At 31.1% G+C, this 71,093-nt stretch overlaps 6 protein-coding genes across 15 annotated transcripts; 2 read left to right on the top strand and 4 right to left on the bottom strand.

The window, feature by feature from the left end:
- Positions 1-9,697: 9,697 nt before the first annotated feature.
- LOC7488995 (ADP-ribosylation factor 1) lies at positions 9,698-15,041 on the bottom strand. Of its 2 annotated transcripts, XM_052449195.1 has the most exons (9): positions 14,873-15,040; positions 14,576-14,785; positions 14,407-14,445; positions 14,017-14,079; positions 13,471-13,489; positions 12,767-12,878; positions 11,069-11,116; positions 10,669-10,799; positions 9,698-10,017 (listed from the first exon to the last, which is right to left on the bottom strand). In XM_052449195.1, exons 2-9 carry the CDS (start codon positions 14,676-14,678, stop codon positions 9,984-9,986), a joined length of 549 nt encoding a protein of 182 aa, XP_052305155.1. In that variant the 5' UTR covers positions 14,679-14,785; positions 14,873-15,040; the 3' UTR covers positions 9,698-9,983. The 2 variants fall into 2 exon arrangements, with proteins under 2 accessions (XP_052305155.1, XP_052305156.1); XM_052449196.1 differs by lacking the exon at positions 11,069-11,116 and having other exon boundaries at positions 14,873-15,041.
- Positions 15,042-35,332: 20,291 nt separating this feature from the next.
- LOC112325770 (protein P21) lies at positions 35,333-41,981 on the top strand. The gene is made up of 2 exons (XM_024592795.2): positions 35,333-35,477; positions 41,235-41,981. Exons 1-2 carry the CDS (start codon positions 35,416-35,418, stop codon positions 41,848-41,850), a joined length of 678 nt encoding a protein of 225 aa, XP_024448563.2. The 5' UTR covers positions 35,333-35,415; the 3' UTR covers positions 41,851-41,981.
- Positions 36,585-43,674, bottom strand: LOC7461601 (uncharacterized protein At4g14100). Of its 2 annotated transcripts, none has more exons than XM_052448851.1 (3): positions 42,775-43,674; positions 42,528-42,648; positions 36,585-36,755 (listed from the first exon to the last, which is right to left on the bottom strand). In XM_052448851.1, the coding sequence occupies exons 1-2, from the start codon at positions 43,259-43,261 to the stop codon at positions 42,542-42,544; spliced, it is 594 nt and encodes a 197-aa protein (XP_052304811.1). In that variant the 5' UTR covers positions 43,262-43,674; the 3' UTR covers positions 36,585-36,755; positions 42,528-42,541. The 2 variants fall into 2 exon arrangements, with proteins under 2 accessions (XP_052304811.1, XP_002324489.1); XM_002324453.4 differs by having other exon boundaries at positions 36,585-36,730; positions 42,503-42,648; positions 42,775-43,631.
- Positions 43,675-43,807: 133 nt separating this feature from the next.
- On the bottom strand, positions 43,808-50,713 carry LOC7488994 (xylose isomerase). 4 transcript variants are annotated; one of them, XM_024592797.2, is made up of 21 exons: positions 50,654-50,713; positions 49,591-49,665; positions 49,274-49,381; positions 49,110-49,184; positions 48,907-49,036; positions 48,715-48,806; positions 48,474-48,524; positions 47,658-47,734; positions 47,514-47,568; positions 47,298-47,399; positions 47,121-47,172; positions 46,859-46,904; positions 46,723-46,778; positions 45,819-45,870; positions 45,628-45,707; positions 45,434-45,504; positions 45,291-45,331; positions 45,043-45,142; positions 44,871-44,942; positions 44,716-44,793; positions 43,808-44,039 (listed from the first exon to the last, which is right to left on the bottom strand). In XM_024592797.2, exons 1-21 carry the CDS (start codon positions 50,654-50,656, stop codon positions 44,004-44,006), a joined length of 1,452 nt encoding a protein of 483 aa, XP_024448565.1. In that variant the 5' UTR covers positions 50,657-50,713; the 3' UTR covers positions 43,808-44,003. The 4 variants fall into 4 exon arrangements, with proteins under 4 accessions (XP_024448565.1, XP_024448567.1, XP_002324488.1 ...); XM_024592799.2 differs by having other exon boundaries at positions 49,591-49,660; positions 50,654-50,677; XM_002324452.4 differs by lacking the exon at positions 50,654-50,713 and adding an exon at positions 50,240-50,573.
- Positions 50,714-54,805: 4,092 nt separating this feature from the next.
- Positions 54,806-58,480, top strand: LOC7461600 (CBL-interacting serine/threonine-protein kinase 21). 3 transcript variants are annotated; one of them, XM_052448929.1, is made up of 15 exons: positions 54,806-55,563; positions 55,672-55,728; positions 55,839-55,910; positions 55,996-56,103; positions 56,191-56,262; positions 56,358-56,411; positions 56,550-56,675; positions 56,754-56,843; positions 56,930-57,055; positions 57,127-57,238; positions 57,326-57,441; positions 57,529-57,594; positions 57,682-57,756; positions 57,857-57,963; positions 58,053-58,480. In XM_052448929.1, exons 1-15 carry the CDS (start codon positions 55,402-55,404, stop codon positions 58,108-58,110), a joined length of 1,401 nt encoding a protein of 466 aa, XP_052304889.1. In that variant the 5' UTR covers positions 54,806-55,401; the 3' UTR covers positions 58,111-58,480. The 3 variants fall into 3 exon arrangements, with proteins under 3 accessions (XP_052304889.1, XP_024448560.1, XP_052304888.1); XM_024592792.2 differs by having other exon boundaries at positions 55,666-55,728; positions 57,127-57,234; positions 57,322-57,441; XM_052448928.1 differs by having other exon boundaries at positions 55,666-55,728.
- Positions 58,481-59,974: 1,494 nt separating this feature from the next.
- LOC18107770 (uncharacterized) lies at positions 59,975-66,126 on the bottom strand. Of its 3 annotated transcripts, none has more exons than XM_006372033.3 (10): positions 65,355-66,124; positions 64,806-64,873; positions 63,283-63,353; positions 62,887-63,162; positions 62,250-62,410; positions 62,106-62,161; positions 61,946-61,998; positions 61,704-61,824; positions 61,315-61,409; positions 59,975-60,318 (listed from the first exon to the last, which is right to left on the bottom strand). In XM_006372033.3, exons 1-10 carry the CDS (start codon positions 65,633-65,635, stop codon positions 60,247-60,249), a joined length of 1,254 nt encoding a protein of 417 aa, XP_006372095.2. In that variant the 5' UTR covers positions 65,636-66,124; the 3' UTR covers positions 59,975-60,246. The 3 variants fall into 3 exon arrangements, with proteins under 3 accessions (XP_006372095.2, XP_006372096.1, XP_052304890.1); XM_006372034.3 differs by having other exon boundaries at positions 61,315-61,412; positions 65,355-66,121; XM_052448930.1 differs by lacking the exons at positions 59,975-60,318; positions 61,315-61,409 and adding an exon at positions 61,426-61,628 and having other exon boundaries at positions 65,355-66,126.
- Between the last annotated feature and the right edge of the window lie 4,967 nt (positions 66,127-71,093).

Below are 71,093 nucleotides of genomic sequence, written 5' to 3'. Positions count from 1 at the left end.
AAAAAAATAACATAGTTTAAAAAATAATTAGAAAAATAATATATTTTGATGCGTCGCGTGCCTTATTTGTGACCCATGAGTCGCATGTGAATCCAAACGAATTATAACCTTGGAACTAGTTTCTTTTCTATTTTTCCCTCTCATCTCATTCTCTTCCCTCAGCCACAACTGAAACCCCTCATTGCCCAACTTTCTCTCTTTTCCTGCCGCCTAAGACACTATCTCTGCCAATACCCACCCCCCCCCCCCCCCCGCTCTCCCCACTACGACAATGCCTCCATCTGTGGCTTTCTTTTCCTATTTCGGTTGCCACTGCCACCACTCGTCACTATCACCACCCACATTAAACACTTAAAAGGTATATTTCACACTTTCCCTATATCAATTTTATATAATTTGTTCTAATTTATTCTAATTGTTGAATTTGATTATTTTAAGGTTTACAATTAAGGTTTTTTAGTATTGTGGTTCCTGGTTGTTCTAATTGAATTACTTGTAGACGCGACAATATTTAGAACACATGTGGTAAGTGTATTTGGTCTTGTAATGAGGTTATTTCAAATTAAGACACCCTTTTATAGCTAGTGTTATAAGAGAATTTCGGGAAATGATTTATATTGATGAAGCAAGTTCAAGCTATGGTAAATGGTAATTACGTCATTGACCATGTTCACTCCTTATTTTTTAATCTTTGAATTTCTTTTTTATTTGATCTTCTATTTTTTTTCCTTACTTATCAATTTACTCCTTAATTATTTTTTGTTTTCTTTTGTATTTTTATAAGAAAATTAGGAACCATAACCAGTTGCACTGTTTGAAAGATGTCTTCTCGTTTTAATAGGTGAGGACATATATATAATAGCATAATTGTTACACATTACTTGATAGATTAGTTCAAAAATTTGTAATTTATAGCCTAACTTAAACCAAGTTTTAAATAAAATTAATTTTAATATTGATTTAATTAAACTTAGTTGATGATTAATTTAATTTATGATCCAGTAAAACATAATCAACTCAGTGAAATCCAGTCTAAAATAGGTCGAGTCAACACCTAAAAATTTAAAAGCCTAAAATGACATACTTTTTTTTTTAAAAAAAAGACACGGATTAACCCAAATCCAATAACTAGATTCGGGTCAAGTGTAATAACTATACAGAAGCGTATGACGACGTGGGTGAGTGAGGAGTGCAGAAACCAAAACAAACAGCAAAGGGAGGGCAACTACTATGTCACAACGTCATGTCATGCGTGAGCTTCGATTTAAACACGTGTAGCTGAAAAGTGAAGGTTGACAAGATTGCCCTTCCACCCATGACCATGGAATATGGATGATTAAAAAAAAAAAAAAGGCACGGATATGTAGAAAGTCACAGTCAGGATGCCAGGTGTAGCATATAGATGGGTTGGCAAACCTTGTGGCGTTTTTTTGGGGATGCATGAAGCTAGTTAGGCTTTTATATCTATTTATAGGATCTAGAGGATAGTGGATAATACAAGAAAACTGCTGCTTTTTATAACCAATCACCTTTTAAATATGTTTTTTTCAAGGAAAATGTTTTTCGATAATAGATAAATAATGAAAAATGAGAAAATTGTTTTTTAGTCTTTTGGGCATGGTTATAACTTAGTTTTTAGGTTTCAAAACAAATAAATTAATTCAACAATTTTATTTTTAAAATATCAGCTTCATTGTAAATATTTTCCAAACAATATTATTCAAGAAAAAAAATCATAACCTAAAGAAAATGATAGTTGTTCTTTTGTCTAAAATATTCAATTCATAACACATCATAGAAGTCTTATGGTGTTAATAGAGTAATTAGTTGTATTCTGGTAGTTATTTTCTAGACCGATTTTATAAAAAAAAAATAGATACAACTCAAAAAGAAAAATCTTAGGTGAAAATATTCTTATCACTTTTAATTAGTCATGAAATTTTTTTTTCATGTTTGTTTCTTTTTTTAAAATGAACTCATGAAATAACCAATAAAATATCATTATTTACTTCTGAAATTAAATTTTTTTCACTACTGATTTAATTACCTAGTACTAATATTATTATCATTAACATCATAATTATCATAACAATCACTATTTTTATATCATATTTGTTTTCACCTATATTTTGACCCTCATGAACTATATTTCTTGAGTTTTGACATATGAATATACAATCAATGTATTCCGAAACAATTAGTCCAATCTTAGATTATTTGATGTAATACATTAATTATAGTGACACCCTATCCCCCATAAAATTATTTTATAAATCCACGCGTTTCATGAAAAAGAAGCATCACCCTATAAACTATATATTATGGTAGATTGGTAGTGGACCCATAATTCAGTGTTTAGGTTAACGTTTCTTATTAATTTGGTGCTTGAAGGTTCTAGATCAAGCGACACGTCATCATACAACATCATAATTAATAAGAGTGATTATTAAAAACTATGTAGGTGGTGGACCAGTGGTAAAAGTTTAGGACTAAAAGGTTTGCTTTCTCTGTAGTCTCAGGTTCGAGCACTGTGGTTGCCCATATGATGGTCACTGGAGGCTTACATGGTCGTTAACTTCAGGGCCTGTGGGATTAGTCGAGATGCACGCAAACTGGCTCAGATACCCATATTAAACTAAAAAAAAAAAAGAGAGATCATTAAATGATTAATCCTATAGATAAAGTCAAGTCTCCATAAGGGCAAGTTGACATCTTAGAGATAAAAAAAAAAAAAAAAGGGTTAATTACAAGAACACACCTAATTTACATAATAAATTGAATAAATCTTACCATTCTCGTTATCAAATAGTTCCAAAGCTATTTTTATTTCTTTCTATATTTCGTCAAAAATAGCTGTTAGATACCATTAAATTTACATGTGACATTCATGGTTTTCACCATATAAAAATTAAGATTATAAATCATTTAAGATTAAAGAAAAATATAAGCGATAGAAAAATAAATTTCACTTCAATATCTATACATTGTCAATGGCAAAAAAAATAAGGTGGCTATATGGGAGAGCTATAAGGAAAGCCAAAAAAAAAAAAATTATTCTTTTTATTTAAGAAGATGGCTATATGGGATGCTAAAATCCCCCCTTTTTTTATGAAAGCATTTTCAATGGCAAAAACACTATTTAGAAAAGCTAAATTGTTGATATGAATTTTTGAATAGTATAAATATAATAATTTTTTATGTGCAATCCAGTAAAAATATAAAATACTTGTAAATTTACAACCTCAAATATTACCATAGTATCTCTAATTCCATACTTGTAAATATTACTAGTATTTTTATAAATAAAATATACATGTGGAAATGAGGTATATAAAAATATATTTGGGAAAACAAAACTTATACAGAGGGATACAATTTAAAATAAGATTAATAAGAGGGTGGATTCTTCATTTTCCATTGTAAAAAATGGATGAATATTCTGTCTGAGTATAACATTCTTGACTAGATACAGCAAGATTACCCTCCTCCGTCCTCCCTGGTACGAGGCATCTCCTGCAGGCACTTAAAATGGGAGTAGCTCGGAGGAATAGTTTTCAGGTTTCCTATCCCACGGAAGAGCAAAAATTAGAGAGAACGGAAAATCAGACAGGCCGAAGTAGAAAAAAGGTCGGAAAAAAAAAAATCTATGATATGAAAAATTGTGAACAAAAGTAAAAATTCATGATCAGAAGCATCTGTGACCAAGTCCCTTCCTGCTCTCTGAAGTTGAAGTCGCCGAATTAATCCCTTCCTGCATTGTGAAGTTCCCCCTCTCTACAACAGCATAGCAAACTCAGAACTGCCTCCACTGCATTTTAGTTTGCTGATACCAAAGAGACCATTATTATTATTATTATATTTTTTTATTTGAGTTGAGTACAGGTTAGTCGTGTTTTCTTATTTGGACACCATAATAAATAAAATTAAAAACAGCCAAAAAGACTTGGTGATTCTACTGTAGCTCTCCTCATTGTTTACCGGAGTAGTGCTATGTTTTTTATTTGTCCTTCAAATTTTCTCATTTTAATTTTTTATTTAATCCTTAAATATTGTGCTTATTTGAAATTAGTCTTTATAATTTTTTTTTCTTTTCCATAGAACTATCATAGTCTCAATAAAACATCCCGCTATTGGATTGATTATTAATTTTGAGGAAATCTATTTGATTTTATTATGTCCTCATAATTAAAACTTAGAGGATCAAAATTGAAAGAGACGACAAAGATAGTCCTATTATAAAGAAGAGAAATTTGGTTCCTCTGACTTTTTGCTAAACTTTTTCTTGGGGTTTTGTCAAAGTTTCTTTTTGGTTCTTTTTGTTTGGGTATCAAACTTTTTAGATCAAGAGTTTATTTTATTTTTATTTTAGTCTTTGGTTTGACAAAAGAGATAGATTTATTAGAAAACTTCAAAGGAGAGAGAAAGTTACCAATTGACAGAGATTCCATCCATGAAAAGAGTCTTTATTGGTACCAACGAGTTCTTTTCGATGAGAGAAGTTCTATTGAGCTGTTTTTTGGTTTTCTTCTTGCCTAAAACAATAGATTAAAGCTTTGGATAGTTTTTGAGATTGAGACCAATTTTTTCCAATTTTAAAACCACAAATGGGTTTTTTTAAAGACCTACAAAGTGTTTTTTTTTTTAGTTTAAAGGTGAAATGGGTTTTTGGAACCAAAAGGTTGGACCTCGATTTTCTAACCATCAATATGATGGTTAGAAACTGGGTTTCTAAATGACATGTTTTCCTACTTAGCAAAACAAAAAAAAATCAACCCAAGCATTCAGGCTTGGCAAGCTAGGGCTAGAAGCACTTGTCATTTTTTTTTTATTATTGTTTTTGTTTTCCCTTTAAATTTTTATTGAAATCCTCCTTTTTTTTCTTTCTTTGCGTTAAGTTTTTATTTAAATCTTGACTAAACAAAAAATAGATTCCAAAAGATAAGGTTATTAATATCATAAAGAAAATGTTAGGTCAATATCATTTTATTTATTTTAATAAAAAAGTTAACCAAGTTTTGGCCCAATCAATCAAATTAGTTGGGCCCCGCCTAAACACTCAAGTCCACCTAGAACTTTATTGTGTTAATATTTATTAAAAAAAATTAAAACAATGGCGTCTACAATTTTGTTAGTTAAATTTAATTTTGATCGAGTCAACCAAGTTAAAGTTTGACTCATTAAATTGATTATATCATATTAGTTCAACTTACACATAATTTAATTTTGAAACTCAGGCTAAGCAAAAAGATGAAAAGACCCTTTAGGTTGACCCACACAATTTAATTAGGTAAAAAGATTTTAATTACACATATACCTTTTTATCTTTATTTTAAAGCGTCCAAGATTTTTTTTTAAGTTTTGTGTTAATTGCTTTTGATTTTATCAAATGAATGAAATAGAATAACAAAAAAAAAAATGCAATTTGTTTTGCTTACCGTTGCAAAAATAAATAAATTTGCAAGGGTAATGTTGATATTTATTGGTGCATCGAAATCTCGGATAATTTTATTAAATATATATTTTAAATTTTAAATTTACAATCATAATTTTTTTTTTTTTGTCAAAAACACATTGACAAGAATTGTGTTTTTTTTTTTTCATTAAGTTTATTTGATCTGATATGGGAATCACGACCATATAACTAGTAAAATTCTATATAACATAAAATAAACTATTCAAATTGAATTGACTAGTGATTTACTAATTCACTTCCACTATCAAACTATTGTCTGCCAGCCTTGTCATTTTTTTTTTCATTAGATTCACCACTACGATTCTAAAAATATTAATAGAATTCACATTATACAACATATATATATATATATATATATATATATATATATATATATATATATATATATATTCCACGGCTGTTTAATAGGTTTAAAAAAAAATCTTGAAGGGCTTGGCTGGTGGTTAGCAGTCTCCTATATAGGAGAAAGGATTCTTCAATGTCTAAGTTAATAAAGATGTAAAAGAAATTTAATGTATTAAAGAGAAAGATAAAGTAGAGGAGAATTTTCTACTTAGTATAGTTGCGAGTATGAATCACATGACCTTGCATGGATCGGACAACCAACCTGCCAAACGACACATTTAGGTAGGTGTTTTTCCTGTTAATTTGAAATTGCGAGTTTAGAAATACTGTTCAAACCGTTTTTTTTTTAATTTTAATTTTTTTTATTAAAAATTAAATTTTTATATTTTTAAATTATTTTAATATACTGATCTCAAAATTAATTTTTTTTAAAATAAAAATATATTATTTTAAAATATTTTAAAATAAAAGATATTTTAAATTGTAACCGAGATTAATCTCATACCTATCATAAAAGACGGGGAGCTGGTTGCACTGTTTGGCATATTCCATGATGGTGAAGAGTGACGTGTCAACAAAATTGAGAATTTTTTGAAACACGAAAATGAGAGGATCTGTGGACTCAAGTTTGGAACCATATTTAGCTAGATTTGGGCTCGTTTTGAGCCCATTATCTCCATCAATTGGGTTCGGATTTGAGCCTTTTTTGTTTGATATTGGGCTTAGTTTGCAACTGATTTCTTAGCTTTATTGGGCTCGGTTTACAACCCCTTTTTTCATTTATTTTCGCTTTCGGTTTTGGAGCTCGCATCAATTAGGATCATAGATTTTATTAACAAATAAGAGATTATTTATTCTTTTATTATTTCATACAATCACTTTAAAATTATCTAGTCATGATTTTTTTTAATTAAAGCTTGCTTTTAAGATTATGATGTATTTTTATGTAAAAAACAATGCTTTTGATAAAAAAAAATAAATCAAAATAGAAAAGAAATGCATGGATAATGTAATGGAGTTTTGATAAAGAGATACTTTTTTCTCCTTAATTCAAATCATTGGAAGACTTTATAAGCATTTATATTTTATTATACTTTGTTTCTATTAAAAAAAAATCATGTTGGTAATAAAAAATGTCATATTTTTGTTATAACAAAAAAAACACACATAAATAAGAAAATAGATTTTTGGTTAAAAAATACATTTTTCTCCCAAATTTAAATTGATATATTTCTTATGATATCTATTTTTCAAAAAAAAATTTACATCTCACAGAATTACCCATTTTAAGAATGAGTGTTCAGATGTATATTCAAATGGGTTTTATATCTCACAGGATTTACCATGTTCCTGTTTGAATGCTATATTTATTTGTTAAGTTTAACCGATCAAACTTTTTCAAAATTTAAAATCATTTTAGAATTAATCTTAGTATTCTCAATTTCACTTTACCTTTTCAATATGGAGGTCTAAATTGAAATTAAAAGTATATGTACTAATTCTTATATAGCTTTAAATTCAAGTGATGTTTCTCCATGTTAGTTTTTTCAGTAGTTAGGTCAAAGATCAGCCCATTACATGCCCAACTGGCACAAAGGCAAGGGCAATCGAATGACTCGATGTCTTTTGCCAATCACAATGTGAAGCAAAACTTGAAATGAGCTTCATTGTCTACAATGGCACTTCACGAAACAGCATTAGCCAATGACTTGGTATTATCCAAGAATAACTTTCACATCAACTTGCATGTTTCCAACACCTGAGCCCAAAGAATTCAGTCACATCCTGTTACTAAAAGGATACTAATCACTGAAACTGCACAGCCTCCTTGTAGCATCCATTATGACCCGCATCACAAATAAAAACCAACATTAAAGGGTGCAGCAAAACTACTTGGAGCCAAGAACTACTAGGTGCTAACAAGTCATATTTTGGCACTAGGTGTTATATTAGGGACTATTGATAAGTGCAAAATATACATATACATATATTTTTATTTTTTTATACTATACTTTTTAAGGCATTTCAAACTTATTTGAGTTTATTAAAAGTTATTTTTATGAGTTTAACATGCAGAAGACTTCGTGAATTAATCGCTAAAAGATAAGAAATTATGCATTTTGCGTTTTGCACATAGCTTTTTATGATAGTTTTTTTTTTTTTTTTTTTGCCAAGTTAGAGTTCCAGAATGAGAATATGGTCTTAATCTAAGTTGAAGTACACATGTCAAGCTTTACAGGAAGGTATTATGGGCAAAATTCTGATCTCATTTGGACCTCGAATCAGACCTATAAACTCGAACCAGAATCCTTCTCGCAGTAGGATTCTCTGCTTTCACACTAGATATTCAAACGAGAATATCTTGAGTTTCTGATATCGAAATCAGTCGATTCAAAAATCCAAATTCATCTACACATCCAGGACTACAACTTGCATGAAGGACTCAAAGTCGGATAAAATCATCTTGAATGACAAAATCTGGATGCAATCTGGTTAGTTGAAATGGGTCTCCTGATCTAATTTAGAAACTAACAATGCTGAGCATCCCAATACAGCTGAGAGTCTGACATAAGAACAGTGGACCTTAGGACCCGATAATGTACAAATCAATTCTTTAACATGTCATGAATGAAAGAATATAGCTGGGATGGTCGGATAGTGCAAGAAATCAAGTTAGAATCAAAGTCTAAATTACAACAGAGTTTGTATTACAACAGAATTGTGACAGTAGCAAAATCAGTTTTCAATATAAATTCTGAGAGATTTATTCAACCTTAAAAACTAGATAAAGAAAGAACGAATTTAGCATCATGAAGACTCCTAATTAGCCTAAGAATCTTGAAGATTTCAATAGCAGAAGGGGAAGAAAAAAAGAGCAGAACACAGCTGAAATAGGGTTTGACAATCATTCCTTTCGTGTCTGCTTTTGTCAATTTTTCAACAATTATGAACTAAACCCCTAAATTCAGTTCAAGAGGTATGCACACCATCTTCATTAGCACGTTGTGAGAAACAACGTTATCATTGTAATTTTTTCAAATTCAAGTATTTTTTTTTCTTATTCAGAATTAGGTTGATGATTGTTATTCAAGCCTATTGAATCTATTGAATTGTTTTGAGATGACATGTAAGTTTTCTAGTTTCTTTCAATCCGTAATTGTTGTCAGGGACTAGAGTTAGAAGCAAAAGAATTAATTTGATTGCTACAACTCGTATATTTTTTTATTAGAAAAAAATAAACTTAATTAAAATTATCAAGCTTTCGATCGTTTGCTTAGAATAACTGCACAGATTTTATTCCTAAGACTACTACTAAGTGAATGAAAATTGCTTTAAATATTACATTCGCTTGATGGTAAGAAATTGATTACAAAGCCTTCTCAAATTAATATACTTGTAATTTCATCGATTTCTCTCGGCTTTAAAAAACATTAAATTTATTTGTTTGATGTGAAAGAATATTTATTTTACTTCGTTAATCAACAGATTTATAGTGATGAATGTGTGGAACCTTAAACTGATATAACGACATATCAATTTATTATTTTCAAAATTATTGTTTCTTGAATTTTTCATTCAAATCTCCAATTTTTTTTCTCATTTCAGTATACTGTAAGAAGATTAAAAAAAAAATTTCATTGGGTTCGACCTAGTTTTCATGATTATACTAAAAATTTATTTTATTTGTTATAGTTAAATCATAATTATTTTGATAGTTCCACGACTGACCAATTATCTACCCGCAAAGATAAATTACAACAGGACAAAGTCATGGCACTGTGAAACTTGAACCTAGAAAGTTCGTTCCAGTTACAAGAGAGGCCACAAGAAGCTGACAACAAGAAGGGTTTGGAAGAGTGACTAGTATAGAATATAGAATTAATAAAATCAAGACATCGCTATCATTTTCAAACAATGCAGTGCATGGTGGGAAAGCGAACAATGGCAAAGAAATGGAAAGTAACATAACAACAAAAGAGCTAAGTGGTTCTTCTTTGACAAAAATTTTACAAGTATATCAGTTAGAAAAATCAGTGAAGGTCAAATGACATCAACGCGACCACGAATGAATTTCTATTACCAGCCATACCAACTAACCATGGTCATCTTTATAAATTCTGGCTCAGAGAAACAATCACAAGCTTCCCATTTTTCTCCAAAAGAGTTAGCCACCCCCAGACTTCAGTGTATTACTCAACCTGCAATAACATGTGACTCTGCATTAGGTTTTTAGAAAAAAATAAAATAACAGAAGAAAAGGATGCTGTGAAGCCAGAATTTAATATCTTCATGTATAGAACCAGGTACAACATCAGTTTGTAAATTTTATATAACCAAAATTCCTGCTGAGGCATATGGATAATTATAAAAATTATCGTTGCTCTTTCCTTCTCACATTTGTTGCTGGAGCTTTGAGTCTCCAAGGTATTGTTTTGCTAGTAAGTGATTTTCTTTTTTGAAACAATTTGCTAGACGGTGATGGATATAGATTTCCCATTGAAGAATTCTATTTGAGCATTGAACATGAAGATTAAATAGAAGACTTCTATTGCTTTCAATGCTCCAACAAAATATTTGCCCTCAAGTAGGTTCCTATGGGGTGTTCAGAGGATAAGAGTTCCATTTGGTAAAGTGGAATCTGGGCTCTTAAGTGGTGAAGCTTAAAATCATTTATTTTGAGAAAGCCTACCTTGGTATGGGGTACCATAGATTTTAGAGACTGGTTTTCTGAAAGTAAGGTGAGTAGGGAATGGTTTCCCAAGGAAGTACAAGAGATGTATGGGATAACTATTCAGAAGTTCAAAACTGTTGCTAGAAACTCATTCCACTTCATTGTAAACTTAACTTACCAGTCCAAACCTTCAAAAAGACCTTCTCCTTTAATGGCAGACGTTTTAAAAATTGCCCATTGTCGATTCTTGATCTTGTGCAACTCCAAAGCCTCAGTCACTGCCGCATCATCAAGTGCACCAGGAAGATCCTATATAACCAAATGAATGACAAAAATAAAAACAGTGGGAGATCCAAATTCCAATCTGATATAAATATTTAAATGTGAAATGCACGTAGATATATGAAGCCTATGAAGAGAGCATCACTCCAAGACCACATCAAAGAAAGATAATAGATTCTATTGTTTTCACATCCAATGAAGCTTTTTCATTCGAGTTTGCATGTATGATTAGATTTCAAGCTTGTTTTCTTCCATGTGTATGTTAAAAAAAGAAATAACTAGGCAACAACAGTAACCTGCTTGTTCGCAAAAATAAGAACAATAGCACCTCTTAACTCTTCCTCCTGCCAAAACAATCAAATATGTAAGCTTGGCACTATAAGTTGAGTGGCAATGAAAAAGGACTCGTGGCTCAGTTTTTTTTTTTTCCAGAAACATAAAGGGGTTTCATATACACGCACATATGCAAGAACACTAAGGATCCACATAGTGTGGAATTTTCTTTTCATAAAAAAAAAAAAAAAAAAGTGATGGAATCCCAGAGCTTCTAGTTAGAAGATAGAAAATAGGTTAGAGAAATTTTGGTCCCCGTAAGGAAAAGTGTATGCAAAATCAAGATCACAAGTCTTTTTCCATTATGATTTTTCCACGTTATAGATTGAAAGCCAATTGTTTCAGAGTCTCCTTTTTATTCTGAAAAAAATAAATTACGAACTTCTTTGGATGTAGGCCTCCTGCAATCTTATACATTCAATCCCAGTGATATAGAAATGTCTAGAAAAATAATAAAAAAGAAAAAAAAGAAAATCAAACCACCCCAGCCTAGCCCATAGAAGAAATCATAAAACTGAGTAAAAAAGATTTCAAATTCACACCGCTTCAGTCTTTATAACCCTAAAGGCATCTCAAGTACACCATGATGCTAAACTAGTTAAGGGCAGCTACATGAATATGCTTCCACATTTAAATTCAAAGCAGGCCGATTTTTTTAAAAGCTACTGTGATAACATATCATTATTTATCACTTTAGGCCAGGCCCTTTTTGGTCCACTAAGGCTTCACAATCTTTTACATCATGAATGCCATGGACAGCAGCGAAGCTAGATTTTTTTTCCAGCTAGGTCACTTGATAACCATCATACGTTGAAAAATTACTATGATATGACACTTGAAATAAATAATAGTAACAATAGAATTATTCAAGTTCAAAATCAACATCAAATTAAAATACAGTTTATTTATTAACAAAAAAATTAATAGTAATATTTATTTAATCTTAAATAAATAGAAAAAATATTAAAAAAATTATCACTAGAATTAGACCTTGGACCGCTAATAGAGATTAAGAACACGGAAACTTTTAGCTCCTAGAAGAGAAAAATTAGAAAGTCTTTTAATTCGTTCATAGCTTGTTCCACTATAATTTAACAATTTTGCAAACCACCAAAAAATATAAGACAGGAAACTTTTTAAATTAAGAAAAGGAAATTTTTTTTCCTTTTCAAATAGCATAAGAAACCATATTTACCTTCTTTAAATGAAAGATGTGAATCTGTTTGGGCATTGAAATTCTAATTTATTATTTTTTTAGAGGAAAATTATTTAGTTTGAATTGAAAATTACAGAAATCAACTTCTTTTTAATGCAATTTTAATACTTGTTAGTAAAGGAAACTAAGGAAAATGCTCATACATTTAGTGAATAATTTTAATGGTCTTGTTTGACTTTAGATACAAAATTATTAAAACAATCTTATATGGTTTAGTTTTTTACAAAATTTAAAGAGGGTCAAGTGAGTAATATCCCCCCGAAAATCTTAGATTGCTATGCTATTTGCCTAAATCTCTTGAAACTTTTTTTGAAATCAGGGGCGTCAGCTAACACCCCTAGCTTTCACATAGCCTCACCAATGGCCATGGGTTTGATAATAGGGGGTACCAATAACACCAACTTTGTCAACTACTAATGTGAACATAAAATGGGGATAACAGTACCTCCAGGATTGCATGAAACTCATCTTTAGCTATCACGAGCCTATCAACGTCACTTGAATCGACAACATAAATAATGGCCTGTGTGTTGGGAAAATAACATCTCCAATATGGTCTGTTGCAAACATAAGCAGCCAGTGAGCTTGTGAAATTCATCAAACAACCTATTATCTCACAATCAATCAAAAGAAATTATGTACAACTTGTGTGGAAAACATGGCAGAAATAATAATCAATAATCATAAAATTACGTTACAATATCACTCTCAATCTTTTACACATGGAATTATGCACAACTAGCCATCACTCAAATTTTCCTCTTGAGAAAGTGCCTAAGCTATTGGAGTAGAAAAAATCAACTGTTTGAATGGTATTAGAAAAATACCAGTGGTTTGTACATACTGTGATGACATAAATTTTTATAGTAACAAAAACAAATTTGAGAGAATATTTTAATGAAGCTATAATTCATTATAACTTTTTGGTTATTATTTGTGGGGGAAAAAAATTGAGTCCATAACCAGTTGCAAGTTCTATAAAGAATATAATGAATCACATCAAGTATCATAAGCTTATGATTCCAAAATTGCTAGTCATTAAACAAAACTGAATAGTGTATATCAAAATGCAACTCATGTTATAGTTCCCTGCAAAAATAAAGCAGATTTATTTGTGTGAAAAAGGAGAAGGAAAAGGCAAGAAGTTACCTGATGCTTGTCTGCCCACCTGTATCATAAACATTATAAATGTCATTAGGGCAAGAAATTAACATGAAAGTTTTGAACATGCAAGACTTAGAAAACAGATTAATGTGTAACTCCACATTTGCTTTTGAATAACCAGTGGAAAAATAACAAATGTGGGGAATAATGAACTGGCTGATGGAAAACAATAATTAGATGGTGTGGGAACAATTGACCCTTCTCATATAACTGGTGAAAGATGGGGTATGTCAGTAAAATATCCGACTCAAATGATAATGAGACACTGGCATGTATACAGTAAAAGTTCCATTGTCTCATCAACCAAAAAACAAACAAATAAATTTTATATAAAACACAGCAAGCCTATAATCTACTTTCATTTGTTGGTAATAGAAAGAGCAAAAGCTATAATAAACTTCAAATTTATCTAACACTGAGCAATCAGTAATCAGCAAAGGTTCACATATTCCAATCAGTATACAGGCTATGATTGCAATGAACATAAAAAGTAATGCTGGTTTACAGATCAAGCGAAATTAATAGGCTTACCAAGATCCCATACTTGAAATTTGATATTGTTGTACTGAACTGTTTCCACATTAAATCCAATTGCTGCATTAGGAAAACAAACGCTTCAGTTATGAATTCTAGACAGAGTAACAAATTACTCGACCCCATTACAGCGAAACAATGACAGAAATTTAAAACTAAAAATGCAATTCCCATATCAAGGGTCATTCATTAACTGATCCAATGGAGGAAAAACACTCGATGGAACTGAAAAAGGCAATGCAATTGGAATCTTATGCAAACCAAAAACAACAAATCGCATCTCATCAGATATCCAGATTCAATAATGTCAATTTTGGATCCATACTCTCAGTAGCCAAACAAACAAACATCAAATTCCGATAAAAATAACTACGAAAAGACACTAACTTGGAATGGTGGATACAACTTCGCCCATCTGAAGCCGATCTGCATCAAAAACCAAAATCAGAACACACAAAAAATTATCAAAATTCAATAAATACCCATCACTCAAAATCACTAAGAAAAAAAACAAACAAAAGGGTATCACTTAGAATCAGAAAAGAGAACAACATACAGAGGATTGTAGTTTTGCCAGCATTATCAAGACCAAGAACAAGGATCCGAGCCTCTTTGTTGCCAAATACTGAAGAGAACATTTTGGAAAACAAAATTCCCATCTTCTTTATAGCTAAGTGGGAGATAGTATAATGGAGATTCTTTCAGAGCATCAGTTGATGAACAGATCGTAGAAGTTGAATTAGATCTGCAAAGCAGAGCCCTTTTCCTCTCTGCAATCAGGAAAAAAAAAAAAAAAGCAATGTCAAAATGGAATTATATTTTCGTTTCTGTGTATATGATATGTAAGGGAAACGTGCCTGAGGTGAAAAGGAGAGGAGAGGACAGAAGGGTCTGCTTGTGAAAGATATTTAAGATTAACGAGGCAGAAATATAAATTTAAGAAGTCATCGGGGAGAATAAGGTAGAAGAAGAATATCGGGACGGTGAAAGAAAGAAGGAATAAAATTTAAGACTTACGAGAGTGAGAATAAGCATCTCCCTTGAGATAGATGTTATTTTAAATATTTAAATTGATAAAATTATTTTTTTAATTATTGTGTTATATGAGTGTGTTAAAAAATTATTTAGAAGAGTTAATTATATTTTAATATATTTTATATTAAATTAATTTTAATATAATTATATAATTAATTTTTATATAATATAATTATGTTATTAATTATACAATTAATTTATATTTTAATATATTTCATATATAACTATTTTAATAACAGATTTAACGAATCTAAAAATAATTTAGATGATTTTTAATAAATTTAATATTAAATAATAAAATTTTAAAAAATAAAAATAAATAAAACCAGTTGAAATCATCAAATCTACGACATCTTTAACTGAAAATCTTTTTTTTTTCTCGAGTATTCAGTGCAGGGGAGAATGGAATCCAAACAATTGACGCAGGCATCATGTTAAAAAGGAATAAAATAAACCCAAATTAGTAAAACTTGATATAAAATTAAAATGAAGAATCAATAGCAAGCGTAAACATAACATAATAATAAGAAATATATATATATATATATATATATATATATATATATATATATATATATTTATCCAATCAAATTGAAATGACTCTGTTTATATGATAGATAGGAGATACAAGGATAATAAATCTAATACTAGGCATAGCCTGCGCTATGCAACGGGTCTCTATTTTTTTCAAGTAAAATGATGTCCAGATGATGTAAATATATTTTTTTAAAAAAAAATTAACAATTTGAGTTTTAACACCAACTAACCAACTAAGATTAAAGAGTTAATTTTATTTTAATTAGACAGTAAATGAAAAGATAAAGATGTTAATTAAAAAAATCAAAAAAATCAATGTAAGCACGAAATTGAATAAAAAAAAGATAAAAAAAGGATTGGATCAACAAACATGGAAGAACTTAACGGGGGATTAACTATACAAAAATATCTCAGATAAAAAATGGTAATTAAAATAATAAGGATGAAAATCAAAATAAAAATAAATTAGAGGGCAAATAAATTTTTTCAATTGAAGGATTAAATTTAAAAGAAAAATAACTCAAGCAAAAAAGAAAAATAATAAAAGAATGAGGAAGAAATTGAAAAAAAAATAACATACCATAAACCTAAATTGAAGGATGAGATCAAAAATCAATTATAAAGGGATTAAGAAAAAAAAAAAGATATCCAAAGAATAAGGACCTAATAAAAAAAATGAATACATGAAAAATTGAAATTAAAGTACTAAATAAAAAAAGAATAACACTTATTCAAAAGGATAAAAGACAGAAAAAAAAATTATAAGAAAAAAGAACAAAACTTTTTGTTGTTAGGATTCAATTGAAGAGAAAACTAACTAATATACTAAAACACTTTATTTCAAGGTCATTTTGATTATTATTACTATCGTCATCACAATAATAACAAATGTACTAAAAAGAAAGGTGAAATTCATGTAGCCGTAGACACACTTCACTATTCACTAGTATAACATCTATGGCCTAGGCTGAAAAAATTGATTGTATTTGATTTAAGGGTGTTTTGGTTTTTTTACACAGTTCATTTGTCATAACTGATTTGTTTGGGGGTGTTTTCATCGATTCATCTTTTAATACAGTAAAATAACTAAAATACCCCTAGATTAATTAAAAAAAACTAACATTGATGGACAAAGGTGTTTTGGTATTTTTCTTTTTAATTGTACAATATAATTACACAATTGTCCTTAGAGTAAAAAACAAAGTTTAGTATACAGGGGTGTTGACATCTTTTTCTTAGGATTTTTTTTTGTAATTATTGTGTCGGTTAAGGGTGATGAAATAATTTAATATTTAATTAATATTATTTTTATTCAAAAATTTGTTGGCATATGGTGCGCGCACATGCCAGTATGAGGGAGGCGTCTCGCACTTTGGGCGGCGCGCGCAGCACCTCCTAGTGGTTGAAAATTTTCTTCCATCATCTCACTTTGTTCTTCATTGTATCCTTTTCCTTTATGACCGACACGTGTCATCTAAAGGTGATCGGTTTATCATCGGATGCCCTTTCTTTTTTTTTCTCTTCATTTCTCTCTCCTACACGGAGAGATGCACTCGAGTCCTTATTTTTATTGTTTTTTTCATAGTCAATCCTTTTAGTTTTAATTGTTTATTTATGTCATTTCCCTTTCGTTAAAGTTTTATTATTTGTCAATTTGATGCTTTAATTCTAATTTGTATATAATATTTTTCGGTTCGGTTCTTCTATCAATCCTTTTAGTTTTAATTGTTTATTTATGTCATTTTCCTTTCGTTAAAGTTTTATTATTTGTCAATTTGATCCTTCAATTCTAATTTGTATATAATATTTTTCAGTTCGGTTCTTCTACTTTTCATTTCTTATTTTGTTTCTTTTCTCTTCTTTTTTATACTTTTAATTTTATCCTTCAAGTCAATTTTATGATTTTTGTTTTTTCAATAATAATAAGAACTTCAACTTGGTCATTCTTCTTTTATTTCTTAGTTTTTTTTTTTCACGTTTGGTGGTGGTGGTGGTCACCAAAGGAGGAGGGGATAATTTCTTCAAATTGTCTTGTATACATGATGTGGAAGGTTATGTTAATACTTAATTATGATAAATTGATATAAAAAATTGAAGAAAAAACAAGGAACTATGTTCCTTCCTTTGAATATATATTTCGGCCTAGGGATTATTAGGATAAATGATGGCGTTGGTTTTAATCTTGTGTATTATTGTGTTAAATTATATATATGTTGAATAATTATAATGAGTTAGGTGTGTGGGAATTGAGGGAAAACCCTTGGTTCCTGTGCAAAGGTTTGGTAAATTTGTTCTTAATGAGAGAGGACAAAATGATAAAATCATGCATGTGCTTAACATGAAGTAAATTGTATCAGTTTGACGATGTGAGTGGACTATACATGTGAAATATTGTATATGTAGAAGTAATCAAAAATATATTACTTTTGGATCCAGGTATAAATCCAAAATTGATATAAATGATGGTAAAGTGATATTCATATTCTTGATAGCAGATATTGTTGCGACCAGACCTCAGGGCATAGGAGGATTAAGATCACGCTAGACTGGTAAGTATTCTAATCTTATACTTAAAATTGAGATAAACAAAGATAAATATAGTATGACTGGATTTGTTTGTCCATTTGTACGAAGGCCAATGATATCTATTAGACTGATACCGACATCTCTTAAAGAAGTATTATCAACATAGACTTGATTAGCCATTTCAAGATTATAGCGGCTAATGATGTCCATAAAATTTTATTGACATCGACCTTTAACCTAAAAAATGGAAAGAAAAATGTTAAATAGACTTGATTAGCCTTCTAGATCATGGAGGTTAGTCATATCAACAAGATTATGTTGATATTGGCGTTAACATGGACTTGATTAACCTTTTAAATCATGGGGTCTAATGATATCAACATGATTATATTGATGTCAGCATTAATATCGACTTGATTAGCCTTCCAAATCCTAGAGGCTAATGATATCAACAAGATTATGTTGGTATCAACATTATCATGGTCTTGATTAACTTTCCGAATCCTAGAGGCTAATGATATCAAAATAATTATGTTGGTATCAACAATATTATCATAAACTTGAGTAGCCACTCCCGGTTATGGAGGCTAATGATGTTAGTGGGGTTATATTGGTGACAACATCACTTGAAAATTAATTAGCTATCTAAGGTGTGAGAAACAACGATATCGAGATAAATGATATCAATATATCCTTGATTATTTGTCTTTGTGATGATAATTAATGATATTGATTCGAAATTGATATCGGTATTGATGAGTTAACTTAGGTTATAGGTGATGAAAGACATCAGAATGTGTAATACCAAAAATTAAATTTGTGTACAAGGAATTTAATGAAAGGGAATAATATTATTGATTTGCTTTAATGAGAAGCAATAATTTGTTCCTTATTTATTAAAATTGAAATAAATAAACTTGATATATGAATCTTATTGTGTATGTTTATTTACAGGTTTATCTCACTCGAGATAGGAGTAGCACCTTAGTTGAAGTTGTGCATATTTTGTTATAGATTAGGTAGAACTTTGTCTAATAGGAACTTTTAATGTAATTATTAACTAATGCTTTATATTAAACTTATGGAATGGTGATGAAGATATATTTGCATGCCAATTTATTTGGTATTTACTCTATATTTTGGGTTAAAAGTAAGTTAATTCTCGCCATAGATTTTTTTACTATTGTTTCATAGATTATTTGAGATCGTGTTGATTTAATAATTATAACTAGAATTATTAAGAAACTACCTTGATATTAATTTTTAAATTTCTAAAATACTGGAAATGATATATTTATTGTTGACAAGAAGTATTAATATACTTGAGAAGTCATGGTTTGTATGGTGGTTGTTGTGATTGTTATATAGGATAATTGGATTATGTAATTGAAAAGAATTTTTTAAAGTGTAACAGGTTAAGTTGATGACTTGAAATATTATAAATATAAAGAAAATTCTACTAAAATTTTAACAGGTTAAGTCGATGACTTGAGATTTTCTAAAATAGAGTTGTTACAATATCTTTATAGTGGTTGTACCTTATTCAATAACTTTGTCAAAATGATATATAGATCCATAATTGTATAATATCTAGCTTTTAATCCTTAATAGAGATTGTGACATGGTAATATTATTGTTTTAGTGCGATATTATGGATACTTTATTTTCTTATATAATTGTTTTTCTAAGATTCATAGCATTCAAATAAATTTTAGTAGAGTCCATGAAAAATAGCTATTTCCTTAAATATCAAGAACAACAAACTCAAGCTTTATGAGATTTGACATTATTGAACTAGTAGATAACAAAAGAAATTTTAATAAAATAATAAGTTATAGTAATGTGTCAAATTTATCAAAATATAAATTATATAATAAAACATTAAGTAAGAATAAGATCTAAGGTAATTAAGAAAAATATGCAATATATACTACAATTTAAAAACAATAAGAATTAAAAGTTAAATAGCGATTACAAATTTGAATAATAAGAACACACATTTTATTTATCAAAACACCATAAACTTTATATATATACACACACACACATTTTCATTATTAAGATAAAATGTCACAAAGAAAAAACTATTGTCAAACATGTAATAACAAATGCGTGTAAATTATATAAAATATTTTATATGAATAAAGCCTCTTTGAGAAACCAAGATGATATAATATATATTTATCTTCTTGGATAAACAATAAAATCATAAGAATTTATCTTTTTCAATATGCTAAAAATCATAGCCTCTTCTGAAGGATTTTCTAAATTTACTAGGAGGTTAAAAATCTTAACCTCTTTTAGAGAGTTTTCTACCACCTATTATCTTTTGCAATATTTTACGGGCATTGAAGGTGATAGAAAAATTAAAGTTTTAGTTTTGAAACCCTAAAAATCCATTTTTAATTTGTTTTAACCAGAAAAACAACTAAAAAACTTATTAAACTCATTTCAAACACTAAAACAATCTTTAATCTATCTAAACAACAAAATTTTAACAAATAATTTTTTTTGAAGGACCCCGATTTATTTTTTTCAGCATGGTTAAAGAAAAATACCACTTTCATTTAACTCTCCTTGAAAAGACAACCCACTAACATCAAGATCATTTTTTCTAATAGATGAAATGTCACATTTCAAGCATTTTCTTTCTCCCCAATAATTTTTAGTGACTTTCTCTCTTATTTTTTAATATCCAATAATCGAAACATAAAAAAAATAAAATTTAGGATTGAAACGCACAATTATAAAATAACAAGGATTAAATAATAGATAAAATAAAATATTAGGGAGCAAATCAAAATTTTCCATTTCAATATTCAAATAGGGTATGTTTTGTTTGTTTTTGTTAAATGTGGTCCTTCTTCTTTTAATTTCTTTTTTTTAACTACCACTAAAGTTGTATTTTGTAAAATCAATATTTAATTCATTATCACAATATTTCTTGGTACTTTGTATATATGAGAGAATGCAGATTGAAAAAAAATATTAATACATAGAACCATGCTAATGTAACTTAAAAAGTTGAAATTATAAATAAGAAATTTTGATGATCAAAACAAAAAAAAAAGAAAATTACATGGTGATGAAGCTACAAAAAATCATAGGGAATATTCTGGAAGGAATTTTTCGTGAGGACTTCTATAGATCATTCGTAGTGTGTTCTACGACCTCCACTTCCAGACAACATTGACTTCTTTAAAGGATTTTTTCAGGGGTTGTAAATCTTCTCTTCAATTAATACCTGCACAATGTCCCTTAAAGACCCCTTGGGGTGTTGATGGGAGACCCTTCGAAGATTAAGTTATTACGAGGTATTTTTATGCAGCAAAAAGACATTAATAAAAGTATTAATGAGCTTTTATGAAGATAGAGAAGAAGAAGGAGAAGAATATATAGAAATTAAAGAAGAAGAAGAAGGATTGTGTTTAGTCTAAGAATATAAGGTTTCGAGCCTTTTTTCTGGGTACTCAAGCTTCCTTTTATATTACCTGACTTGACTTGTTTCATACAACATAAGAGGGGTAGAAATGTAATCTTGTAATGGTAAAATAATGTTATTCTACTGCTCGTGCTATCACATCTAATTAATATAAGCATAAACTGCATGTTTGTAATTAATGAGATGTGATAGACATCATAATTACTAGCCCAGACCCGGAGTATAAGAGGTTCAGTGTGGAGTTACCTTTTATCTATACATTGAACCTGAGAGGAATTGGGTTCAGCTCGTACGTTGAACCTGAGGGCAGTTGGGTTCAGCTTGTGATTGTCTCCAAGAATGGTCAGGGGCAGACGCACCATGGACCAACATGGAGTTGTGCGCGGACGCGTCCCTGACCCAACATGGAGTTGAGCGCGGAGAAAACATAACCCCATTTTGGATTATGACTTTCGTGTGATGGTCTTTAAATGAAGGAGGTTTTTAGAAAACCATGACCCATCACATGGTGCACATCAACGTGTTTACCCTAGGTTTTTTTAGTGTATTTAGTAATTTATATATTTATTACCTTCAAATGTTTTGAATTTTTTTTTCTTTTTGTTAGTTTTAAATGAATACCTTGGTTGTTTGCTACTTTGCATAGTCAAAATACAACATGTTAGATTTTTCCCCGTGACTCTCATCCGATTAGTTAAGAACATCACCCATTACATTCACATCTATATATCATGATATATCTCCCATCTTCTCGTGGTTATATATATATATGTGTGTGTGTGTGTGTGTGTGTGTGTGTGTGTGTGTCGCTTTTCTTTACAACTTATTATGTTAGAAGACCATTTTACACAATTACTCTACTGTTTTTCATAAGATGGATGGTAGCTCATAGAACTTCCAATAAATTTTTCTGTTTTATGCAAGTATTATTTTACTTAATGAAAATAAACATTCTTGGTTGCCTGAGTATAGCTTTAGCATCATAACTAGTAATATAAATTAAAAAAGATAGTGTTTTTATTATGCATCATTTTACAAAACTTTATTTATTTTAATATTGTTTTTTTTCTCTGTTTTTTTTTAATTTTATATTTCTTTCCCTAATTTCATATTTCAATAATTAGTTTATTGGAGATTGAGTTTCATAATTTATTGTGGTTTGTTTTATATGTGGTCAACTTAGTCTCATAAACCGTATCACGAGTTTGGAGGTTTAACTCGATAGACTTAAGTTTTTTTTTTAATTGATATGTTTTTTCAATTTTATAATTTATAATTGTATTAGTTGAGAATTAGGTTTCATAATTTATTTTAATTTGCCTCCTATGAGGTTATCTTGGTCTCATGACTTGGACAACAAATTTGACTGGTTAACCTAGTTGACTTGAGTTTTTTATCTTTTTTATAATGGATATTTTTTTTAATTTCATCATTCAGCAAGAAATTAATTACAATTAGGCTTCATGATTTTTTTTTTCTTTCTATGAGTTTATCCAGGTCTTAGGACTCAAGTTACGTGTTTTACGGGTTAACCCAGATAGACTCGAGTCATTTTATTGTGTCCTATATTTAGATTGATTTTTAAAAAAACTTTCAACCTTCAACAATGACTTTAATGAAAATTGAGCTTCATGATTTGTTTTGATTTGCTTTCTATGGGATTATCACAATCTCATGATTTTGGTTGCGGGTTTGACAGATTAACCCGGGTTGACTTAGGTTATTTTTTTGTTTACTTTCTATGAGGTTATTCTGATCTTATGACCGGAATCACAGATTTGGTAGGTTAACTCGGGTTAATTTTTTTTGTTATTTCTTAATTAATCTTTTCAATTACATTCTTAAATATTGAGTTGATTGATAATTGAGTTTTATAATTTATTTTGATTTACTTTATATGAGGTGGTTATCATGGTCTCATGAATTAAGTCCACGATTTGTCAAGTTAACCCGAGTTGACCCAGATCAATTCAATATATTGTCGTTTTAATATTTTATTTTAGAAAAATATGTTGTCTTGAATTTTTGTGAATCAAAATACGTTTTTACCAGTTATTTGAGTTGTTTTTTGATCTATCAAGCTAATTAGGTCACATTAATCAATCTTGTTTAATTTATTTTTCACTATAAAAATATTAGCAATGCTAGATGTATTTTTTTGTATGTTAAAATAATAATAATAATAATCTAACCAAGAGCATAGTGCAGATCAACTATTTAGTCAACAAATAACATTTCATTTCAAGGAAAATTTGAAAACAAATTAATAACGCAGCCGTTATTTCATTAATCTCTTTTCCTATTTTTAATAACTCATTCTAGTGAGGACAAGTCCCACTTATCTTTGTGTAAATTTTCCACCATTATTTTTCCACACTTATTAATTAGTCCTCTTGTATATGCTTGCTTTATTAAAATAAAATAAAATAAAATAAAAATGAATTAGCAAATCATCAGGATAATACAATATTTTTCACATGATTTATTAATTACTATTCAATTAATTTAAACAAATCAATAATTTTATATTTTTTAACACAATAAAATGATGTAGTTACTTTTAAAAACAAAAAAAATAATATTAAATCTGTGTTTAGAGGCCTTTTCACCTTTTTATTTTCTTAAGCTCAGTGAAATAATTGAATTTTTTTTTTTAAAAAAAAAGAAATCTTAAGTTGAGTCCGGGTTTTTTGTTTTGAATTTTCAACTTGGTTATTTTAGTTATAATTAAGTAGAGTGAGTGACACTTCAATATTTTAATAAATATTAAATATTATTTAAAGAAGATATTTGGTTATCTCGGGTTATTTCAATTTTACATTCATAATCACGAGGTCAGTGTTAACTTGAGTTTTTTTTTGTTGCTTTAAAAAATATTTTTTTATATAATTTTGCCTTTTAATAATATTAAGTTTCATGATTTTATTTAAATTATTTTCAACGAAGTTATTTTGATATCACAACTAAGTTTTATATATTTGATTTGCTAATCTAGAAAAAAAAAAAAAAAACATTGTAAACCTGGATGTGCTCAAGTCCACTGTTTCTGTAGAAAACTGGGTTATCAAGAGTTATAAGTTTCTCCTGTCCTCTCTCTCAAAGACACATTTTCTTTATGGATACAAAATAGGCTCAAAATAATACTACAAACTGAAGGGACTAGGTCTCGGATCGATACACGCCAAGTTTAATAGCATTGATGTATAATTAAGGGTAAAGTCTAGAATATACAGCCAGCTATAAGTGGAATTTCATTGAATACTGATAAAAGCTTATTTATTTTTACGTTTTAAAAGTGTTTTTGAAAAAATTTAAATTTTTTTGTTTCAAATTAATTTTTTTTGATGTTTTCATTTCATTTTATGTGCTGATATTAAAAATAATTTTTTAAAATAAAAAATATTATTTTAATACATTTCCGAGCAAAAAACACTTAAAAAATAACCACTATCACATTTCCAAACATCCCTTTATCAAAATCCAACACTTTTCAATGTTTGACTATGTCATGGAAAATGAGCTGAAAAATAACTTATTAATATTTATTTTTTTCCAAGTTTATTAAAAGAATGAAGACTAAATCTAATAGATAAAAAATAATTAAAGGAAGATTAAATTGAAACAAAAAAATCCAAGTTCATAAATTATTTCAAATAAAATAAATATCAATAAAAAAAATAAGGATCAAATCTGATAGATAAATAATTTCAACTAAAAAAATGATAAAAGAAAACCAAATAACAATAAGAAAAATGAGGACCAAAATTGATATAAAAATCAAATTAAATCAAATTCTAAGGGATGAAATTGAAAAGAGAAATATTCAAAACAAAATATATAGCAATCAAAAGATTGAGGACCAAATTTTATATAATCAATAAATAACAAGATATTTTTAAATTTTTTACAACTTTTGGAAAGTGTTTTCTGCCTAAAATAAAAGAAAAATATTTTTCTAGAAACTAGGCTAATTTTTTTTTTATTGGAAAATGTTTTTTATTAACCAATTTTTCTAATAGTAAAAAAATACAAGAAAATTTAGAAAATTATTTACAAAAAATTATTTTTCACAAAAACAAATCCTAAGAGTCACTTGTTCTTTGATAGGCGTAGAGAAGAGAAGTGGGGCATATTAACCTTGAAGGATTAAAGTTTCATTTTATTTTCTTGATTTCAAGGTAAGAAATATAAATCCCTTTTATTTAGAAAGATCTTAGATTGATTAGGTTTTCTCTATATAAAAGGTGCATAGATGTAAGGAGATTTAAATAGTATTTGTATGAATTATCAAATATAATAAAAATGGTAGATTATATGGTATTGTAAGATGGATTAAGAATACTTAATAGTCTAAAAGTATGAGGTTAACAATTAGGAATAAAAGTGAGAAATTATCAGTTTAGGTATTTGACAGAGGTTTCTATTCAATCTAAAAACTGTATTGAATAGATGTATTTTTTTATCCAAATTTTATATGTAGAAAACACTTCATCTATCTTATTTCTAACACCATAACCGACCTATTAATCTAGTTTTTTTTATAGAGAAAGTTATAGTGAAAATAGTAAAGAATATGCAGACTTGGGCTAAAAAAATAACATGCTAGATTAACTCGGGTTACTCTTCCCAACCCATGAATAGTGACTTGGGCCGGGTTATTTGGTGGAACGAGTTTAATAAGAAACCATGGATATAACCCTCATTTAGCCTAAGGTTTTATGTAAACCCCAAGAAAAATAAATATATAAAAGTGGAGAAATTCATGCATATGGTTAAATAAAAACAGGAATTCATAAATTTTTGAATATAAAATTTCCGGGTGAAATAATTCAAGACATTATAATAAACCCGGTACTGTTGAGGGTTGGATTTAATTGTAGAGAAAAATACACTTAAAGGAAAAGGGGGGCCTAAATGCAAATAAGGGAAAATATAGAGTATAAATACTCTCTCCTCACCAAAAATCTGTAGGAATCATAAGGAGAGAAGATGGGGAGTTTTATACCCATTCTTGAGAAATCAGGAGAGAAACACTAATATTTCAAGAACCCATCCAAGATTAAGAGCTTATAGATGAGATAAAAATTTGAGAGCAAATGATTACCAAGAAATTGAATAAGAAGAAAAGAAAGGAGGGAGTTGAAAATCTTCAACTGGTTGAAGATCAAAATCTTAATTTGTATCGGGTAAGGTATTCTAAACATGATCTTAAAAAAATTCATTTTTAAATTCGATAAAGAATTGATGCCATGATATTGAATCATAGGTTAGGGTTCTTAGACATAAATTAAGGAAAAAGTACTTATTATTGAGATTAAGTTAATTCATGTATGTGGTATGTAGTTTATGAAACTATTGTGTGAAGGGGAGGGGGAGACAACTCTGGACAGACTTGTCTCCTGACTTTCGGTGAGATTTTGGGTAGGGGGATGAGGGAATTAGGATTGGATTCCTTCATAGAAATTGTAGATTTGAATGTTAACTAATCAAGGAAACTAGTCTTGCTCAATTTAGGGATGTAGAACCCCAGTTATGGGTTACCAACCAAGACTGAGTCGTGATTGATTATGTAGGGCAGTAAGACTGATTAGTTGATGAGCAATTTTGACTATCTTGGAAGCAGAACTGGGTTCTCCTTCCTTCAGAGAACTGGTAGCCTCGTGTCTTAGCTTTCTAACGAGATTAATCTCACTTAAAATGGAGTTTTAGAACTTTAAACATAGTTAAAAATCTGATGAGTGTTCAGACAGTAACAGTTCAAAGTCAGACAGTAACAGTTGGAAATTGGACAGTAACAGTTCAAAGTCAGATAGTAACGGTTTAAAGTCAGACAGTAACAATTGAAAATTGGACAGTAACAATTCAAAGTTAGACAGTAACAGTAGACTTTCATGTGAATACTATAAATAAGAATATAAAAGAATTGAGTCATACAAATACTTACACATTGAGATACTAACTCTGAAAATATACATAATATATGTATGTATGTTGTTATGAGGAAATGAACATGCATAGAAAGTAACATATGAGTAATGGATGAATATAAATTCTCTATAATATCTGCTTGAAGGAATCATAACAAAAAAAAAACTTCCTTGTGATTCAGGAGGAGCAACCAGGATTGGATCTTCTGTTAGGGGAGGTCGCGAGACAAGCGAAGCAGGTGCGTGATTATAATTTAAAATTCTTCTGGTGAATGCAATTACAATAAATGTTGTGTTCAATGTAAATAAAGTCTAGTGTAAATACAAGATTAGCTCCAGCTAATGGCATCCGTGATAGGATTGCCGGGATATGAATTACAAGATTAACTACGGCTAATGGCACCCGTGATAGGATTGCTGGGAGATGCTTTACAATATTAGCTTCGGCTAATGGCATCCGTGATAGGATTGTCGGGAGATGAATTACAAGATTAGCTTCGGCTAATAGCATCCGCTTCAGCTAATGGCATCCGCGATAGGATTGTCGGGAGATGAATTACAAGATTAGCTTCGGCTAATGGCATCCGTGATAGGATTGCCGGGAAATGAATTACAAGATTAGACTTTGTAAGCCCACCTAGTTCATGCAAATAAATAAGATTATTCAATTAAGAATATACAAATGAGTGTTAATTAGGTTAAAAAGATTTACAAGCAAAATATAAGTTCTCTGTTAGAATTCTTATGGATTCGATAGAAAGTTAATACTTCATTTGTATTCATTACATGAGCATACATATATTCTTTATCAACATAATGGTATGTTTATTTATGTAACAGGTCCATCAAATATCCAGGAAGATCATTAGTTTAGGACTCTACTTTGTGAAACTTATGTAAATATTTAACTTAAACAAAAGGGAATTAACGTGTTTATATAGTATACTTTTGTGTAAACCTTGATGTATTTATAAAAGTTCAGCTTAGCATTTAGTATTTTAGTTATCTTGTAATTAACCTTTTTGAAATATTTAGGAACACTTATTATGTTATAAATACTTTTTTTGCATGTTAGTATTCCTTTTCTTTTAAATTTTATGATATGATGTTTGGACTATGTTCATATTGATCTAACTCGTAGGATATATATATTGTGTGGAATTATGAGGTTTGATATAAGGTCCGGAATTATGGGAACTTGTGATGATGGGTTGATTGAGTAAATTGATAGTAGTCGATATGTAACGGCCTGGCCTAACATGCTGTATATTGTCCGCTTTAGGCCTCCCAGTCCACCCAATTCCAGGGCTTCCACCCAGGTCCCCCTCACGGTTTTGTTTTTAGTAGCCACGCATGGCCCCAAAACACGTACAACATGTTAGCAACCAGCACCAGTTATAAGGCCCTGGCTCTGGACGCTCGCTTCTAATGTGGGATATCATAATCCCCACACCTTAAGATGAGTCGTCCTTGGCTCTGATACCAAATGTAACGGCATGGCCTAACATGCTGTATATTGTCTGTTTTAGGCCTCCCAGTCCACCTAATTCCAGGGCTTCCACCCATGTCCCCCTCACAGTTTTGTTCTTGGCAGCCACACATGGCCCCAAAATGCATACAACATGTTAGCAACTAGCACCACTTATAAGGCCCTGGCTCTGGACGCTCGCTTCCAATGTGGGATATCACACGATAACTTGGGATGTCCAAAATGCAAACGAAACTCTGCCGAATTTTTGGAAAAAAAATTACCCTCAAATAAAGAGGATATGTTGAGATCTTTTAACAATAATCGAGTCGTACAGTCGGACTGTTACATTTTAGATATGAATTCTAATTTTTTAAGATGGGATACATCTTGGTGCTTGTTTATAATAACTAAAAGAAAAGTTAAAAGAGATTAGATATTTGTTGTGCACACACTCATATTTTACTATGGATTGACACAACAACTATTTTATTCTTTTAAAACAAAACCATATAACTTAGCTTGAGGGGTAATACGATTTTTTTCATAAGATCAATTTGTTATTACCAAATTGACCAAAGGCATCTCAAGCATCTCACTTTTTTATTGCACAATAAAATTACTAAGTAGCTCTTAAGTAAAATTCATTTAACTTACCTCTCGGGGATTTTTTGAAAATTGATTCTAATTTGAAAAGTAAAATTACTAAATTACCCTTAAAATCAAATTGCCTTAGACTTACGTTCAAGGGCTTTTTTTGTCATTTCATCCCCTTTTTTTGGGTATTTAACAACTAGAATAAATAGAAATTCAGTATTTTAAAGATGTTAAATATTAATTTTTATTCTTATATTGACTCGGGTCAACCCGACTTATGACCTGAGCTTTGCCCCAAATCGACTCTCGAGTTGAGTTTTAAAACTTTGATAATAATCATTTTATCTTTTCATATCTTAGTTGAAGAATTTTGAAATTTAAAGTTTTTTACAATGATATTTTAGGAATAAAAAATAAAAAATAAAGTCTTTAGAGACATATCCACTTTATACCTCGTATTTTGAAAGTATAGAAATTCACTCTAAAATTATCTTAGAAAAAAATTTATTTTTATATTTCTGACTCTATCTCTTTAACCAAATATATTTTCATCTTCACTATTTTTATCTCAAATTTTTATCTAAAGCCAATAACTAAACTTTACCATAAAAACAAAAAAGCTAAAGAACAAAAGGCCCTGTTTGTTTTTGCGTTTCAAAATTTTTTTTGAAAAAAATTAATTTTTTTATTTTTTTCTTTACTTTAAATTAATATTTTTTTGGTGTTTTCAGATCACTTTGATTTGCTGATGTTAAAAATAAATTTTAAAAAATAAAAAAATATTATTTTAATATATTTCTGAATGAAAAACACTTTAAAAAATTATCGCAACCATACTTCCAAACACGCTATTAATAGCAAGTCGCTTGCATTGTTACATGCTAAAAATAGCGCTAGATGGCTAGTACATTATCACATAGCGACAAAGTAAAAAAGTAGCAGATCTACTATTGACTAATGTACACCCCCCCCAAAAAAAAAAAAAAAAAAAAAAAGGAATTCCACATAGAAAATAGGGGCCATCAACTATACTAATTGCATTTAAATAGTGTTTTTAAAATTTCTACAATTCTACTCTACCTTCTCTCCCCCACTCTACACACACAATGAGGTTTGGCCTCTTATAAGGTTGTCAAAAATGCTTTTTTGACACGACACGAAATATATAATATAAAATCAAATATTAAAATTGCAAGAAAAATATTTTAACTAATTATATATTGATAATTTCAGTCAAGTAGTAAATAATAATATAACACAATAAAAATAAAAATGAAATAAACAATACAAATATCCAAACACCTTAAAATACATAATTCAAATAAAAATTCATACATGGTTTAAATAACTTAAAAATATAAAAAGAAAAAAAATAAGATTGAACAACTATGTTTTATTGATAGAATTTCAAAACATTTTCTAGAGGACAGGTCTTGAAACACACTGCAGGCAACTAGTGAGATGATACAACATTCTAAGGTATATCACCAACTTAAAAAAAAAATTAACATAGACCAATACAGTGAGCCCGTGACAACGAGAACAAAAACGTATAAAATAACATCAATTTAATCTCATGCCACCTCACATTCCACCCTTTTTATGTTAGTAACAAGTCCTAGAAATAATGTCCAAATATCTCACCAAGCAAGACATGTCACATGTATTTCAAGTTCTCTCTAGTCTTTGTCGTCTCTCTTTGTAGTTAACAATGGTTAGTCTAAAACACAGTATTTCTCTCTATATAAGTATTTCTATCTCTTATTTTACTCCTTTGATTCCTCACCATCTACCTCTGTCTTCCCATGGTTTTGATCCTCCGATCATGCCTTCCCGGTCTAAAATACAGTATAAGGCTTCCCCATACCTAAGATCCTCTAATGCTGGTGTTAGTCTGCTAAGATTGAAAATTTGAGATTTGGGCAACGGGGAAATGGGAGACTAGGGAGTGGGGACTATGTAGTGGAGTGTCAGGTGACTCGGATAGGGAGGCAGTAAATTTTTTAACTTTTACGGGTTAAAATTCGAAATCAGTCAAACTCGGTCAAAATCGGTCAAACTCGTAAAATCGGTCCAATTTTACTGATTTTGACCGAGTTTGACTGATTTTGACCAAGTTTGACCGATTTTGAGTTTTAACCTGATTTTGACACGTTATACATGTTGACTCGTAAAATCATAAGATTTTAAGAGTCAACTCGCGCTTGTGACAACAATAGCCTCATATATATACTTGTTTTCTAACCACCCATCCACACATGCACTATTTAATATTTTAAATTATTTTTTTATATATAAATATATCGAATAATTAATAGTTAGAAGTACTTGAGATCATGCATATTTATTATAATAACTTCTAAAAAATAATTTTTAAAAATCTAATATATTTTACTTACAAATATAGTTAAAAATAATCTTTCTTTTTCAAAAAAAAAAAAGAGAAAGAGAACTTTACTTTTTCATGCAACAAATAATAAAAATTTTCAATTAAAAAATATATTAGTATTTTTATTTAAACGTAATGTTACTTTGATTATATATATATAGAGTTAAAATATTATAAATCGTAATTGAACATTAGTTTAAATTTTTGAATTTGATTACTTATATTTAGTAACATGTATAATTAAAAACTCTTGAATAAATTTAGTAATATGTATAATTAAAACTTGATAAAACATTCAATCTTAAATTCTAATAATTATATTTTAACATTATAAAATTAAAATATATTCTATTTCTAAATGAGTATTACAACACAATATTTGTGAATTACTTTTATCGGGTGAGGTTATGAATTTATTTAAAATCTATATATAATTATATAACTCAACTTGTATTTTTGGCTACAATCAAGTAGAGTGAAGGATAATTCAGTATTTTAATAAATATTAAATATTATTTAAAAAAACATTGGGTTGTATAAATTTATCTTATCCTCTATCTCATCGACACATTTTCTTTATGGATACAAAATAATAGGCTCAAAATAATACTTAAAGCTGTAAAAAATAAAAATAGGAAAGATACAATTAAAATTCTATTTGTTTTTATATTTTAAAAATATTTTTAAAAGAATTAATTTTTTTTAGTGTTTTTAAATTATTTTAATGTATTAATATTAAAAATAATTTTTTAAAATAAAAAATATTATTTTAATATATTTTTAAACCAAAAATACTTAAAAAACAAATTAACTACATTAACATTTCTAAACAACCCTTTATCAAAATCCAAAAATCTAATGAGTGTCGTCAGTATTCAGATATTGATAGCGCTCTGACAGTCAACTATGGTTAAAGAGGAACCCACCCATGTAGAAAAAATTGTTTGCAGGCTCCTTGAAAGAGAACCATAACTTCGTGCGTTGGTTCCTGAGTCTTCTCTATGAACATGCCCGCAGCCACCCTCGCGTTGCTGGGGACGAAACAGTCTCACTACAAAAAATTTCTACTTAAAAAATTATAATTTAATTATTCAGATTTTAAATTTATTTTTTAAAAATTATCAGTTTGAGTCTTACAAATATCAGAGTTATTGAAGATTTATATAATTATTAATTTCAGAACCTATAAAATTAATTAAGATACGTATAAACTAGCTGAACACCCATATTAATTTTTTTAAAAATTCTACATTAAAAAATGGCCATCAACTAAACTAATTGCATTTAAATAGTGTTTTTGAAATTTCTACAATTCTACTCTACCTTCTCTCCCCCATTCTACACACACAATGAGGTTTGGCCTCTTTTATCTACTTGTTTTCTAACCACCCATCCACACATGCACTATTTAATTATATATTTAATATTTTAAACCATTTTTTTAATAAATATATCGAATAATTAATAGTTAGAAATACTTTAGATCATACATATTTATTATAATAACTTCTAAAAAATAATTTTTAAAAATCTAATATATTTTAAAATAGTTAAAAAAAATCTTTCTTTAAAAAAAAATAGAGAAAGAGAAATTTACTTTTTCATGCAACAAATAACAAAATTTTTCAATTAAAAAATATCTTAGTATTTTTATTTAAAAGTAATGTTACTTTGATTATATGATTAATATATATATATATATATATATATATATATAGTTAAAATATTATAAATCATAATTCAACATTAGTTTAAATTTTTGAATTTGATTACTTATATTTAGTAACATTCAATCTTAAATTCTAACAATTATATTTTAACATTATAAAATTAAAATATCTTCTATTTTCTAAATGAGTATTACAACACAATATTTGTAAATTACTTTTATCGGGAGAGGTTATGAATTTATTTAAAATCTATATATAAGTATATAACTCAAATGATTATATATATGCTTGCTTTATACAAGCTTGGGTCCACTCTCCAGGATAAAGATATTGGTGGTGGATACATTTCCATTTCGAGCATTAATTTCCTATAATGTTCATCTCCCTTCTTCACCATTTATTTTCGTTTATTTTTAATTATTTTTTACTTTTCAAAATCTATAGTTCAAATTAATTAATATATTTATTTAAAAGTAAGATGACTCAGGAATACCTAAAAATACAATTTTGAAAAAAATAAAGAGTTATAAATTTTTTCTTGTACACTCTCTTCCTCTTTTACGACACACAAAATTTCTTGAAGGATATGAAATATACTCATAGCTTGTTTGGGAACTCGACTGGTTGTATATTCCCAAAAAAGTTTATATTTTTTTGTTTAAAATTATTTATTTATATTTTTGGATTGTTTTGATGTACTGATATTAAAAATAAAATTTTTAAAATAAAAAATACTATTTAAATATATTTTTGAACAAAAACAATACTTTAAATTTAACTATTACTACAATATCCTCTCATAAGGGATCTAATATATTTACATCATCTATTAGACGTCATTTATAGAGACCGTTTGTTTACACGTTAAAAGTAAAACGCAGGAGCTAAGTGTTTGGTAAAGGAAAAATCACTGATTACTGTTCATGGACCCCATCAATTTTTGTGTTTGAAACGTGGGATTAAAAGAAGCAGCTGAAGGCTGTTATTCTTGCACTGTTCATGTAATTGCATTGTTCAATGAACAGTGCAATTTTCTTGCACTGTTCACATGCACTGCGGTTTTTTTTTTGTAAGTTTTTTAATATTTTTTTTAAATTAGTTTAGAGTGAATTTTATACCTGATAATATTTATCTAATTTTATTATACGCTAAAAAAATTATGGAAACTGTAGTTCTTGTCGGATGTATTTTGTACGTAATGGAATTGTAGATGGTTTTATGGAATAATAAAAAATATTTTATATTAAATATAATTTATTTCATGATGTAATAGCAATAGTTAAATTCACAATATTTAAATTAAAAATCATCAATTTAATATATATTTTTTAAAATTATTTTATAACCTCAATTTCAAAAGCATTTTTAACCAAACACATTAAATTACTTTTTGTTCAACCTCAATTTCAACCACAGTTTAACCAAACACCTATTTTTTCAAACCAATCTCAATTAAAAGTACTTTTTATAAAATAACTTTTTTCAAATTACAACCATAATAGCTACGGCAATATCAAACACACTCCTAGAGGGACATGGCCAAACACTATTATCAATCTCATCCCACTGTCCTGTAAGCCAATGCAAATGTTGAAAGCTTTGACTTGAGAGTTTGATGTTTCCTGCTTTCCAGAACAGTTTGGTTTTTCTTTCTTGGTAGATATTATCCTTTAATTTTTTTATTTTTTTTCACATTGCTCTTGATCCAACGGCACTAGCAAACTGACACTTCTCCTATAAAAGCGGTCCTAAGCCCTCTCAAATAATCACAACACACCAGCATTCTCAATCCATATTTCTTCACTATGAGTCGTTTTTCTTACTTATCGTTGTTTCCCTGCTTCCTTCTTTTTGCCCATTTCTTCACCTTAAGCAACGCAGCTACTTTCGAAATCCGAAACCAATGCCCTTACACTGTTTGGGCCGCGGCTGTTCCCGGTGGTGGCCGAAGACTCGGCCGAGGCCAATCATGGACCATCACCGCGAGGGCCGGAACAACACAAGCCCGTATTTGGGGACGGCCAAGTGCAATTTCAATGGGGCTGGGCGAGGGACGTGTGAGACAGGTGATTGCAATGGGCTCTTGCAATGCCAAGCCTTCGGGAAACCCCCTAACACACTGGCTGAATATGCCTTGAACCAATTCAACAACTTAGATTTCTTTGACATATCTCTTGTTGATGGGTTTAATGTTCCTATGGACTTCAGTCCAGTATCAGGCAACTGCCGCGGAATTAGGTGCGCAGCTGATATCAATGGACAGTGCCCAAATCCGCTCAGGGCCAGCGGAGGGTGCAACAATCCTTGCACTGTCTTCAAGACAGATCAATACTGTTGCAATTCTGGCACTGTAGCCCAACAAATTACTCTAGGTTTTTCAAGCAGAGGTGCCCTGACGCTTATAGTTATCCTAAAGATGACCAAACAAGCACCTTCACCTGTCCCGGTGGAACTAATTACAGGGTTGTATTCTGCCCTTGAAGCAGTTTTAAGCCAGGATTTAATGGTGTAAAATGAGAATAAGGACCATTGCTCGATTCACTTCTGACAGTGTGAATTGCTGCCAAGGTCACATGCTTTATTACAATGAAAATGTACTACAATATTAACAGTGACAAGACCCTTTATTTGCTCTAGCTGTTAAATACCCAAAGTGTGTTTCATCCTTTCGTGAGCATATCCAGCCCAGAAGCATTTTCTTCATTTTTAACCACAGGAAACTACAAAAGACAACTATGCTGCAAGCAATTACCTAAAATAAAACGATTTAAGTACTGCTCATGTTTGTTAGCTTCTTCCAACACGGTAATCCATTTTCCTTTTATATTAATCATCTGTCTTTTGTTGACAAAACCATTCTTTCCTTCTTTGTTTAATCTTTGTTAAAATCTGTTGCTTCTAAGCACTTGACAAGAGGTAATCCTAAAGCATTATCAGATCAGCAAGGCATGCAATAGCACAGGTCAACAGAACATACTGAAGGAGAGGTAAATTAAAATTGTAATATATAAATACATAACTGATAATGAGGTGGATCAATAGACAATTTCTCCCCTTTCATTTTCTTTTTTGGATAATTCGTACTTGTGACCTTGTTCGTGACTAAACTGGGAAAGTCACCTCCATCTTCTAGCAGAAGCACCACCTTTAAACTCAAATTTACATGTTCTTGATCTCCTGGTTGAAGCAGCACGCAGGAGCTTGAGTCACTGAATCAAAAGTATATGAATTATCAAATATAATAAAAATAGTAGATTATATGATATTGTAAGATGGATTAAAATTACTTAATGGTCTAAAAATATGAGGTTAACAATTAGGAATAAAAGTAAGAAATTGTCAGTTTAGGTATTTGACAGTGGTTTTTGTTCAACCTAAAAACTGTATTGAATAGATGCATTTTTTACCCAAATTTTATACTTAGAAAACACTTACTCTATCTTATTTCTAACACCATAAACGACATATTAATCTAGTATTTTCTTTTTTTAAGAAAGTTTTAGTGAAAATAGTATATGATATGCAGATTTGGGCTAAAAAAATGACATGCCAGATTAACTTGGTTACTCTACCCAACCCATGAATAGTGACTTGGGCCGAGCTATTTAGTGGAACGAGTTTAATAAGAAACTATATATATAACCCTTATTTAGCATAAGGTTTTAGATATGAATTCTAATTTTTTAAGATGGGATACATCTAGGTGCTTGTTTATAATAATTAAAAGAAAAGTTAAAAGAGATTAGATATTCATTGTCCATACACTCATATTTTACTATGGATTTACACAACAACTACTTTGCCCTTTTAAAACAAAACCATATAACTTAACTTGAGGGGTAATACAATTTTTTTCATGGGATCAATTTGTTATTACCAAATTGACTAATGGCGTCTCACTTTTTTATTGCACAATAAAATTTCTAAGTAACCCTCAAGTAAAATCCATTTAACTTATCTCTGGGGGATTTTTTGGAAATTGATTTTAATTTGAAAAGTAAAATTACTAAATTACCTTTAAAATCAAATTGTCTTAGGCTTTTGTCCATGTGTTTTTTTTTTTATTATTATCATTTCATCATCTTTTTTGGTAATTAACAACTAGACTTAATGGAAATTTAGTATTTTAAAGAAGTTAAATTTTAATTTTTATTTTTATGTTGACTCGGGTTAACCCGACTCATGATCTGGGCTATGCCCCGAATCGACTCTCGAGTTGAGTTTTAAAACTTTGATAATAATCATTTTATCTTTACATGTCTTATTGAACAATTTTGAAATTGAAAGCTTTTTATAAAGATATTTTTAAAATAAAAAATAAAATCTCTAGAGACATGTTTACTTTATACCTTGTATTTTAAAAATATAGAAATTCACTCTAAAATCATCTTAAAAACATCTCTATTTTTTATCAAAGACAACTAAACTTTACCAAAATAACAAAAAAAAAAAAAACTAAAGAACAATTGGCTTAATCAACCACACTGAAAACAATTTTCACTTGCTTTTTTATTGGCCAAAAATAGTGCTAGATGGCTACTACATTATCACATAGCGACAAAGTTAAAAAGTGAAAGATCTACTTTTTACTAATTTATTACCCGTATTTGAATTTTAAAAATATATAAATTCATTCTAAAATTATTTTATAGACAAATTTATTTTTATATTTTTATTTCTATCTCTTTAACTAAATATATTTTTATTTCAAATTTTTATCAAAAGATAATAACTAAACTTTACCAAAATAACAAGAAAAAAAAAACTAAAGAACAATTGGCTTAATCAACCACACTGAAAACAATTGTCACTTGCATTCTTATTGGCTAAAAATAGTGCCAATAATATAAATATCAATAAAAAATATTGATTGAAACATAAATTTTATTTTACTAAAGAACAATTGGCTTTATATTAAATTTTATTTTTTTGATATTTAGAGATGAATTGAAAAATATTTTTTAATCTTTGGCTTTGTCATAAAAAATAAACTGAAACATAACTTATTAATGTTTTATTTTTTAAAATTTTATTAAAATGATGAAGACCAAATCTAATAGATAAAAAAATTAAAGAAAGATGAAATCGAAGCAAAAAAAATTTAATTTTATAAATTATTTTAAATAATATAAATATCAATAAAAAATAGGGATTAAATCTGATAGATAAATAATTTTAATTAAAAAATGGTAAAAAAAAAGAAAATAACAATAAGAAAAATGAGGATCAAAATTGATATAAAAATCAAATTAAATCAAATTCTAAGGGATAAAATTGAAAAGAGAAATATTTGAAATAAAATATAGCATTCAAAAGATTGAGAACCAAATTTTATATAATCAATAAATAACAATATATTTTTGAATTTTTCATAACTTCTGAAAAGTGTTTTCTATTTAAAATAAAAAGAAAATATTTTTACGGAAACTAAGCCAAATTTTTCTTTGATTGAAAAATATTTTTTATTGATCAATTTTTCTAATAATAAAAAAAAACACAATAAAATTTAGAAAATCCATAGAAACAAATCTTAAAAGTTACTTGTTCTTTGGTAGACATAGAGAAGAAAAGTGGGGCAGAGTAACCTTAAAGGATTAAAGTTTCATTTTATTTTCTTGATTTCAAGATAAAAAAATATGAATCCCTCTTGTTTAGAAAGATATAATGAGATTTAAACAGTTTGTATGAATTATTAATTATAATGAAAATATTAGATTATATGATATTGAATAGATGTACTTTTTCTACCCAAATTTTATACGTAGAAAACACTTACTCTATCTTATTTTTAACACCATAAACAGTATATTAATCTAGTTTTTTTTAAGAGAAAGTTATAGTAAATATAATAAAGGATACGCAGACTTGGGCCAAAAACAGGAGGAAACACCATAGCCAGAAATTTATTTTGAATATAGTAAAGGTATAGGAACTTTCACGTATCCTTGATCAAGAATTCATATATATATATATGCTTGCTTTATACAAGCTGGGGTCCACTCTCCAGGACAAAGAATTAAAGATATTGTTGGTGGAGCCCATTCCATTTCGAGCATTAATTTCCTATTGCCGTCAGTCAAAGTCAATAGCGCTTGACCATACAAGTTTTGCTCTGGTCAAGAGTTTTTTTTCGCCTTGTCTTCCGGCTTCGGGGTTTTTTTTTTAAAAGAAAAAAAACAAAAAGCTATTTTAAATAATAAAAAAACTATATTTTCTTAAATCTAAGAATTCAAATCCAAATGTTTTCAATTTATGATGAAAAAATATATAAATTTAGATATTTACAAACTCTATTAAATAAAAATTTTCGTTTAATACTAATATTAGATAGTATTATTGCTAAACTCGCTCCAAACTAAATTTTATGTATGTTCATCTTTCTTTTTTTTTCTATCATTTTTTTTTATTTTTTACTTTTCAATATCTATAGTTCAAATTAATTAATATTTTTATTTAAAAGTAAGGACATCACTTAGAATTATAGTTTTTTTTTCCTCTGCATTGCTCTTGATCCAACGGCACTAGCAAACTGTGACACTTCTCCTATAAAAGCTGTCCTAAGCCCTCACAAATAATCACAACACACCAGCATTCTCAATCCATATTTCTTCACTATGAGTCCTTTTTCTTACTTAGCATTGTTTCCCTGCTTCCTTCTTTTTGCCTATTTCTTCACCTTAAGCAACGCAGCTACTTTCGAATTCCGAAACCTATGCGCTTACACTGTTTGGGCCGCGGCTGTTCCCGGTGGTGGCCAAAGACTCCACCCAGGCGAATCATGGACCATGCGAATATGTATGTTCATCTTTCTTCTCCATCATTTATTTTTTTTATTTTTAATTATTTTTTTCTTTTCAAAATCTATATTTCAAATTAATAAACATTTTTATTTAAAAGTAACAACATGACTTAGAATTATAAAATATCTAAAAATACAATTTAAAAAATAAAGATTTATAATTTTTTCTTGTACTCTCTCTCCCTCTCTTACAAGTTACAGCTACGGAGTTTCTTGAAGGGTATAAAATATACTCGGAGCTTGCTTGGAACAGTGGCGCATTTCTAAATTTTTTTTTATATATAAAATTAATATTTTATATTTTTGGATTATTTTGATGTGATGTTGTTAAAAATAAATTTTTAAAAATAAAAAATTATTATTTAAATATATTTTCAAATAAAATAAAATACTTTATAAAACACTATCAGTGAAATAACAAACTCTCTTTCAAATATTTGTTTTTTTTAGAGGGATCTATTATACGTTATTTATAGAGGGACATGGCCAAACACTAGTTTCAATCTCATCCCACTGTCTTTTAGACCAATGCAAATGTTGAAAGCTTTGACTTGAGAGTTTGTTTTTTCCTGCTTTCCATAACAGTTTGGTTTTTCTTTCTTGGTAGATATCCTTTAATTATTATTATTATTATTTTTATTTTTTTTGCATTGCTCTTGATCCAACCGCACTAGCAAACTGTGACACTTCTCCTATAAAAGCTGTCCTAAGCCCTCTCAAATAATCACAACATACCAGCATTCTCAATCCATTTTTCTTCAGTTTGAGTCCTTTTTCTTACTTCTCATTGCTTCCCTGCTTCCTTCTTTTTGCCCATTTCTTCACCTTAAGCAACGCAGCTACTTTCGAAATCCGAAACCAATGCCCTTACACTGTCTGGGCCGCGGCTATTCCCGGTGGTGGCCGAAGACTCCACCCAGGCGAATCATGGACCATCACCGCGAATGCCGGAACAACACAAGCCCGTATTTGGGGACGGACCAACTGCATTTTCGATGGGGCCGGGCGAGGGATGTGCGAGACAGGTGATTGCAATGGGCTCTTGCAATGCCAAGCCTTCGGGCAACCCCCAAACACACTGGCTGAATATGCCTTGAACCAATTCAACAACTTGGATTTCTTCGACATATCTCTTGTTGACGGGTTTAATGTTCCTATGGACTTCAGTCCAGTATCAGGCAACTGCCGCGGAATTAGGTGCGCAGCTGATATCAATGGACAGTGCCCAGATCCGCTCAAGGCCAGCGGAGGGTGCAACAATCCTTGCACTGTCTTCAAGACAGATCAATACTGTTGCAATTCTGGCAGCTGTGAACCAACAGATTACTCCAGGTTTTTCAAGCAGAGGTGCCCTGACGCTTATAGTTATCCTAAAGATGACCAGAGAAGCACCTTCACCTGTCCCGGTGGAACTAATTACAGGGTTGTATTCTGCCCTTGAAGCAGTTTTAAGCCAGGAATTTAATGGTGTAAAATGAGAATAAGGACCTTTGCTCGATTCACTTCTGACGGTGTGAATTGCTGCCAAGGTCACATGCTTTATTATAATGAAAATCTACTACAATATTAACAGTGGCAAGACCCTTTATTTGCTCTAGCTGTTAAATACCAAAACAAAGTGTGTTTCATCCTTTCGTGAGCAACTGAGCATATGCAGCCCAGAAGTACTTTCTTCATTTTTAACCATAGGAAACTACAAAATACAACTATGCTGCAAGCAATTAGCTTAAATAAAACGATTTAAGTACTGCTCATGTTTGTTAGCTTCTTCCAACACGGTAATCCATTTTCCTTTTATATTAATCATCTGTCTTTTGTTGACAAAACCATTCTTTCCTTCTTTGTTTAATCTTTGTTAAAATCTGTTGCTTCTAAGCACTTGACAAGAGGTAATCCTAAAGCATTATCAGATCAGTAAGGCATGCAATAGCACAGGTCAACAGAAAATACTGAAGGAGAGGTAAATTAAAATTGTAATATATAAATACATAACTGATAATTAATGAGGTGGATCAATAGACAATTTCTCCCCATTCATTTTCTTTTTTGGATAATTCGTACTAGTGACCTTGTTACTAAACTGGGAAAGTCACCTCCATCTTCTAGCAGAAGCACCACCTTAGAACTAAAATTTACATGTTCTTGATCTCCTGGTTGAAGCAGTATGCAGGAGCTTGAGTCACTGAATCATCCAAAAGCACTGCGCCTACGTCAAAAGTTATCACATGAGTGGAAATACCTGCAAATATGATCAGGTTGTGGTCAAATATTACTAAACAGCAAACTAAAAGGAATAACCATAATCAAATGAACATAAAGCACTGCAGCTTCTAATTAATCATATTAATCATAAGTGATATCATACCATCGTTAAAATCCCATCTGACAGGCCTCTTCGTATAAACATCCTCATAGTACCATATAGTGTCGATCTTCTCCCATACATTGCATAGATACCCATCAGTGACAGCAGTCCCTAGATATTCGGCTCCATCAAGAAAATCAGGCCTAGGAATACCCACATCATTAACCATAATCCGACAGCTATGAGGCTCGCTTAAAGTGTAATAGAAGGTTGTCCCATTATTCCACTCCGTGTCATATAATAAAACAGATAGTTGTTTCTGTATTATATTCACATTGCGGCCTCTAGGCCAATCATACCACAGATTGGTGATTTGGAGGTGTGTTGAGCTCAAGTTCATATACAAAAGTGCATGGAATTGTTCAGGCCATGGAGCAGGAATTGGGGCTGATGAGTACTCTGGCTCAGGCCATTGAAGTGAAGGGTTTATGAGTTGGAGGACTACGAGGCTTATCCTTACAAATTGTGTGTGGAATTGTAGCTTCATTTTTCTTTTCTTTTTTGTGTTTGACGGGTTGTTGATCTCTTGCTAGTTTCTTCTTTATCTATAAGAGTGGGAGGTCATGTTGAAACGGATAAATAGCATGCTTAAGTGTGTGGCTGTGAAGGGAGTTCTTGTATGGAGGCTCCTGTACTAAACTCGAAGAAACTAACCAAGCATTATTCAAAAAAAAAAAAAAAAAAAACAAAGATGAAGAGGAGTGACTTTTAGTATTTATTCTATTTGTTTTTGTGGTTCAATTATGATTTTTAAAAAATTTATTTTCTTGATGTATTTAAATTGTTTTGATGTTAAAAATAAATTTTAATAAAAAAAAATATTATTTAAAAAAGAAAACTTTAAAAAGTAATCTTTCTTACCATCTCAAACATGCTATTAAAATCAAACCAATATTCATTTATTATTTTATTCAATGGTATTTTATAAATTCTTGATTGGTTTGAAGAGTTTTACTTGATATTTTGAAAGTTTTTGATTGATTTTGATAATTTTTCATAATTTCCCTCTTGATTTCATAACTTCACAAATAAATGACATGAAAAGCAATTCTGGATTAATTTACAAGAAACAGAATCCAACTTCAGAATTAAGTTCAATTCGCTGCATCTATTATTAGTGAGAACTCTATTGCGTATTATTTCCGATGAAGATGATTAGATAGAAGGAAAAAGGAAAAAAAAAAAAACGGGGGGTGGGGGGCTCTAGTCATCTGTCTATGTGCCATTTTCTACAGTGCAGACTGGAAAATCATCTCAGCAAGTTCCTGCAAATGGCACAAATATCTTGAATTAGATTCTAGTCACATTCTAATAATTCAAATTTTAAGAACAAAAGCAGTAAATCTGATTTTCCAGGAAAGCAACAGTTGAGGAAACAAAAATTTAAAGGGAAGATGGTTTCAATTATCAAAGAAAATAAAAACAAGCTGGAGGTTCGTAGCAAAAGCTCAACCAGCACTTTCTAAAGCACTGCATACTTTATCTTTAACTTCTCATGCTAAAATCTGTTGGATAGTGATTCGGAAAGTTCTTGAAGTTCATGGATTATCTGGGAGTTTAGCCAAAGGACTTGATGCATTTTGATCTTCTATGTTGAATGGATCATCTACCATGCATATAGAATGGAATAATCCTAGACTTAGCATAAATAAGAAATCATGGCTACCATGTATTTCAAGCCTGTAGATTTCCTCTCTGAGAGAATAAAATATGAGATGTGTTGCCAACATGTTTCCATAATTATAGATAAATCCTACAAAATTATATCACTGATATATAAAGGGAAAGCCAGCAGTTTTTCCATCACGTTTCCTGCTAGAACTCATGGACAAACAAAAAATCCATTCAGTCTTTCATCTATAATATCTGCATAAAAGGGTCGGATGCATGGTGATAGATGTTTTGCAATTGCTGAAGCAAAAATTGTTACTATCCAAATACCTGCTTAGCAGATGGAACCTTGGGTTCACCCCATTTCATGGCCAGCTTCTCAAGCGTTTCAAAATCTCCCTTACCAGCCTGTTGGAAGATGCATTACTTGTTAGCCACAAGGGAAATTAAAAAACATGACAAAATAGGAATAAGAAGCATGTTACCTCTATTTGTGCCCCGATTTCTGTATCAAAACTCTGATAGCGTTTGCGAACAAGCTCAGCCAATGAACCATCCTTTTTTCCGCAGCAAACAAATTCAAAGGCATCAAAATCAAGATAATAAAAACACCTTCCATGAGAAGATCATAGAGAAGATGAAAATTAAAGATCTCACCTGAATCAACTTGGCAGCACTTCGGAGTCCACGAGCCAGGGTATCCATTCCACTAATATGAGCAAGGAATATGTCCTCAACTTCTGTACTCTCTCTTCGCCTAAAGAATCACATAATCAAGGTCATCATATAAGGTGTTCATTCTAAAGCTGAAGGCAATACATCAAAATTGATACAAATATTCACATGAATGTGCATCAGAACAAGCACATGGAAAAGAGAATCAACAAGGAAGATGTGAAACTAACAGTTTTGCATCAAAATTGAATCCTCCTGGTGCTAATCCTCCCTGGCATTAGGCAAAACGAAAACCAGCTAATGTAATTCCATTTCAAATGATAAGATATTTGAATTTTCACAACCAATTGAAATCAACAAATCATTTACATACGTTTCTTATCACACTAATCATAACCATAGTTGCCTCTGAAATATCAGTCATGAACTGATCTGTATCCCATCCTGTAGTCATGATAACAACCCTATGTTACAACCACAGATCTCAAGGATTTACATGCGGAGTTAGTAAGCTTGAAATACAACTAAAAAAATTGAAACACTCAAGGTTTCTAATCTAATCAGTACCAATCTGAGGGTCTCCAGTGTTCGCATCAATATTTCCCAGTAAACCATTAATTCTTGCAGTTTCAAGCTCATGATGACAGCTGCAGAATACTCAAACGTTGTAGGATGATAGAGAAAATTCCATGTATAATCATGTGATCGGCTAATTATTTTATTAGGTGACAAGGACATGATTGCAAGAAGATTTGTACCTGTGACCTGAAAGAGTGGCATGGTTGCACTCGATGTTTAGCTTGAATTCCCCTGCAAATGGAAATGGAAAAGGGAGGTTAAACGACAATTCTGAGTCTTGCCAAACAGGATAGATGCTTCTAAAATAGTGACTGCTAGATCCATTTAAAAAAAAAAAAAAAAAAGAACAGGGCAATCAAGTGAATTTGGTGAAGCCATAACCACTGAGGTCACCAGTTATAGCTGGTGTTAGTTAAATCTGATAGCTGAAAGCAAGTACTTAAGCAATCATGGTTATGCCAGGGGTAGCAATTTGAAAAAAATGTACCATACAGTTCACCTCCAAATAAGAATCAGTACCACCTGTTAAAACCTTCTATATCAAACTAGTCAGGGTTTGCAACATGGACCAACTTCCTAATTGAATTGTCACTGGTTAGACTTTCTACCAGTTTATGTATTCTAACTTATGACACTTTAAACTATTTGTTCATCAATGTCCAATAATAACATCATCACATTATTACGATGACAATCTCCAGCTCTATTAATTAAATTATTTTGGGACTAATCTTTGAACTTCTTATTTATGGGTAAACAACTCCACAACTCAAGTAAACACAAAGAAAAACAGACGAGAAGTTTTACTACCATGCGATCTGTGAACATGGGGCCAATTTGAGATGAGAAAAGCACAAATAATTTATTCCCCAAAATCATCAATCAAAAGCAAAGATGCCCAAATGCTATAATACTTAGCAAAGTGACATAGATTAACCCAACAACTTCCATGATAAAAATAGCCAAATTAAAGTTTATTAAGAAAAAAAAAAGTAAAAAAAAAAAAGGAACAGGATGAAGTAAAGCTAGTTCTAGATGGTTAACAAAATCAGAGGAGTTAGGGAAATAAGTTTCAATAATCACCTATTAGGCCATATTTCCGCAAGAAATTAGCTGTAGTAGCAGCATCCCAGTCGTACCTGATAAAACAGCACCATAAGATCGATCAAAGGGAGCTGTGAAGAAGACTGCCAATCAAATAAATGAGAATGAGACATACTGGTGTTTGGTAGGTTCTTGAGGCTTGGGCTCAATAAGCAGAGTTCCTGAAAGACAGAGCAAGCAAATATTAAGATCACTTCAAAATTTTGGAAGGAAACATTTGATAAAATGAGGACAACGTTAAGGAAGGATAAAAAAACAAGACAATAGAGGATGAGCTATTCATGTTCTGCATGCCCCATGAAAATGGAAATGCCTATTGTATCCTATTGTGCAACTGAGTCTATGCTGCCTGTGTTATAAAAAGAACAGAAATATACCAATGAATCCAATCTTCTTCTTGTAGGCAACAGCAGCTTCACAAAACCTTGCCTGTAGGAAGATGTTGGAAATCATTAGTTAGTAAGAAGACCCAGACTTCATCATGGAACACTGACCAGAGAGGTAAGTAGTAAGAGATCTTTTAATGTTAAGAAGGCGAGAATTGGAGAACATACCAAATGATCAAGCTCCCTTTCCATATCTGTGTTCAAAAGACTCTGGTAACCCTCACGACCACCCCAAAAGACATAATTTTCTCCACCCAAGTCATGTGTGACCTGTTGGAATAAGAGGTGTTAATTGCAAATTGTTGATATAAAAATTCCATAAAAGTATGTTACATTCACACAATTATCATTTTTTTTTCCAAGACTACACACAGATCAACTCACCTCCATTGCTTTCTTCACTTGAGCTGCAGCATATGCATATACGCCTAACTCAGAACTGTGACAAGAGGACCCAAAAGTATTAAGTCTATGAACAAATGATCTGGATAGCATCAATAGCATGACATCCAGTCAAGGATAGAATACCTAGTAGCACCACCATGCATGTAACGAGGATGCATAAACAATTGTGCTGTACCCCACAAAGGACGGATCTTGGTTCCCTGCACAGTCACGTGATTGAGGCATCAAAAACTATAACAAACTTCATAATCTCTTGTACACACATAAAATAAAGTATCAAGCATGCTGATATCCAAATCCACATAAGGGAGTGTTAGTGGTTCTCCTCCGAATATTGAATACCTTGGTCGATCAGTGATTGTGAAAGTTCTGTGCCACTACAATTTGCACCTCTTGTGAAATATCACATGAAAGAAAAAAGGCAAGGAGATTTTGCTCCAGTTTTTCTGGCGGCTATAAATTTATACACTTCTTTCCCTTCACCAACTTGGCAACCGAGAAAATATGAAGGTAACTATTGCAATTTAAAGAAGTGGGGAAAAAAGACAAGGTGGGCAAATAAGCGGTTTAAATCTGCAATAGAATTAGATTGCAGAAATATTTAGTTATTTTTTTCCTTTAAAAAAAGGATTGACTACCCAGCTGCAGTTCATGATACGAGAATAAAGGAATTCTATGTCAGTCTACATGGCACAGTTCCTTTGACAGAAATATATAAAAGCAGTTTAAATATATAAAATAGTTGCCAAATAATGTATATTAGAAAAGAAAGCTAATATATCAAACTATGATGAAAAAACTGATGTCGGATAGGTATACAACAAGCCTTAAAGAACAGTAAGGTTCTGACACCAGTTAAGCTAATACACAGATGTATGAAGTTACATATCTGTTTTATTTCAGTCATATGATCATCATCCCTTTGGTTTCAAAGATTACCTGAAGTTCTTTAGCAAGGGCCACTACTTCATCCAAGTTTTTATTACTTTCCTGTAACAAAAAGAAAAGGCCTCAATTAGTTCAGTGGTACACCAGTGTGATAAAAAAACATAGATCAAAATAAAGAAACAAGAAACAATTAAGTCTATCCATAATTAAAGTTTAACAACCAAACGCTCATTAGCAGAAACAAGGAACCCACTTCCCCCCAGCTGATACTGTTATTTAAAAACTCACTCACCTCCAGAGTTTCACCATCAGGAGCTATATCCCTATCATGGAAACACCACCTATCAACTCCAATCTTCTCCAAGAACTCAAAATTAGCTCTCACTGGGTTGTGTATCAAAAGGGAAAAAAAATCAATAAACAAATAGGCACCAACTTTGTAGCACATTACTCAGTAAATGATGTGTAACATCATGGATCTTACTTCTCCTTTTGGCCATAGCCAAAGAATTGGTTCCATCTTCCCAAGGCCAATACTTGGTAGGCGCACCAAAGGGGTCACCTCCTGTTCCACGGAATGTGTGCCAAAATGCAATACTGAATCTCATCCAATCCTGTTATCAGAAGTAACAGTCAGCAATAGTTCTACTGCTTGCTACAGTATATAATAGCAAAACTGCACTCCACCTTCATTTTCTTCCCAAGAATCTCTTCTTCCGCATTATACCATTTGAATGCTAGTGGATTCTTGCTAGAAGGTCCCTGCAAATAAAATTTGACTCTTGAGCTAAGAGTGCAAGTAAAATATACATGACTGAAGACACCGAGTTATATGTCATAAATGTCTTTACCTCGTACTTAATTTTGGGAATGCCAGGGAAGAACTCCCCTTCCCATTCTCCAGAATCACTGCATTTTCCACCAAGATCAGCAGGGCATGTTGGTGGACCAGCAGCAAACTGCATTGCAATGTAATGAAACGAAAGTAAAATGAGAACATAAATGAATAATGTCGTTAAACTGTGAATCCTAGCTCACAACTGGATTTCCACAAAATCCCCATTGGTCCCATATGGTCCACAAAATAAACTAACATTAGAAAGCAGTATAGATTCTCAATATTGCCCCATGCAACACCAGAAAAAGATTTATTTTTTTATTCTCTTACCACTCCTAAAGTGATTACACTCGAGCAAACAAGAAGCAGCAGTATCCTCCCACCTTTCATCTTATTGAAGCTAACCTTGCAATATAAAGAAAAAAAAAGCAAACAAACAAACGATAATCAATCAATCAAGTAACGAAAACCATAGATCAACACCCACACATCCCATGACCAATTAGACAACTTTAAGAGCCCGAAATAATAATAAATCAAAACTAAAAAAATTGACCATCCTCTCTATCTCTCTCACTCTCATAAACAGATAATCAGTCCAGTAATTGCTGCACGATTAGCAATTAAGTATTTAAATATAACATAAACAGAAATTAGAAAACAACCCATGATCACATTACTAGATAACAATCATGGGTTATATAAAAAAAAAATCAACCATCAATCCAGCAAAGCTTATCAAGAAGGCCATCAAAGCACTAAGCTTTGCCAAAAAAAAAAACATGGAACCAAAAACTGGAAAACAACCCATGGTTACATTAGCATATAGCAATCATGGGTTGTCAACAAAAATAAAATTCAGTCATTCAGCCCAGCAAATATTACAGCAACGAGAAGATCATCAAAGCACTGAGCTCCACCAAAAAAAACCTTCGAATAAAAGATAAAGCAGAAGAGAGATTGAGAGAGAGAAACTTACAAATGACACTACGAAAATCGCACTACTGAGATTACAAGAGAAAGAAACATGCACAATAGCTGAGGATGTTGCCGCTATTTATAGAGACAGCCTTAGTAAAAGGATAATATTTATAAACATAGGATTTTTTTTTTCTTTGGTAAATTCATAGAATTTGACTTTAACTAAAATGATAAATTTTAGGATTTGATTTTCCTTGTGATACGATTTTATTAAACCACTTTTAATTATCCCTCCTTAAATTATCACCCAAATTGCTAATTTAATTTGCAACTTCCTCTTTTTCAGTAATGTCAAAAAATAAAATTTAATCTTCTACTAACCCTTATTATTTACTAAATAATCTATATATATAAAAGGAGTTGATGATAGGTGTATTAACAATAATAATAATAATAAAAAAAAGGTTATCACCATGCAAATTATCCCAAAAGGAAGAAGATAAGTTTCGTTGCTACGGTGATGTCTTGAGTGCCAGCTATTGGTGCATGATATCAAGTTTCTTAAAAAGAAAAATTCAAAGATAAGAAAGAAACCTGAATTGATTTTATTTTTTTTAATTTAATAGGAAGGGAAGTGATGACGAGGCATCTTTGGATTAAACTTATGAGTCAGCGGTGACACTCCCAATGACCAAAAATAATTGCTAGAAAATTGCACCAGCTTGTTGCCTTTATCCTTTATTTACGATCAATGTCAATGACTTTTAATATTCTAGGTGTTTGATACCTATTGGTTGATCTTTAAAATATTTTTTATTTAAAGCAAGCTTGAAGCAAATAAAAAAATTTTAAAAATTAAAATTTTTAAAAACAATTTTAAAAGGTAAAAACAAGGAGGCTTTTGATGTCTACTTAGAGATGCGATTCAACTTTTTTTTAAAGAAAGTTTGATTTTTTAAAAAATAAAATTATTTATTTTAGTTTTTTATTATTATTTTATATATTAATATTAAAAATAAATATTAAAATATTAAAAAAATATCATTTTAATATATTTAAAAAAATATTTTAAAAAAATATTATTTTGCAATTAGCCAATTACACGATGTAGTTTGAGCCCTCAATTCTCTCCATATGATGGGCCCAAACAATGGACTGATGTATTGTGGTTGCAACCCACTTTTCAAATGCTATAGGTTCGGTGTGAAAATGGACGTGCCTTGCTGGCCCAACAAGCTCCAAGACGTCAGCAACCCCTAACCAAACGCGAGATGCCTCTCAGCCCCAGGATCACAGAACCTTTTATCAAACTTCTCCGACCGTATTTTAAAAAAAATTAAAAAAAAATTTTGTTTAAAATTAATATTTTTTAGTATTTTTAAATCGTTTTAATATGCTGATATCAAAAATAATTTTTAAAAAATAAAAAAATTATTTTAATATATTTTTAAATAAAATACACTTTAAAAAATAACCGCAAAAACATTCCCAAACACACCGTTCATCCATCCACCATCAACAAGGGGGCAAGATGTGCACACTTTAAAATAACATATGGTCCTTCATGAAATAAAATAGATAAAAAATAATTGAAACAAAGGCGCGTTTAATTATGGAGACGAGTTTTTTTGGGAGTGTGGTTATAGTTGTTTTTCAAAGTGTTTTTTATTTAGAAATGTATGAAAATAATATTTTTTTTAAAAAAAAAAATATTTTTGACAGCAACGTATCAAAATAATCTGAAAACACCAAAAAAATATTAATTTGAAGTAAAGGAAAAAATAAAAAAAATTTAATTTTTTTTAAAAATACTTTTAAAACGTAAAAACAACTAGGACCGGAAATAAAAATGAGTTTTAGAATGGAGATAGAGACAAACTATGATTTATTTATTTTTTTCCCACAAATATCTTTTAAATACTACATAATTTGATTTTCATTATATTCTGTTTGATCACACGCAGATGTTTTATTTCTTAAGAATACTTTGTAAGAATATAATTGTATTACATTTTCATTTAATCAAATTGATAAAAGAATCTATTGCTCATATTAATTAATTAATTAAAAGAATCTATTACATTGACATTATCAACCTATGCTGGAAGCTTATAGCCCAGTTCAACACTAGTAAAAAGAAGGGCGAGAGCACTATAGTAACTTATGTCTCAAATTCAATTAGGAGGACATTGAAGGTGAAAAAAGGCTTGTTAGAAGCGATCATTTCCATAATTATGGATTTAATTAATAGAGTCCATAACCTAATCTCGTAGATAAAGTAATTTTATGCTCTTTCAAACAAGAATTTCTGTAAAGTCAAGCAAGTTGTTGCAGCTGACATATAGATAACCAGAGAAATAATTAATGATTCAAAAGGTAAGTTACCACTCAATTTTCATATGGGATGTTGGTGGACCTTCAATCGATGTTGTTTTAACAACATTTAAAAGACTTTTCTCGGACGATGAAACTGAGTTGGCAATAATCGATGATAAAGTATAGTGGAGGAGTGGTGATGTTGTCTTTACATGGGCTTATAAGATTAAAAAAAAAAATTTATTTTTTTTCTACAATTTTTTCTGTCACATTTTGTTTAAGCTATATGGTATGTGTCACGGGGTAATTTTTCGCTACGCGAATAAACCCGTGCGGCAGCCTAGTCCCTCACTAGACTCAACCTTCTCTCGCCAATCTCACTCGTGTTTACCTAGTAACTAAGTGTTTCCCTCACCCGAGAGGTTTTCCCCACTTTCCCGAGTTACGTAGACAAGCAGAATACACAAGTAGATTGCATAACACAAAGCACACCGAGAATACAAAAAGAACTCTCAACCTTTATTTATCTCGTCAACAAAGGATTACACAATGTGTAATATGCACAGAATTCGCATGCTACACAATCAAGCTTACACACATTATTTCCTCTCTATGCATTCCTTCCTCTACAACTAAGAGCATCAACAACTATTTATAGCCAAGTATGTGAGCTGCAAGGCTCACCCATGATCTCCTATTTTTCAGGACATAGTGGGGCACTTTCTCCACCATATTCTCCATGATCTCAGTAGCTTGGAGAGCACCCCAATTATGCTCCCACGCTCTGCCCCCATGATGCTGCCACTTCACCCATGTTCTGCCCCGTGATCCCATGATCTAGGAAGACCATGACTGCCACTAACCCACGTTCTACCCCATGATCCCATGATCTAGGAAGACCGTGACTACCACTAACCCACGTTTTGCATGCCTATATGGCAGCCCCATCTGTCAGCTCTTGCTGCGTCAGCTGTTGAGTCACTCGTAAGCCTTGGACAGTCCTTCGTCCAAGTTTTAAATCGTGCCAAGTCGAACCCATGACTTGCACAAGCCGTTGCGCGCTGCCGAACTCCCATCTGTATGCAGGCTGCCAATTCATGCGCTGCCGAATTCCTCAACAACCCCTGTTCTCATCAGCCTATACCCCCTGACGAGTTTTCCTGCCTGGCCTGGACATTCCAGCGTCCAGCCCATGTTCGTCAACAATCTGCGCTGCCGATTTTTCTTTGACGAACCTACAGCCGCATAAATCTGCGTTGTCGATTTATCTCACTGTTGGCATAATTGCCAGCACCCTTAGGCACTGTTTTGGACAGCCTGCCAAAGTGTGCACCTCGTGCACATTTGACACTGTTACAGTATGAATGTATATATAGTAGTGTGTCTATGACATTTTTTAGGTTAATTTTAAAACTTTTCTATTTTCTTTTTTTCTCCTTTATTTTTTATTTTTTCCCTGCACCTAGGCTATCCAACCCAACCTAACATGTCTAGGTCTGGGTTTTTTTTATATATATAATTTTGTTTTTTTAATATTGAATTTATTAAAAATAAAGCTTTGTGGTATTTTTTTATTTTTTTTAAATAGATTTTTTTTAGACTTTATCTTCCAGCATTGAGTTATTGAAAATTAAACTTTGTAATTTGTTTTATTTGTTTTTTTTAATTATCTTATTGTTATAATTTTCATTACTAGTTTATAGGGTTAACTCGAGTTTATTTATATTTTTTTATTATTGTTTTTTTTATTTTATTCTCCTGTTTTTTTCACTCGATCTCAACAAGTTGTCATGCTAATATTACTATTACACCAAGAAAATCACAAATCGATCAAACACCGCTTCCCAGCTACCCGCCTCCTCAATTTGAAAGGAGTAGCTGCTGGGTAAACAATTTACCAAAGTCAAATCCTCAAGAATATTCATTAACTTAAATATATCAAATCAAAATGAAAGGGAGTTTCTCAGAAAGACAACTTAAGACGTGTCTAGTTGTAATTTGCTTATAAATAAGACAAAAATCAACAACATCAAGTCCCACTAGTGATAACGATGTTTATTCAATTATAATACATGCTGCGTGCATGATGACAGCGGAGGAGGAACAATGCGAGATCAATGACGCCACGGAATAGCCGGCGAGATTGAACGTCTTCGAGAAGCCATTAATAATGGATAGGATGGAAAACCAAGATTTGAACGACTCTCCTCTCCTTATTTCTTATTCGGATGGCTTAGCTAGCCATGCTATTGCTTATAAAGCAACTCAACTCGATGGAGAACAACTGAAAGAAACATCCTCGAATATTCCAACTTAGAGCGTCCAGATATCTGAAAAGTTTCTCAATTTTATCTTCTCGACAGATGATTGATCTCCCCATTCAGGTCAAGGCATGTGCCAAAATCCAATTTTGAAATGAAAAGGTCCCCATAATTCTGGTGGGACGTCCAAACAACGTATTTAAGACTGTACATGTTACAGCAACACCGGACTTACCATTCAAAACACAGTCAACCGACCAGCCAACTAACAACCGGTCTCCATCCCTTCCATGATGGACACTCAAAGATGAATTCTCCTAGCCCTCTAATAAATACACGCATGTGCTTGAGTATAAATAAAAAAACATGAGACAAGATCTCCACATGAAAACCGTGTTTATATGATAGCTGCGAAGAAGAAGCACGAGCTATCCTCCAATTTCAAATCTATCCATCGCTTCCATTCTTGACACCGGTTTGGAGCAAAGAGGATATATATATATAAAAAAAACATTTGCAAGAGGGGTAGGTGCCTGTACTAGTTATTGGTAGAAAAAACGAGGGGGGAATATTTTCGGAAGAAGTTTGAGGAGGAACAGCTGTTGCTAGTAGAAGGGAGTTCATATTTTGTCACAAACAAAATATGGGACATGGAAATAACATAGGTAAGTACCAGTTAGGTCGAACAATCGGAGAGGGAACATTTGCCAAGGTTAAGCTGGCTGTAGACAGCACTGATGGTCGTCCTCTTGCAATCAAGATCATGGATAAGAAAAAGGTCATGCAAAGCCATCTCAAGGATCAGGTGATATTCCATCTAACATTTCCTCTTCTTTCCTTGAGAGAAGTCTTGATGGCGACAACACCAAATATGCTTCTTTCTGATATATGGAAATGCTAATTCTAGGTACAGAGGGAGATAAGAGCTATGAAGCTCTTGCACCACCCCGGTATCGTAAGGATACATGAGGTTTGATGGCTAGTTTCTTATGTTGTGTCGGGTGGGCTCAACTAAAGTCCTAAATCGGCAAGTCGGAGAACTCTTCCTTATTACTTCTTGGTGTTGAATTACAATTACAGGTGATTGGCACAAAGACAAAGATTTATATGGTAATGGAATATGTATCAGGAGGACAACTAGCAGATAAGCTGGTGAGGATTATCTAACAGCATAAGCTATTCAAAGGTGATGTTTTTATGTTGACATTTCTAATCCTGTTCAACTCTGTTTACTCAGTCCTATGCCAAGAAACTTCGTGAATCGGAGGCGAGAAGAATATTCCATCAATTGATAGATGCCGTGGACTATTGCCATAACAGAGGAGTTTATCACAGAGATCTAAAGGTACAAGACACAACGCTCTTCGCTTCCTTTTTTTTTGCCAATTTTCTGTAAAGGATTTACACAATCTGATGAACATCTTGCGCGCAGCCAGAGAACTTACTTCTGGACGGCAAAGGAAATCTGAAAGTCTCTGACTTCGGACTAAGTGCATTACAAAAGGTACCGGACGCCAAGCAATTTTTCTTCACTTCCTGTTTATTTATTTGCAAGTTAGTTTGAGCAATTCCAACCTTGGTTCCATGTCTGATTTACAGACCGCAAGCTTGCTAACTACAACATGCGGGTCACCTTTCTATATAGCACCTGAGGTAAGAAGCAGTTTTCCTGTTTTACCAAATTCCTAAAAGTCATTCCCAGCTTGTAACGGCTTAAACAGTTTAGAACTTATTCCTAAATTCTCTTCACAGTTCACAACTGTAGCTAATGGGTGATCTTCTGCTACACAGCTTATTGCAAATAAGGGTTATGAGGGGGCAGCAGCAGATCTTTGGTCCTGTGGGGTAATCCTTTTTGAGCTACTGTCGGGATATCTACCATTTGACGAACGCAACCTCATAATGTTGTATAAGAAGGTATTATCTATATAAGGGTTAATTATCTCTCCCATGTGCGAAAGTAATCACTCCATTGATGACTCTGCTTGTGTAAAGATATCTGCAGCTGATTACACATGTCCACAGTGGTTTACAGAAAGTCAAAAGAAGCTAATATCAAGAATATTAGATCCAAATCCCAGAAAGGTATATCACCAAGAAGAGTTTTTATGCTTTAACAAATTCTAAGATCATAACAAACGAGAAAGTAATGCAATCATCCATCATCGCAGAGAATAACATTACCAGAGATCCTTGAAGACGAATGGTTTCAGATAGATTACGTGCCTTCTAGTGGATATGAATGTGATGAAAAAATCTTCTTGGATGATGTTAATGCTGCTTTTGATGCTGACGAGGTAAATGTTCATAAACAGTAAAACTACTGCAAGTTTTGTGCTTTCACCTGGATAACTGAAATTCTAAGCAGGTCAACGCCTCAGAAACAGAGACCCCTAAATCCTCAAGTTTCATAAACGCTTTCCAACTGATAGCAATGTCCCATGATCTTGATTTATCAGGTCTCTTCGAAGAACAGGCAAGTCTGCAAATCAGAATTTGGCTTTACTTTCTGCAAACTTCCTTTGTTCATTTGTGAATTTCAATCAATCTCTCTCTTGTCTAGGAAGACAGGAAGCAGAAAACCAGGCTAGGATCCAAACATACAGTTAACGAAACCATAAGGAAAATAGAAGCTGCTGCAATGGATATGAGTTTGTCAGTTGAAAGAATGAACAATTTCAAGGTAAAAACTCGTTGGATTTGCCTAGTCTTCATCTAGAGAGATTTTCTCCATTACAGAGTAACTAATGACTATACTACACCATATCAGATGAAAATGCATCAGAAACCAAACATGAAAAGATATACCAGATCATATTATGACCTATCAGCAGAGGTAAAATGTTCTGCAAATGCCTTCAAGATATCAGAATTCTGTAGTCTAACATCAATGACAGTCTAATCATTCCATGTCAAATGTCAGGTAATCGAGGTTGCTCCTATGAATTGCGTTGTAGAAATATCAAAATCAGTCGGGGAGACAAGATTGTACAAAGAGGTATGAAAACCTTCTGTTTTATGTCATTTTCATGAATAAACAATTAGTATTGATTATATCTGCAGCATAATGACTTCATATCATCATTGTTGATGAACAGTTCTGCAAAAGTTTATCGAGTTTGCTGACAAAGATATCAGATGTATCATTGCAAAAGGAAGGATCAGAAAAATCAAGCAACAATAGAAGCACTCAAGAGATAAGAAGGTAATGTAAAGCTCTGAAATACAATTTGATTAGATAAACTAAAATAGATTGCCTAACCAACTCACTGGAAAATTTTCAAAACCATGCAGCTGTGAGGAGCAAAATGAAAAAGTGACTAATGGCCTTCAAGGCTATTCCTCTTCTTGATGATTACCTTAACCTGCATTTGACCTGGCATTTCACACTTCCAAGAACCTCAGAGAAACTGGACACTTTATTATATGATAATCTTTCAACTGCAGAACCTAAGAACCATTGACAAGTACCATAAGGCAGCAGGGCACTGTTTCTCCACAGAAACAAGTCAGCTCTGTTGTGTACAGGACTTTTGCTTGCCCCAAATTCTCTCCCATTTCTTCTGTCTTTTTCTTTTTCTCTTTTTTTTTTTAATATATATAACTTTGCATCTTCCTTTCATTTTGACACTAATAACTCACTCCATAATGTATATTAAAGGCCAGAATTCTTCTTTAATATTTCCAATGAGAGATCAATGACTGAAAAAACATTCCTGTAACTTCATTAGACCAATTTTAGCCTGGTTTTTATATGTTGACAGCAAAAAAATAATGTTGATAGCAAAGCAAATATTCAAGCAAACCTAATCAGCTACTTCAGTCAAGCCAGCAGCTTCCACCAAGGGGATTTCTCCGAAACATCTATATATACAAAATTTATATTTTTTACATATTTCTAGAACACATAAAGATTCAAACAGATTCTAAATCCATATTTCGCATTCTCCCCTTTTCTGGTCATATGGTGCCAATAAGGAGACATCAACCTAATTTTATAAAAACAACCTGCTGCTCCTTTGGATCTGCTAAATTCTCAACATATGCCTCAATTGAGAGTAAACCAGCAACAAAATCTATAAATAGTAAGGCACGCTCAACAATGGTCATGCAATTTGTGAATCCAGAGGCATGCAACATGAAGCCAAGTAATCCATCATAGCAAAAATTTGGCATCAAAAGCACACGGTGATTCTATTATGATTACCTTAGAAAATTCATCTGCCAACTTCATATTTGCAAATTTTGATACGAAATTTACATAATACACTCCTATGCGACAACTCGGTAAAATAAGGATCCAATCTCTTGCTAATGATCATAAATGAACAACAAAAGTTATAAAACATATTTCAGTCAATCCATGCACCTATGAGCATCTAAAAAGTATAGTGATCATATATTTTCATAAAAGAATGTCCAACCATCCCAAGTGCATAGTCTAAGAATTTGACCTCTCATGCTTACCTGGGCATACTTTGATAGTCTTAAATTTCAGTTGTTCCTTGGTAGCTTATGCCGATTGATTTCACACAAAAAGAAACACAACTCATATGAGCACCAACTGACAACATGACCAGGAAAGAAAGATAAAAAAGCTCCACAGCCTGACGTTTCCTTTTTTTATTTTAATTGCTTGGTGTATCTTTTATTGGTTTTCTTTTCTTAAAATTCTTCTTAGTTCCATGTATGTTTGCACTATTTAATTAGGATAACACAAACATGGCTACTGAATTGCTGCATAAAATACACAAGGGATTTCTCAATATGGCTTTAAAAGGCATATTGACCGCAATTTAGCCAGTCAGATATTAAGACATCATTATTCCATCCATAATACCTTAAGATATATATAACTTACCTAAGTTTAAGAAAAATCTGTTTGTTTATAGCAACATATACAGTTATTAGTGAGCTCCATAATTTAAGGGTCAGAGCCCAACTGCTCAAGGCTTGAACTAATCATTTGACTATAACTGTGAAAATATTCAGGGAAGCCACACCTTGGGTGGGTGCTCAATATGAATGTTTCCTTCAAAAAGATTAACAATAAAGTAAAACTGCCTGATTTAAACCCTTTCAAGTGATACTTTTCCATCATTGAATGTTATAACGGTGAGTGGTGGCATTATATATAATATAATTGGTCAACTGCTAGATAAACATTAAGGCAGTGCAATTTGGGTTTGTTCAAATTCAGACAAACACGCTATATCTATCAAAAGAGAATAATCATCATATACTTACCAATTGGTAAAATGGAAAGAAATTATAACCTTTAAAGAAAAGTGAATTTACATGATGAAAGCAAACAAACAAACGAACCTATTAAGATAGCTACAACTCTGCAGTACCCCTGGAATCTCCTCATTGACATGGAAGTATATGCTGCAATGCCTTCATATGTCACAATGTAGACCATTGCATAAAAAAGAAGCAACCCATCCATCATAGAATCACCAACTGTAAGAAACCAACTAGTAGAGGCCTAGAGAAGGAAATTATCTATCATGTGGAAAACCACATCAGCACCATCAGAATTCAACCAATACGACTTCACCTGAATATATGAGCAAGATGATGACAAAAATGAGAAAAGCACAAACAAATCAAGTATTACTGGGTGGCAATTAATTTTAATCCAAACCACTACATTTTCATTACTATAGAAGAACTAACAATCATAATGTAACTGCCCAAAAATTGATGTGAGGACCATTGGCTAAGCCAACATTATATATACTGAACTTGCCAACACATGGCTGCCCTCAAGCCTTGAAAGCAGCTGCTCCATGCAAAAATACTGATGGATTGGTCTGTCTCCAAATTCTGCCCAGATCACATGCTGGTGGTATCATTCTAGAAAAGAATATGAATATATACCTAATGGTGACTGTTAAATTTACCAGCAACAGAACCACTAAAAATCCATGGGCTTGTAACAAAATATACTAATTAAGTTTTAAAATTCGGATTAAAATGTGGAACAACAAAATATAAACTACACCTTCCATCCAAGTTTCCTATTAATGTCATTTTTTTTGGCCATTTAAGGTTATTTTAAGAAAATGCAATGGCCAAGCTTTACTCATCTTAATAAGGCTTTCCTGAAAGAACAGCATGAACTACTATATCAGACTTGTTATGTGTTTAACAATAAAAGAGATTGAACTGAAAAACAATTCCTCATAACATCTTCTATCTCTTGCCAGTTTAATGAATTTTACCACATCCTATCGTAATTGGAACAGATTGTCCAGGCTATACCTAAGCTAATTGCATAACGGCATAGCCTATATTTGTCTAGGCGTTTTAACAACCATCAAGCAAGTTCATTTGAAAAAAGACAAGTCACATTTATTTAGAAACCGACTTCCAGACAAGTTGCAAAGTTGACCTTAATTGTGCAAGTTTTCCTTATTTCCCCATCTGAGATAGAGATATTTTATATTAATCACAAGTATTATGAAAAGCAATAAGACTGTCTAAGAAGATCTGCAGAAGAAGAGAAAAAACTGCAGAGGTTATGGAAGAACCAATCAGCTATAGAACTTGCCTGAATGGTATTGTGAGCAATATACCGTTGTTTGCTTTTATGAAAGCTAACATCTACACGTTCCCAAGGTACTTGAGTCAGTCCTTTGATCATCTCTTCTACATATTGAAAGAGAGGATACTCATGAAAAAAAGAAGCACGACAAAAAATAAAAATAAATAAATAAACAAATTAAGAAAAAGGGTAGCAAATAGAGGAGGCTGGTGTATGTAAATCAAACCCAGTCATCAGAGAAATAACGAGCAAGCACAAAGTAACCAACTCTAGGATCCAACTTAAGCTGTATGAACTCCATGGGATACCAAATTCCAAGCCTAGAAAACAATAAAATGTTTCTCTCGCTCCAAGTAACATTTGAAAAATAGAGAAAAAAAAGAAGTTTCACCAACCTTCTAAATCAGTTGTTTGCTCTCCAACAACAAGAGTTTTTTTATCAGAATTGTGGTCCACTCTTTCTCTCTCCACATAAACAATATGTGGATATTTATTATCTGTCACAAGAAGATTGGACTGGAGATGAAGATGGAGAAAACATTTGAATTAGTTTCGTCAAAGAAAGAAAGAAACGGAAAAGGAAATGCATCTCTAAATGGACATCAGGCAAATAAAGCTGAATTAAGGGAAAAAAAACCTTGGGAAGTTCATTTTGACGCCTAATTGATGATGTTCCCCATCCAACTATATCTAATACAAGTTAAGGCAAATGTACTATGGCATAAAGGTAGAGATGAGACCTCAGATATGGAAGGTATCCATAATTCAAAGGCAAATTTGAGTGAGAAAAAGGATACGATCATAATTTGCATTTGCATATACCACACGACGCTTGAATGCACGTAAAGCTGATCTACACATCATAAACAATGTTACCAGATATTTATCCATGAATAGACTGATGGGTTACCTATTAAAAATAGTGTGGTAGATATACTTACATGAATCTTAAGCCATCAGAATCATTAACCATTTGAAGAAGAAGAGGTATCCCATTATCATTGTCTGTTAGGAACAGATGCTTTCCTGTCCTTCCAACTATTAAATGCGCAGTCTGAGATGCTCTTCTCTCAAGGAAAGGAAGACCACAGAGAATAGGGAGCTGTAGAATCAAGACAAGAAACGCATAAAAATACAGAAAAAGCATGGTACCAGAAATACATTATCCAAAAGGTTTCTAGAAAACTAGAATAGAAGTAACGAATCACTTAAGGTTCTCAAAACAAACGTTATTAGTATTAAGAATCTATTTTTCTCATCATTTATTAGTCATACGAGAACATCAACCTCCAATCACATATTAATATTTCTAACAGCATCCTAACCATGCTAAAGTGTTTTGAATAAGATCATTTCATTCCAAAATCCCTTTCTGCATTCAAAGCTCCAGGACCTATTAATCAATACTCCTAAACATTCTAAACAATTAAGGAAGGAAAAAAAGAACAAAGATAATTAATTAAAATTCAAGTAAAATAATAGAAGAATTCAACATAGAAATCCAAGAGTCAAGAAGATGATTAATGCATGTGGGTTGAACATAATGACAAAAGCAAGCAGAAGTATTGTTCTCTTAACCTGTTTATTTCCCCTTGAACCAAGATGAGGTGTTGCAAATGTTATGAAGTTCACAGGTTCCAATCCAGCAATTCTAGCTTCACATGGCTGCTCAAGACAGTGCATTGAATTTGTGTGCTCTTCATCCAAGGAATTTTCAGTGAGATTTGAAAGGGCTGATTTAGGTAAATTTTCATACAGCCTGGCTATAGCATATCTTGCAACAAGTCCACCTAGTGAGTGAGCCACAAAGGAAATTTTCCGCACCTCAGGCCTGTGTCTAACAACTGCCAATACCTGCATTAGATATTTCACCAAGAACTCAAGATTCACATGAAATGGCTTATGGAGATTTTCTGACATAACAGATTGTTTAAACAAAATTACCCTGAACTAAAATCTGACTGCCAAACATACCTCTTCAGCTAGCCTGTCACCCATCAAATCAACACCATCAAACGTCAATTTTGAATGGTTGCATTCACTGCCTGCTTATAAGAATATCAAGTCAAAAACCGAAAACATTGACAAAGAAATAACCACGGAGTACAAATTGGAGTTAAAATAAAAAAACCACATGGAATCATTCTAGGCATCACAAGTTTACGTAAATATCGCTAGGGGTGTTAAAAAAACCAACCAACCAATTAAACCGTAAAAACCAGGAAAAACTAACCAAAAACACTGAATTGAGAGAAAAAACCGATCAAACCAATTTAAAAATCAACAGACTCGGTCCGGTTCAGTTTTGGTTTTAGAAACTGAAACCAGGTAACCGAACTGGACCCAATGTTTGAGAAAGGCTTAAACCCACTTAAAAAAAAGGGGTTATAAATAGAAAAGTAAGCTAACCTAAGCTTCCTAACCCTAAAAATCCCCCCCCCCTCCTCTCCCACTGAAAACAGCAGTCAGCAGCCATCTCATTCCATCTTTTTCTCTTCCATCTCCTCCCTCTATGTTAACTCCCCCTTCTCGTTCTCCCCCTCTTGATACAACATCTCCATTGGTCGTCTCCCCCTGCCTTCTCTATCATTCCTTCTTTTCATCAAAGACCCACTCTGAACACGCCAGAATCTGGCTTCGTAGGGTAAGATTTCTTCTTCTTTTTTCTCTGAGGTATTTAAGAAACTGTGGATACTTTCATGCCTCAAGCATAAGTAATTGACAGATTTTGATATGGACTTTTTACCTAAAGAAAGAAAGACGGTTTTTGCTTTCTGTTTTAATTTTCACTTTTATAGCGGGATTGATTTTACTTAAAGTCTGATTGTTTCCTAAGAAAATTTCTTTCATGAGATGAAGCACAAGTTATTGATAGATTTTGCAACAATTTGTTAAGACTCGCATTGACAGATCTGCAATGAACTGCCGTTTCTGTTTCTCTTCGTTTATTTTGTCAAAAAAAAGAAAAAATAAAATTATTTTACTTGATTTTCTCTGTCAACAAAACAAAGCAGACACGGAAACCCATTTTTATTTATCTACTGTGAAGAAGCTTCCTTTGCTTTGAAGAGATTAGATTTTCTGGTTTCAAGCCTAAAAACTGAACTTGACCGAACCGAACCGAACCGGTTCAGTTTGATCGGTTCGGTCCATTTTCTAGCAAAAATTCATCTCCCAGTTCAGTTGGAATTTTGGGCCCGAACCGGACCATGAACACCCCTAAATATCGCAATTTAGAAAGCGATGAAACAAGCATTTTACAACATATCAAAATGGGAATAACTAACTTTGGCTTTCACGCACAGAAACCAGGTTAGCATCAATGAATTTGAACGTTGCAATTTCTTTGAACTCAGACCGCCCATAAGCAGATCATCATACCAAAATACAAGTATCTTCTAAAATGCAAAAAATTAAGCTATTATATGTGGCTTCTATCAGAACATGAAGAACCACCCTCAAATGAATGACAGAAGGGGTCATAAGCAAGCACTTACGATGCACAAGTATTTTGTCAGGAAGTTTTTTCACAAACTGATCTGCCGCATATCTCCAATCTGCAGAACTGTACCCCCAAAAATGAAAAACAAAAATCCAACACTAAAATTTGTTTTCTCAGATTTCATAACCAACCTACGAACAGTATTAAACCAGAAACACTAAATTGGAATCAAATTTAAAGCTCCATACTGGCGAGACCCACAATGCAAGATAATTCAAAAATTCTAGTCAACAAGCTTAGAAGGACGCTAGCTAGCTAAAGTCTTCTTCCCTACTGATAACAATATAGACTAAAATAACTTATTTTTCTATTTGCAGAGTGACCGAAGGACGCTAGCTAGCTATAGTCTTCTTCTCTACTGATTATAATATAGACTAAACTAATTTATTTTCTATTTGCAGAGGGACCTCATGATTTGTTCCTCAAAATAGCAAAAGAAATTCATCATATCTTTTGGATTTTGCATGGAGCACTTAAAAAAGAATAACACGATAATTAATGATGGTAATCCGAAAATTAAAAAAAAAAGTTAAATTATTGTTACCTCCCAATAATACCATTAACCATGATAACAAGATGCTGAGGCGAAACCCTAGCCTCTGCAACAGCTGCATCCATAAAATCCTCACCGCCACTTTCAACCTCCACCTTGAGTACTTTACTGTCAGTTCTCTTATTAAAACACCTGAAATTCATCCTCTTCCGTATCCAATCCATTTTGGCCGGATCCGCTCCTGAATGGAGAGGAAAGGAGAAAGGGTTGGTGGTGTGAATGAAAACGGCAGTGTGTTTGGGTGGAGAGAGTGGAGAGACGGCGGCGATCATGCGGGGCAAAGAATCATCGAAGAAAACAGTAAAAGAGAGAGAGAGAAGCGATTAAGCGAAAGAAGAGTATTAGGAGTAGAAGGAAGGACGGAATGTGAAAAATGTGGAGAGAGAGGGGGCGGGGGGGAATGTTGGAATGAAATGGGGCTATCATCAATCTATATCAATTTATGTAAAAGTGGTTAGAAAACTTCCGTTTTCACCATCATAACGGTGAAGGCTTCAAGTTGAGAAAATTAAGAACTTGAAAATCCAAAACCGTTTGATTAGAGAAAAAAAATGTTTGGTTCTGATTCAGTTTCAAAAATCCAAAACCAATTGAACCAGACCTGTTCAAAAAGCACTGAACCGAGATTAAAAAAATATATATATACAAGCTTATTTTAAATTATATGTTTCTACCACGAAGAATTGGTCATCTCAAGTAAAACAGGTCTCATGTCGTATTCCAGATCTCAAATTCACCTCTGGTTTTCCCTGGAAGATCTTCGTTTGGATAGTGACTAATTAAACCGAAGCAACTTCAGTGTGCGGTAGTATAGATAGATTTTAAAAGTATTTTTTAATTAAAAATATATTAAAATAATATTTTTTAATTTTGTTTTAGATTTTTTATGTTAACCGACTCAACTCTTAAAACAATTTAAAAAATATTAATTTAATATTTTTTATACCAAAAACAGTTTGGAAAGTATATTGAATCACAAAATAATCACCCCCTCCATGCACCACCTTTGTTTTGTTGTCTTTGTTTTGATATATCTTCTTTCATGGGTTGGACTATTTTTTTAAAATTTAGATAAAATATTAAGTATGAGAATTTTTTAGCATTATTATTAAATTTAATTAAGCAATTGATATTTAAACTTATCAACTCAATTCTTTTTCTAACTCGAGTTTCAAATTAAACCGTGAAAAAGCTAATTTAAAGTGAATTATTCAATTTAATGGGTCTAAAGATAATTTAGATAATCGGTAAAAACATGGCATAACTTTTTAAAAAAACTTTAAGATGAATTTGTTTTATATTAGGACAATACCCGATTGGATCGACATCGGTCACCCTGCGACCTGGATCATAGATTTCAATGAGATTAATAACTTTTTTATTTTTGTAAATTATTTTTATTTAATTTTATGATGATATTAGATACTTTCAAAATCGAGCATTAACCCTAAAAAAATATTTATTTGAGATTGTGATAACCATATAGAAAGTAGAAAAAAATAAATCATGAATTATATTTCTCAACCAATCTAATACTGAATAAGAGTGAAATAAAAAAAAACAATATCAGATTTGATGGCCAAACTCACTAAACCCGTGAATTGGATAACTCATGTCAACACATCAAACCCGCAAACTGGGTAATGGACATCATTAGAATTAATAACTTATTTTTTTTCTAAACTATTGTTTATTTAACTATATGATAACACAAATAGACAATCGTAGAATTAAACATCAAACCAATACTGAGATTTGTTTTTTAAGATTATAACAACCTCATCAAAAAATAAAACAAAATAAATTATGAAACTCAATTCTCAATCAGTCTAACATCAAAGGATGAAATTGAGAAAAAATTAAATTTGTAAAAAAGAAAAAGAAAAGAAAAGATAAACTCGTCGTACACGTCAACAGGCCCATGAACTTTCTAAAACCTAATAACATGTTTTTTTTTTCTGAAACTATTTTATTAATTATATGATAAAAAGAAAAATAAACAATTATATGATCAAGTTTAATTAAAAAAAAAAAGGTACCCCATTAAACCTACAAACAAGGGTAACCAGGGTTATCTCACCAAACTCGCAAACCGGGTTATTGACTCCACAAAGTTTAATAAACTAGTTTTTTCAAAATTAATTTTTATTTAACTAATTTTTGTAAAACAAATAGACCATAACGTGATGCTGAGATATTCTTCTAATACTACCCCGATGTTGAGATTTTTTTTATACTGCAATAACCATATAAAGACAAATTAAAATAAATTATATACTCTAAATCCCCATAAACACATCATATAAGGACTAAATTAAAAAAAAATCAATAACCAAAGAAAAAAAGGAGTAAAAAAATCAACATTGTGAATTACTATTGTAATCCACATTGTTTATGGGTGTGGGGAGACAATATTTTCACCCACATTTTTTAGTTTTGTTTATAATAAATAACTTTATTTTAAACATAGAGACTAAATCAAACCCAACCGCCCCCTCCCCTTCAAGCTTTCTCTCAATCTATGTGTCTTAATGGTCTTCTCAAGTTTTGTTTGATTCTCTCAATCTTTGGTTTTCTTAACAAGAATGAGATTATTACTAGTGAACCACCTCGTAGTTCTAAACATTGTAACGATGATTTGAGCTTTAAACTTAATGAAAAATAGACTATTTTTTTCATTGGTCTTACATTAACAAATCAATCATACAATCATATTCATACATTATTCACCAATGTTCCAATTTTATTAAAATTTTGATATTCTCTTTTGTCTGAGTCACTAAATTCGTTTCTTCACCTAAAATACCTTTATAACAATTTATGAAAATTCAATTTTCATCACACAACAATTCATTCTTAATATGAGGCCTCATGCTACTCAATTAGTCAATCATTATTTTCATTTAGTGTATACATATTAATGTTCATTACATATATAGACGATTATGCATAACCTTATATCAAGGACAATTACACAACTTAAAATTCAAACATATTTGTTAATATTTAGGCCATACATTTTTCTTTTTATATATTTTGATGATAACAATAATATGAAAATTGAACTAACAATATGTGTGGTTGAGAATAAGTTTTAAACATGTTTTATATGAAGAACACGTCAATAAGCACGATAGAAGTCTAAGAAGGAAGCAAAATGAAAACTTAGTTTAATTTTCATTTTTATGCTAAAGGTAAATCTTTATATCCTACTTGATAGCACAATCGATAGGGCCTCATTGGTAAGTGCACACACTTCACTTTGCATGCATTTTAAAAAGATTGATAAAACAGTTTTAAGAATTCATCCGGGATTACAACTAATAAATCTAGATTTTGCATGAACTAATCGACTGCTTGTTCATCTGTGATGAACACTTGGAAGTTCTATAGGAATTAGTTAACTGATTGGATTGATCAATTTGAATAAATCAGTCGACTATTTGTTCATTTGTAATGCCTAAAATGCCCTTGTTCATCTAAAAATTCATATGTGTGTATTTGACATCTTTTGTCTCATGTGACTTTCTTTTGTATAATAGACATCTTATAGGTGTTTGCTTATGCTTATTGCCGGAAAAGTAGTTATAATTTTGTATTTTGGATAATAGAAGAAAATCTTATCGAATAAACACTCCTGGTAAAAATTCATTGGAGTGCTCCATCAAACTCGCACTCAAAGGCGGTGGAAGAATAATCAATTTTTAAATAGCTATGCATTACTAATTTTACATCAATTGGTGTGGTTGGGTTTTTGTAAGTTAACATAATTTAATTTCTCAAAAGATAATTTATTTTCTAAGAGTTGATTTGATTCATGTTTAAAAAGATATGTTTCATTTCTTAATTTCCTATGTTCTAATTTTAAATGCATTAATTTAGCATATTAATATGAACTATGCATCCCTAAAATCTGTAGAAGAAAACATTTAATCACCCAAAATTTCTCTAGTTATAAAATAAATAAATAAAACTAATTTATTTTTAATTAAAAATTATATTATATTAGAAAAATTGGTAAAATGACATTTTTTTTCTACTTGTTTCAATTAAAATAGGACAGAACTATATTTAAATTGGAATAGAATAAAATCAAAAGAGTGTCGAAATTAGAATCTAGAATAGTTAAGTTTATTGCAATTACAAAATACACTAAAACACATAGGTGTTTTATTGTAGCAAAACATGGCAACAAACACTATTGACACACTTATTTTACTGTTTATATCACTATTTATAGCCAAAATTTATCTTTTTAGTCCCTAATATTTTTTTTTACAATTCACTCATTGAACTTTATTTTTTTGTTATTTCATCCTTGTAAGTAATGTTTGTATGATTTTATGTGTTAGGATTTTTTTTCACTTTGCATGCTCTCGTGTATGCGATGTGTGAGAGAATATTTCAAAGTTAAATTAAAGATTAATATTACAAAATAGAATTTTAGGTTATAGCTAATTTATTTATTTTTTTGAAAAAACAAGGATTGATTTTAACAAAACAACAAAACTATATTTCTAATTTTCAATGTTCAAAAGGAACAACAAACTTCAGTTTAGTCCTTAAAGTTTTTAATTTTTGCATTATTTGGTCCCTATTTTTAAAAAAATTATATATTTCAATCTTAAACTTCATTTTTATCATGTTTCGGTCTCTAAATATTGAGAAATAAAAGAGAAATTCACTAGAAAAAGAAGAGGAAAGAGGTTTTGGATGGCCACAAAAAGACAATTTTAATGTCAATTGCTTCATCTTAGAAATGAGAGTTCAATAAAGATGGTTATGCTTGTTAAGCATGTTGAAAAAATAGATCAAGGCTTATAATATTTTTTACTCAATTTGATTTGCTATTTTTAGAATGATTAAAGGCTATTTTATAGTTAAAATGGGTTTATTAAGGTTCTAGGTTTTTTTAGGTGAAAACAAGTTAAAATTTGGGTTTTAAATCCATAGACACAGACATTAATTTTCTAGTCACTTTATTCTGTTAAACAAAAACATGAGTAAATAATATTTCATGCGCCTTATTTTTAAAATGCCTTATTTTTAAAATAAAATATAAAAATAGTCATGAATGCCTAGTTGTGACTTATTTTTCTTATTTGTTTTTTTTTTTAAATTAAATTAATATCCTCTCTCTCATTTGTTTTAAATTGTTTAGTTCAATTATTTTTTTAATACTAATTAATCTTTCGGATGGTTTATATAATTTTATAATATCTCAATGAGATTATTGTAACTTATCTTTAATCCTTTTCTATTAGATTTTAGATAGATCAATTGTATTTATATTTATAAGAGCATCTCCAACGAGTGTGCTAAGTGGAGAGCTAAATATTAAAAAAAAATTATTTTAGTTCTTTCATGCTTATTTTACACACTCCAAAGGAAGTGCTAAACAAAATGCTAAAATGTCTTTTCTCTTTCACAAATAATATTCCTAAATATCTCTAAAAAAAGCCAAAATCAACAAAGTGGGCCCATAAAAATATAAACCAATTAAATGTAGCCATGTGGAAAAAAAATAACATCAAACTTATTAAGAAAAAATAAAACACTTGTTTCTGTCCCTTTAATATAATTGGCTTTTCAAATGGTTTTTTTTCTTTGGAGTATATATGGTAAAAGAGCTATATTTATACTATTTAAAATGTTATTTTATCAATTTAGCTTTTCAAAATAGTATTTTTCATTAAAGATGCTTTAAGAATGAGAATCATATGTCATTAG

This window comes from Populus trichocarpa, chromosome 18 (assembly GCF_000002775.5).
Source record: "Populus trichocarpa isolate Nisqually-1 chromosome 18, P.trichocarpa_v4.1, whole genome shotgun sequence".
In the NCBI taxonomy this organism is placed as follows: domain Eukaryota; kingdom Viridiplantae; phylum Streptophyta; class Magnoliopsida; order Malpighiales; family Salicaceae; genus Populus; species Populus trichocarpa.
The sequence above is the reverse complement of the archived record's forward strand: the minus strand, read 5'-3'. Positions and strand labels throughout refer to the sequence as shown.

What these genes read in the sequence shown, in the direction of transcription:
- LOC18107770 (XM_006372034.3), bottom strand. Translation starts at nt 65,635, where the DNA reads ATGATCGCCGCCGTCTCTCCACTCTCTCCACCCAAACACACTGCCGTT. An exon ending in GTGACAGGCTAGCTGAAGAG is followed by an intron (nt 63,163 to 63,282) that starts GTATGTTTGGCA and finishes TATCTAATGCAG; the next exon opens with GTATTGGCAGTTGTTAGACA. An exon ending in GTTCAAGGGGAAATAAACAG is followed by an intron (nt 62,411 to 62,886) that starts GTTAAGAGAACA and finishes TTGATTCTACAG; the next exon opens with CTCCCTATTCTCTGTGGTCT.
- LOC7461601 (XM_052448851.1), bottom strand. Translation starts at nt 43,261, where the DNA reads ATGAAGCTACAATTCCACACACAATTTGTAAGGATAAGCCTCGTAGTC. An exon ending in CAGATGGGATTTTAACGATG is followed by an intron (nt 42,649 to 42,774) that starts GTATGATATCAC and finishes TCATATTTGCAG; the next exon opens with GTATTTCCACTCATGTGATA.
- LOC7461600 (XM_024592792.2), top strand. Translation starts at nt 55,402, where the DNA reads ATGGGACATGGAAATAACATAGGTAAGTACCAGTTAGGTCGAACAATC. An exon ending in CAGGTCTCTTCGAAGAACAG is followed by an intron (nt 57,235 to 57,321) that starts GCAAGTCTGCAA and finishes TCTCTTGTCTAG; the next exon opens with GAAGACAGGAAGCAGAAAAC. An exon ending in AGCACTCAAGAGATAAGAAG is followed by an intron (nt 57,964 to 58,052) that starts GTAATGTAAAGC and finishes AAAACCATGCAG; the next exon opens with CTGTGAGGAGCAAAATGAAA.
- LOC7488994 (XM_024592797.2), bottom strand. An exon ending in TTCCCAAAATTAAGTACGAG is followed by an intron (nt 49,185 to 49,273) that starts GTAAAGACATTT and finishes TTTTATTTGCAG; the next exon opens with GGACCTTCTAGCAAGAATCC. An exon ending in CCCTTGCTAAAGAACTTCAG is followed by an intron (nt 47,735 to 48,473) that starts GTAATCTTTGAA and finishes GTGACTGTGCAG; the next exon opens with GGAACCAAGATCCGTCCTTT.
- LOC7488995 (XM_052449195.1), bottom strand. Translation starts at nt 14,678, where the DNA reads ATGGGAATTTTGTTTTCCAAAATGTTCTCTTCAGTATTTGGCAACAAA. An exon ending in TGGCAAAACTACAATCCTCT is followed by an intron (nt 14,446 to 14,575) that starts GTATGTTGTTCT and finishes TTTTTGATGCAG; the next exon opens with ATCGGCTTCAGATGGGCGAA. An exon ending in CTTTTTGAAGGTTTGGACTG is followed by an intron (nt 10,018 to 10,668) that starts GTAAGTTAAGTT and finishes ATGTTATTGCAG; the next exon opens with GTTGAGTAATACACTGAAGT.
- LOC112325770 (XM_024592795.2), top strand. Translation starts at nt 35,416, where the DNA reads ATGAGTCGTTTTTCTTACTTATCGTTGTTTCCCTGCTTCCTTCTTTTT. An exon ending in CTTTTTGCCCATTTCTTCAC is followed by an intron (nt 35,478 to 41,234) that starts CTTAAGCAACGC and finishes CCATTTCTTCAC; the next exon opens with CTTAAGCAACGCAGCTACTT.